Below are 60,948 nucleotides of genomic sequence, written 5' to 3'. Positions count from 1 at the left end.
TTTTCATGCATCTTTTGAAAAAAAAAATGCCAAGAAAATGTTAATCAGAATCTAGGAGGACAACTGTCCCCTCAACCTCCTTTCTAATTGGCACCCGTGCACCCCTAATTATAACAAAAATAAAATGATTCCCTTATTCCGTCATCAAATACAGTTATGTGACATCATTTAGCAATTTGAAATCAATGCCAAAAAACATGGCATGTTGCCGGAACAGTATGCTAAAAGAATGCTTTGCGAGTCACGGTTTTTTTTATTTAAGTTGTTTCTCTTGAACTTTAGTAAACGAATATGTAGTTGGTGTTAAATATTATTCTGGGATAATTTGTTTCAAATGGATAATTACAAACAAGGTAGGTCTTAATGCTTCCAAATATTGTCGGAAAAATTCATAGGGTTTCGCTCATCAATTAAATAGCCCCTCAGCACTCGCTAAATTTTTTTTTGAGGTTTGGAGAATTCAAAATAACTATTTTAAAGATCCAAAACAAGGTCAAATTTTGTCCTATACTTCCATTTCAAAAATAGCCCAGAAATTCTAAGGTATTATTCTTGTTACGCCAATCGTGACACTCTAAATTAAAAATAATTTAACACAATCATAATTAATTATTTTTTAAAGAAGTTGAGATTATTATTTGGGATGTCTTAAATAAATTGTAATAAAAGATAATGTAATTGATCATTATATCAACCATACTGATGTTCTTGATCTGTGGTAAAACCGGTTTCTCTGTGCATACTCTAAGATAATAAATGAATAAATGAAATAAAATACTTTGCAGGTAACAGTTTAATTAAATGATTAATATATAGAATTGGCTAGGCTGGGTGTTTAATATAATGCGTTCTAGATGGCCTGCTTTTCCATAATGTTTTAGGTTCTATAATTCATTACTAAACTGTTATATTTTCATCATGTTTTGGTGTATTTCTTACATTACTTCACTCCATGAGTGTGGTCGCTATAGCACCTAGGCACCAAAGATCATTCATAACGTTCCTAAAAATTGCCAGAAACAGTCAAAATGTTTCAGTTATTATGATAAGAATTAAATTGACCGCAGGTGCCTGGCAAATTTTTGAGGCAAGGAGGGTTCAAAATAACTTTTCCAAAAAACAGTGAGAAAAATGAAGATATAGACTTAATGCACCTAACGGAATATACATAGGTTTAATAGGTTTATTAATTTATAATTTAAATATTTAAATTTTTGAAGAAATGTAGAATAGGATTTTTAAATATAATAGAAAGGATTAATAGAATTTTATTTAAGTTGAAAAAAATAGGATGTTCAGAGAATTTTAGTAAAGAGGATTATTTATTTGATATATAAAAGATTCAGTAATTCTTAGTTCAATAGTCATTAACATTTATAGGCTAAAAAAACAAAAAAATAAACAGAATATACATGACGTTTGACAATAAACGCAAAAAATATTGAGAACTCGTACGAGCGTTTCTTTCAGCCAATGGGAAAACGCTAAGACAAAGCAGATGTTTCGACAAAAACCTCTACTAACATCTCCTCAGCGCTCAAAACATAGAAGGGAAAAACGGTAAATCAAATGAAATAAGTAGTATCCTAATAATACTTCCGACCACACCCAATGAATTTATGAATTATTTTTCTGATGTAGGAATCAAAGGGTGAAACCTGAGATTTCCTTCGATAAAAGAACGATCTGTTAGTCATCTGAACCAACAAGTTAATAATATCATTATGTTCTTATAAATGCCGTCGAAGCAATAGGTTTTATGCACTTGCTATACCTTTGAACTGTAAGTGTTCGAATATCACATATCACATAGTTAAAAAAAACTCCTTTTTAGCCATTCTTGACTTTTTGAATTCTAGTCCGTGGAGTATTTTCGAACCTGGACCTGCAGGGGACGGTAAAGAGCAATACAAAAACTATAAAGCACATAATAACTGCCTTTGGGTGGTTTACGAGCTTAACACTTGAGGTGAATCTTAATTATTTTTTATTGTGAACATTTTGATTTTTTTGCTTAGGTTCTTTATACTTAGATTTTTTCAACTGAGCTTTTTTGAACGTTTTTCCATGTCTTAAAATCTTATTATATATACTTCTTTTGACATTTATTTTTTTCTAAATGAAAATTTCTAAATATTTCCTTGTGGTTTAAAAAAACACAAACTGAAGATGATATAGATATATCAGTTGTGATTTTTCTATTAAAAAATAATATTTGCAGTAACATTTTTTTTACTTCGTTTTTTGAACTTTCAATTTTTTTCACTTTTTTTCATGTCTTAAAAACATATTAAATATGCTTATAACAAAAAAATCACGAGATATTTTAAAAATACAAATGAAGATGCTATAAATTTCACTCGTAATTTTTTCTATCAGAGAAACGATGCTTGTATTGACGCTTCTTTTCTTCGGGACCATTTTTTGGGAAAGTTTTTTTATTTTTTTGAACGGAGAATATTTTAATGTCAGAGTGAGATGAATCGAATTCTTTTCCCTCAGAATTATAAATTAAAATAGTTATTTGTCAGGTATAAAAATTGAGCGTGAGACCTGGGATTTCATACGATAAAAGAACGATGCGTTAGCTATTTTAAACAACAAGTCAAGGATACTACTATATTCTTAAAAATACATTCTAAGCAGTAGGTTTCACGCACTTGCTATACCATTGAATTGTATATTTTTGAATTGTATATATATAATTTGGGACAATCATATAAAAAATTAGTTTAAAAGACACCCCTCCCTGCTAGCCGTTCTTGAACTTTCATATTTAATCCCTGAAATATTTTTGAACCCGGACCTTCAGGGGACGGTAAAGAGCAATATGGAAACTAATAATCATATAAAACTGCCTTCGATTGGGTTACGAGCTTAACCCTCCAGGCGAATCGTAATTATTTTTTATTCTGAGCAAATTAATTTTATTTACTTCGATTTTTTTAACTGAAAATTTTCAACTTCTTTGCCATATCGTAAAGTATCATTGAAAACTCTTTTTGACTTAGAATTTTTTCACGAAACTTTTTTAACTTTTATTCCATGTCTTAAAATCACATAAAATGTACTTATAACAAAAAAACATCGCTTAAAATATTTTAAAAATAGAAAATCAAAATAATATAAATATATCAGTCACGATTTTTTTCTATTAGAAAAATAATGTTCGTAGTTTTTTTACTTAGTTTTATTTTTAGCTTTCAAGTTTTTTCAAATTTTTCCAATCTTAAAAACACAAATAAGGCTTATAATAAAAACCACGCTATTTTTAAAAAATACAAAATGAATATGGTGAAAATATGTCAGTCGTAATTTGTTCTATCAGATAAACAATATTTCTAGCGATATTTTGTTTTGCTTTGGGACAATTTTAATTTGGGAAAAACTTTTTTTTACAAACAGAACTTTTTCAAGTCAGAGAGAGTTAAATTGGATTCTTTTTAGAGTTAGATACATATAAAGTGGGGAATTTATCAAGATTCAGTCAGACACAGACACTACTACTAGTTTCACAAGTGGCGTACTAGAGTCTGAAATAGGCAAATAAGTTTTTTATTACAAAAGTCTGAGAAAGATGAATCAGAATTTTTTTAGAGTTTGAGACATATGCTATGGGATATAATCAAAATTCAGAGGCAGATGAGTGGGAATTTTTCATAAGTCACACACATAATATTTTCCGAAGGAAGAGAAAACCACTCAAAGATAATGCATACATAAAAATATTAGCGGAATACGAGGGCCAACTTCTTAATAGCGCTCGTTGTAACACGATAGGCATTGATATCCCATATTCCGTATTTTGGGTATTATCATTCAACGAAAGGTAAGAAGAAGAAAATTATACTCTTCTACCAATATCATAAACCATATCTTCTCCGCGTGGGGTTCTCCGCTGTTAGCTGTTGGGGTGGCGCGAAGCGCCACCCCAACAGCTAGTATATATATATATATATATATATATATATATATATATATATATATATATATATATATATATATATATATATATATTATATATGATGTATGAAGTGGTTTCCAATGTTTTTAGAGACACCCCCTCCATCAGTTAAATTTAACACAAGAACAATAACTTTTAGGGTTTGATGGGTATTTGACGGGTATCATTATGTAATCATAGGTAAATTATGTAATTTTTACTTTTTGTATGTGGCTGCCTCCATAGTTCTCCGTGGTCGATCATCAACACAACTTAATTTCATGTGTGTTTTTGACCAATATTAATTGTGCACTAGAAGCATACACACTTACATCTTTATTCTAATTGAAGGTGGAAGAAAGTGTGTATTCACGATAGAGCTGTCGTAGCATTGAAAGCTAACAAAGACAAATATTTGAACTATGAAACAAGTGCTAGTAGTGACACTATTGGAAATGTATACGAGCGTTATCATGACAGTGAGAGATTAAATTTCTTTAATCTCTTGGAATAATAAAAAAATCAATTTTCCTAATGCTAAATATGCGAGAGCAACATTTCCAGAGATGATAGCACGCAAAGAGAATGCAAACATAAAACCAATAATTGATGACGAAGGACGTCTTCTTGCAATTGTTCTGGTAACATATTACCCGTTGATAAATCATATCGCCATCTTTCTGGTACTACCATTCAAATGACATCATACTTCTCTACCAATATAATAAAGCTAATCTTGTCTAGTTGCCAGTACTGTTACTTTTGTAAAAATAATGTGTTAATAGAATGTGAAATTGAAGGCAAAATAAAAAGGGCATTTTGTTTTTGGTGATATATCATCACCAAGGAAATTAAAGATTATTCAATGAAAAGCAAAGTATCGCTGAACATTAATAGTATCTGATAGTATACCGAAAAAATACCATCATTGAAAAGAATAATAGAAATGATGAAAAAGTGAAGATGAAATACTTGAAGAAAGTAAGTCAACATGATAGAATTATCTTAGCATCGCATGCTGACAAAGACACATATTTGAACTAAGAAACCAGCACTAATGTTGACAACTCTGGAAATATATGTGAGCTTTGTCATGATAGAGAGAGACCAATTTCCTTCCGAAAACTGAAAAAATTTAATATTACTGACGATGGATTTACAAGAATTTTTCCAGAGATGAAATTCGGAGAGACTGCAAGCTTAAAAATAGTAGTTGACAACGTCGGTCAACGTCTTGCTTACAGTACGGGTAATACGCTATCTGTTGATAAACTGTATTGTCATCTTTCAGGCAAAAGCATTCAACGGAAGGTAAAAAGGAGAAAGGCCTACTGCGCTACCAATATCATAAACCATATCTTGTCTGCATGTTGAAACAGTCACCTATGTAGAAATAATGTGGTTATAGACAATGAAATCGCGAGCAAAACAAAAATGGCATTAGCAAATAACATCACCAAGGAAATCAAAGACTATTCTATGAAAAGCAAAGCGCATATGAACATTATAGTTCCATTGACTGTGTACGAACAGATACTGTCAATGAACTTTCAATAAATTGTTTCTCTCTCTCTCTAACAAAAGCCAGAAATAAAAATGAAGATACTAAATAGGCTTAACGGACTGTAAACGACGTTTATCAATAAGCGCAGAAAACCAAACGAGAGTGACTTTCAGCCAATGAAAAAAAGACAAAGCAAAAATTTTGACAAAGACCGCCACTAGGCTTTCCTCAGTGCCCATGAAAGGGAAGGAAAAAGAATGCATATAGGTATAAATAACAGTTCAATAGAGAAAATATTTTACTTGTCTGTGAAACACAAAAAGATCTGGATATTTCGGTCAAATACACGGTGACCGTCTTCAGCAGATAAGCTAAAATAACACAAATAAAACATTTAAATTTATAAAAAACCAAAATTAATTACACATTGTGTTTCGATTTTGTTCAATTCCAAGCAATTAAAGATGCAAATCTTTTTCACTTCCTAGTTGCTGGGTCATTGACCAGACTTTTATGTCGAAGTTTTTTTCGTCAAATAAAAAGATTTTCACATTTAAAATGTTATTTATACGTCAGAAAAAGGCAATGTGGTTTTCAAAAATACCTAGGATATGCATAAAAGAAAAATGTAGTTTTTTCTTTTATGTCAATTTTTTTTTTTTAGTACTGAGGCTTTTAATACGACTTAGCGGAGGTGTTTGTCGTAGTACTCCTTTTTTCCTTTTAATCGTCTTCACTGGCTCTCCTTCTCTTCAAAAACAAAAAATAAAGGTTAAAGATTCATTTTTTCTTCAAAAAAAGAAAAACTTTCTTTTTTTTCTTCACTAGCTGGAAATCACCATCGTTCAGTTTCTTAAAATTATTTATCTTCTCTTCGTTTTTTTTATCAAGATAAATATTATTGTAACAAAATTTTATTTTAAATGTGTACTTTAAATCCATTGGGCTTTTTCGTGTCTTCAATGGTCACAGACTTCTTTGATAATCACCAAATTTGCTTTGAGTATATTACAAAGGGGAGTAATTGTGTTTTGTGACTTAAATTGTTACATACTTACTTACCCAATCCCATGTTTCCTTGAGCGTATGTTAGAAACAGAAATCAAGCTGTCTTTTGACGCCGATCATTATCACATTTTTACTTAGCCAATTCCATTTTAATGGCACTTGGTATTAACCAAGTGACATATAGCAATCGCCAATTCTGTCGGTCTGTCGGTCTGCCTGTCTGTCTGTCGGTCTGTTGGTCTTTCGGTCCCGGTTTTGCTACTTTAGGCACTTCCAGGTAAGCTAGGACGATGAAATTTGGCAGGCGTATCAGGGACATGACCAGCTAAAACTAGAAATAGTCGTTTCCCCAATTTAACCATCTGGGGGGGGGGAGATTGGGGGGCCGGTTAATTCGTAAAAAATAGAAAAAATGAAGTATTTTTAACTTATGAGTGGGTGATGGGATCTTAATGAAATTTGATGTTTGGAATGATATTGTGTCTCAGAGCTACTATTTTAAATCTCGACTAGATCTGATGACATTGGGGGGAGTTAGAGGGGGAGAAACATCTTTGGAAAAGACTAAAATCTTGGAAAACACTTAGAGTGGAGGGTTCAGGATGAAACCTGATGGGAAAAATAAGCATAAGTCCCAGATACATGATTGACATAATCGGAATGAATCCGCTCTATTTGGGGTAGTTGGGGGGGGGGGGTAATTCTAAAAAATTAAGAAAAAGAGGTATTTTTAACTTACGAACGGGTGATCGGATCTCAATGAAATATGATGTTTAGAAGGATATCGTGTCTTAGAGCTCTTATTTTAAAGCTTGACCGTATCTGGTGACATTGGGAGGGACTTAGGAGGGGGAAACCTAAAACTTGGAAAAGACTTAGAGTGGAAGGATCGGGATGAAACCTGGTGGGAAAAATAAACACAAGTCCTAGATACATGATTGACATAAACGGAACGGATCCGCTCTCTTTGGGGTAGTTGGGGGGGGGGGGTTATTTCTGAAAAATTAGAAAAAATGTGGTATTTTTAACTTACGAACGAGTGATCGGATCTCAATGAAATTTGATGTTTAGGAGGATATCGTAGCTCAGAGCTCTTATTTAAAGCCCGACCGGATCTGGTGACATTGGGGGGGGGGTGGGAGGGGGAAATCTAAAACGTGGAAAACACTTAGAGTGGAGGGATCGGGATGAAACTTGGTAGGAAAAATAAGCACAAGTCCTGGATACATGATTGACATAAACGGAACGGATCCGCTCTCTTTGGGGTAGTTGGGGGAGGGGCTAATTCTGAAAAATTAGAAAAAATGAGGTATTTTTAACTTACGAAGGAGTGATTGGATCTTCATTAAACTTCATATTTAGAAGGACCTCTTAACTCAGATCACTTATTTTAAATCTCAACCGGATCAAGCGTAATTGGGGGGGGGGCAGTTGGGGGGGGGGACCGGAAATCTTAGAAAATACTTAAAGCGGCGAGATCAGGATGAAAGTGGATGGGAAGAATAGAAACCTGTCTAAGATACGTGATTGACATAACCGGACCGGATCTGCTCTCTTTGGTGAAATTGGGGGGGGGGGTGGTAATTTAGAAAATTGAGGTATTTGTAACTTACGAAAGGGTGACCAGATCTTAATGAAATTTGATATTTAGAAGGATCTTGTGCTTTAAAGTTCTAATTTTAAATTCCGACCAGATCCTGTGACATTGGGGGGAGTTGGAGGGGGAAACCGGAATTTTTGGAAAACGTGAAAATTGGGGTATATTTATCTTACGAATAGATGATCGGATCTTAATGAAATTTGATTTTTAGAAGGAATTCATGTCTCAGAGCTCTTTTTTCAAATCCCGACCAGATCTTTTGACACTATGGGGAGTTGGAGGGGGAAATCTTGGAAAAACACTTGGAGTGGAGGAATCGGGATGAAGCTTGGTGGATAGAATAAACAAATATCCTTGATACGTGATTGACAGAATCGTACTGGATTCGCTCTCTTTGGGGGAGTTGGGGGGAGGGGTTCAGTGATTTGGCGAGTTTGGTGCTTCTGGACGTGCTAGGACGATGAAAATTGGTAGGCGTGTCAGGGAGCTGCACAATTTGACTTGATAAAGTCGTTTTCCCAGATTCGACCATCTGGGGGGCTAAAGGGAGAGGAAAAATTAGAAAACATTAGGTATTTATAGCTTACGAGTGGGTGATCGGATCTTAATGAATTTTGATATTTAGAAGGAGCTCTTGACTCAGAGCTCTTATTTTAAATCCTGACCGGCATTAAGCCTCTTATTTTCCTTTTTAAATCAATCTATTGATTCATAGAATTTTGTTAGAGCTCATACCATATGATCTCTTGGCTCTTAGCTCTTCTCGTCTCGTCACAAGTGTCATATGAGCTCTTAGCTCTTGTTCTTTATGTATATACCAAATAGGGAAGTCAGGCTATTTTTATAGGAAAGTTAAGCTATTTTTATGTCGTCAATTGTCATACTTTTACTTTGCTTTACTTTTACTTTTTACTTTTACTTTGCTAATCACATTATTATTTGATTGCAAGTCAAACAAGGAAGCTAAATAATCCCGCCTTCTTTACTCGTTGTTACATTTACCTGTCGGTGTGATTGGTTAATACAACCCCTGATTTGTTCTTTTGTATGGAGTTTTAAGCAAGTAAAAAGGACGGACATTTCTGTGTCACAAAGTGTTTCTCACAAGTAATCTCTCATTTTATAAGTGTAGTCATTTTATAAGTGTGCAATTCAACTAAGATAAAAACCTTCAGATGAAAATAGAAAAGGAAAAAACAGCTTATGATAAACTATAAGTATTGTTTTTAAACAAGTGGAATAAACGAACATAAGATAGGTCTGCATCCGTCTTATTGAATTGTTTTTGTTTTTATTTTGTGTTTGTGTGTTTCATTTTTTAGCTACCTTTTTCTGTCTATTTTTCTCTTTTTCCGGCTGATAAGGGCTTGCTGATATGAAGCCAAAATATTCAAGCTTATTTTGTTATTTATACATTTTTTTTTGTTTGGCTTCCATGTCCACAGTTATATTAAAAGCTTCAACCGTCACGAATACTTTCTTTTCAATTATAAATGGGGTCTAAGATTTTTTTTTTTATGACTACATTTTTTTTTCAGTTTTTTTTTTTACGGTAAATTTTTTTTGAGTTGACTGAAAGGACATCATACGTTTTTTTTCCAATCTTAGATTTACAGCCCCCTTCCTGAAACTAAATGGCCTGACTAGGGTCTTATTCAATATTTTTTCGGACGGGGGGGGGGGGGTTAAAAATTTGTTTTACGTAAAAAAAATTTACGAGTCGGATAAGCATTTTTGGGGGGGGGGGGGTTCGATACTCCCAAGTCTCCTATGGATATGATCTTGGGCTAGCCAGAGGTAGTGTTTTTCAAGTTAAGAACAAGCACTTTATTCAATACGGTTGTAGTTTACCTCAGCTTTTAGACAAAGATTTCTTTCAATAACGACGTTTATTTTGAGTATTTTTGGCTGACTTTTTATTCTGATAGATTTTTTTAGCATGTTGGAATATTTGCAGTGTAAGATTTGTGAAGATACTTACTAATTTACTTAAAGGGCTAATTGGGAGATTGGCTTAGAAAATTGTCCTTGTTGAGCGTTCACGTTTTGGAAACTTCAAAAAAAAACTAAAGAAAAGAAGTTTCTTTCTTCAAACGAAACTGAAGGCATCCTTAGTATTTCTTGAACGTTATTTATTCTCGTAAATATCATTTCATAAATTTAAAAAGAATACATATTAACTAATTAGAAATATAAGGTTCCCAAATTAAATGGGAATAAGCACAAAAATGTGGTTCGGTCCCGCTTTCTATGATTATAATGAAAAAAGGTTCAGGTGGGTCAGCTACGTATGAAGAATGACAGATTGTCAAAGGTTAGGATTTTTGGCCGTTTATCTGGGGCAAAATAAAAAACAGGCTGTCCCCTAATGCTGTCGAAAGAGGTCATTAGCAAGAATTTAAGCTAAATTGCAATTTCAAGGGAGAGGTTAAGAATAAGTCTTTGAATGTATTTGGGTGGAGAAGGAGCGTAAGTGACTGTCTAACATTAGGTAGTTTGCTCTTCCAGTGAGTTATTAGCAGTAGTAGTAGCTATAAGTACATGAAAGGTGAAAGATCTTTTGAAAAGAAATATATTTCAGATGTCAAAAAGGACGATGAGCTGCTGATTGAAGAGCCTTATAGAAGAACAGTATGCACAATTTTGCTTTTAATTCCTACATTAGCAACAAGCAAAGGACGAACTGTCCTTTATGCTCTGGCAGTGGCAGCGTTGATAGCAGGACCTGTTACTAACTTGTATAAAAATGCCTCAGAAGCCTCTAAATCGATGGCTTGCTCCCAAGAGCTGATTTACAATGAAACTACACTTTTACAAGATTATTCTAAAAGGTAATACTTTGGTAATCCTATCATTCTAAGCGAAAGCAATATTTTTTTTCTTCGGGAGTGACCAATAACCAGCAGGTTTATTTGGTGGTGAGGGGGGGGGGTATATAACTAGGACGAAATGGATAAAATTTGGAGTAAGATCTTTCTTTGTATCCTTTCTCTCCTGAATTTTGTTTCGGCTCCTAACCTAAGTTTTGTATGCAAGAAAACCTGAAACTAAAAAAAGGAACAAAATGGCTCCAAAGTTTACTCAAGTATTTTTCACATGCAATAAATCAGATTTATTTTTATTCGATTCGGTAATAAGCTGGATTTTACTTTTGCGTTTTTTTTCGTATTTAAAGGAAACAAAGACTTGTCTTATGCAATTTAAAGCGTTTTTGTCAATTTGTATAAAATGGAATATATGGACGATTCAGAAATAAATGAATTAAGTCCCTTTTTCTTAATCTTCAAAGGACCGATATCCCAGAGAATATTCAAATAAAATATCTGATAATTGTCTACCTGGAAAGCAATTAGCCTTTAAGAGTGCTGTAAGTAAAATTGAGACGATACGACTGCCTGTCTATGGATTATTCTTTATGGTTGATTAAATAAAAAAACTAGTTTTTTTTAACTGAAAGTAAGGAGCGACATTAAAACTTAAAACGAACAGAAATTACACCGTATATGAAATGGGCTGTCCCCTCCGCAATCCCTCGCTCTTTACGCTAAAGTTTGACTCTTTGCCACAATTCTACTTTTTAAAACAATTAAAAGCTTTAGCGTAAAGAGCGAGGGATTGCGGAGGGGACAACCCATTTCATATACGGAGTAATTTCTGTTCGTTTTAAGTTTTAATGTCGCTCCTTACTTTCAGTTAAAAAAACTAGTTTTTATTTATTTAATTTCTGAACGTTTTTGAATTAATGCATGTTTGATTTTGGCTCTCCGTACATAAATTATTAAAATGAAATTTGCATATTAATTCTTTTTTTGGCTAAATGGCTTTCTCTTAGTTTTGATCAGACGATTTTGAAAAATAAGGGATGGGGAAGGAGGCCTAGTTGCCCTCCAATTTTTCGGTTACTTAAAAAGGCAACTAGAACTTTTAATTTTTAACGAACGTTTTTATTAGTAAAAAATATACGTAACTTAAGAATTAACTTACGTAACTCGCTCTTCACATTAAATCTTAAGTTTTGTCCCAATTCTTTTAAGAATGATCCCTGAATCAGAAGGCCGTAGAATAAATAGTTGAAATTACTATAAATACTTTAGCATAAAGAGCGAAGTATTTATCTCCTTCTAAATACCTTGCTCTTTATGCTAAAGTATTTTTAGAACCCCTCATATGCGTAATAATCATTAAAATAATAAAAAGTTTTAATGCTACTATGTACTTTCAATTGAAGAAACTTTTCATGTTTATATGTTCATTGTTTTCTTTTTAATAGAAATGCTAGAAAATCCTGCACCCTTTTCATTGAATTTCTCTTCCCCCATGAAATATTTCTCCAAGGAAAGATCCTCCCACATATTCCCCTCCCCTCAACCCCACACCCAAACCAAAAAATCCCCCTGAAAACGTCGGTACACTTCCCAATAACCATTACTGTATGTAAACATTGATCAAAGTTTGTAACTTGCAGTCCCCAGGGACTTTGGGGGAGTAAGTCATCCCCAAAGACATATTTATTATGGTTTTCAACTATGCAGAACAAAATGGCTATATCAAAATTTTGATCTGTTGATTTTGGGGAAAATATGAGCGTGTGAGGGGGCCTAGGTGCCCTCCAATTTTTTTGGTCACTTAAAAAGGGCACTAGAACTTTTCATTTCCGTTAGAATGAGTGGAACACTCCAGGACCACTTGGTCGATACGATGACCCCTGGGTAAAAAACAAAACAAAAACAAATAAACACGCACCCGTGATCTGTCTTCTGGCAAAAAATACGAAATTCCACATTTTTGTAGATTGGACCTTGAGATTTTTTCTATGGGGTTCTCTAATACGCTGAATGCGATGGTGTGATTTTCGTTAGGACAATATATATATATATATATATATATATATATATATATATATATATATATATATATATATATATATATATATATATATATATATATATATATATATATATATATATATATATATATATATATATATATATATATATATATATATATATATATATATATATATACATATAAAAATAAGTTGTCTGTCTGTCTGTCTGTGGATCAGGTGACGTCATGTTTCTGTGTCGACTGACGTCATGAAATTAGTTGTCGTCATTTTTGCTTTGACGGTGACGTCATTAGACTGAGACAGAGGGAATATAAGTGACGACCGGGAACCTCAAAGAGAGATTACAGACTGGGACACCCGGACACAAATCACGACCGGGACACAGGGAATATAAATGACGACCGGGACACAGGGACACAACTACAACGGGGACGCCGGGGGCACAGGCGGGATATATAATGACACAGGGATTGTTCGAATAGAAATTACAGACCGGGACACCGGGACACAAATGACGACCGGGACACCGGGACACAGGGAATATAAATGACGACCGGGACACTCAAAGAGAAATTACAAACTGGGACACCGGGACACAAATGACGACCGGGACACAGGGAATATAAATGACGACCAGGACACAGGGACACATCATTAGAATAATGAGGTATAGATCTGAATACGGATTGTTTTTCCCATGGACAATTATATGTTGCATGTTCAAGAGTCAGTAAACCTGACAATCTATTTATATGCACAGACAATGGGACAGCGAAGAATGTTGTATATTCGCATGTTTTACGTAGTTAAAAACATATATTTATATCTATCTCTATTCACAGGTGGGACACAGGGACACAACTACAATGGCGCGTAACTAATATGGCGCGTAACGACTTACGCGCGCGGGGGGGCTTGGGGGGGCGCGAAGCGCCCCACCAACTAGGTGTTGGGGTGGCGCGAAGCGCCACCCCAACAGCTAGTATATATATATATATATATATATATATATATATATATATATATATATGTAGATATATGTATGTATACATTGCGGAGAAGATGGTTTTTTAGGACAATTATACTTATTTCCAAAAGAAAACACGGTAAACGAGCCCTTTTTTCGGAGTAGTATTCTACAAAAGTTCAACTTCGATTCAAAGTCGGGTTTCAGAGGGCTCTTCCCCTCCTTTCATTTAGACCCTTGATAGTTATTAAAACGATCAGAAATTGAAGAAAAAAGTTTTTTCAAATGAAAGCAAAGAACAGCATTAAAACTTAGAATGAACAGAAATTACTCCTTACATTAGGGAACTGCCCCTCACTAACACGCCATGCTCGTCGCACTGAAATTTGACTTTTTGTTCCGAACGCTTAAAAATGACTGCTCGAGCACAAGGGCAACTGGAATGGAATAAGAAATATTTTCAAGAGTGGGAGAAATATTTCTCCCACTAATAAGAAATAATAAGAAATAATAAGAAATAATAAATTATTATTTATAATAATAAACCAATAATAAGAAATATTTTCACAATATCTCAAGAGTGGGAGAGCTCATTAATGTACATTTGCTTTAAGCAACATTATTTTCAGCTCGAATTTTTAAAAGAAAATAGAAAGTAGGTTTCACATATTTTGCAATCATGACAGCTTTCAGCGTATTATTTTGACACTTTAGCTTAAAGATAAAGGAGGGGCAAGGACAGTTCCCCGCACACACGAAATAATTTTTTCTTCATTTTAAGTTTCAATGTTGCACTTTACTTTCACTTGAAAAACTGTTTTTTTTACATTTATTAGTCTTTTGCATTAATGTATGTAAATTAATGTTTTAATTTATTTTATATCTATACTAATATATTTTTAGTCATTTTGGATTAGAAATCTGAAAAGTTTAGAATACACTAAACTAAATAAAAGCTAATATTTGAAGATAATTTCAATTTTGTCACTCTTATCCGTGTTCTAAAAGAGTCCAAAACGTAAAAAAAAAAAAAACAAAAAAAATCTACCACAGAGGAATATATTTTAAAAATCTTAAGTTTTCAATTGACTAAGTAATTCATTAATTTAAAGAGTCTTTTTTAAATTTGTAGTAATTTCGATTTCTTCAAATTTGCCATTTTTTACGCTCCAGAGGCTTTCTCCAAAAAAAAAGGATTACCGGGTTTCGCTTTTGATTTTTTTTCTATTTCTAGAGAAATATATCGGAAAAACGGCAAAATTTTAGATCCACTTTTAAAGATTATTTTACAAGAAATTGCTCTTGCTGACATGTCGGGATAGAAGGCAAGATCAAGAAAATTGAAAGCAGTGGATGCAGGGACATTAACCTTAACTAAAACAAGAAATGGCAGCATATATACCTGTTTTTATCTGTAAACATTTGCTCGTTTATAAGCGAATAATCTAGGCTAGTTTAATAATAACAAAATTTATTGCTTTAATTTGTTCTTTTTGGAGTTAATTTCTTTCAGGACATTTGTTGACTTGGCAACAAGTGTTAAAGAATCAGTAGAGACTGTCGGCAGTGCGGCAAGCGACATACGCAAGTCATTCGGCGACGTGAAATCAGGCGTCGATGTCGTCGTAGAAGGTGTAAATAAAGCAAGAAATTTTGTAACTGGAGCTGAAAAGGTAGGCTGATACTTAAGAGCTCTTTCCACTGTACTAAGGGGCGAAATACACGCGGCTTTTTTTCAGAGCCGATCAACCAAATTTTCTAGTTTTCGGTGCCGATTTACGAAAACGGCACCGACTTTCATCGTGATCATCAAAAAAAAAGAAATCCCTAATCGTTTCCTTCTCTTAAATAGGAAAGTCAGAAGTACTAACAGATAATAATAATAATTAAATATTTAACAATAAAAGAACTTTATAAATGAATAGTGAAATAATTTAAAATTTAAACAATTTTTTTAATGAAATAAAAATTAAAGAAAAAAATAATAGAAAAACACAATAGTACTAATGAACAAACTAACTAATAAGTTGAGATCAATCATGCATCTATTGATAAACTGCAGTTGACTATTGATGTCCATGACGTTTAGTCTTGGAAATCTCGCGCATAAGGACATTGTTTTTGTACCACTATCGTTTGTCTACTGAGCTGCTGAAATCGGTGACCGAAAAAAGCTACGTGTGTCCGGCATTAAACAGTAAAAATGTAAATAACCAATAGATATATATTTATTCATATACAGTTAATAAACAATCATAGTCCCGTAGTGGCACAGTGGGTTTGATATTAACTTGGTAACACGGGACCGAGAGTTCAAACCCAGTTGCAGACACACGCTGCAGGACTCAGAATTTGAGTCCGGCGATGAGATTATGCAAAGCATATTCATATTAATCTAAGCAAACGCAATAACAGAAATAATAATATTAATCAATAAGCAATAAACAATAATAGCCCCATAATAATTCTCAATAAACTATGAGAGAAACTAAAAAAAAATAAACAAAAAAAACTCAATCTAGAAACTTTTTCGGAGGGGGGGGGTCTAAAAAGGAACTTTAAAAAAAGCCTTAAAAGTTGTTTATACGCATTCATGTCTCGTTTTTGTAATTCGTACAAAAATTTTGAACTGAGGCTCTAACACGGTGCTCCCCCCTGGGACACGGCTTCGAGCAGCTTCTCTTCGCTGACTCTGCACTGAATACCAAGCCAGAGTAAAGTGCCATCCACAATCAACAACAAAACAACCAATTCCAACTCAGCCCAGATATGTCAACTCCACTTTGAACTGAAGGCATAAAAAATAAATTGTCCAGCGGTTACTAATGATTTATAATTTTTCTGAAAGTCCCAAGCGAGTGGCACTTGCTAGCTGACTCAAACAAAGTATTTCTGGCAGCAATAGAAGCAGTCAGAGGGTTAAAATCTTATCTGACTGATTGACTGAAAGGGATTCGAATGCCACGAATAAAGTTTACGAAGAATTTGTTCAAGGTTCAAGGTTCTTTTAATATAACCAATATATACAAAATATTAGGTAACTCAAGTCTGAGAGTATAACTCGAATGCAATTGAGCTACCTTTAAGCAACACTAAATCTGCACAAAAATTAAAAATAAATAGTTCTCTAACCAATCTCGGCAGAAATAAATAAAAAACAAAAAACAAACAACAAAAAACAAATCCCGTGCCGTACGATACCATTTCTATCCTCCGCCCACCATTTGGAGACACAATTAAATTTACAACTTAAAACCAAGTGAGTCATAAGACATCTGGAGGCCTCATGGGCGAACCCCAGAGACCAACCCATTAACTTAAAACAATAATAAACATAACTTAAAAAAATGTCATATTATTTAGATTTATAAATTTCAATCAGCACTCTTTTCAACTTCCGTCTTATAGCATCTATGCTTACATTAAAATCAATCTCATTTTTCAATCTTTCCCAATGTAGAGGAATCAAACACCTCAGGCTAAAACGCGACCTCTCTGTAACTACCTTAGGAGTCCGCAGATTATATTTACCACGGGTTTCAACTTGTGAAGATGAAGGAAAAGAAATAAGACCCATCGATGCAAAATATCTGGGAAGCTTTTCTCGTTCAAGCTTAATCTTAAACATAACACTTAAAAATGGATACTTTGCCGAACAGGAAGAATATTATGAAGTGAAAAAAGGGTCTCTGTTGTGGATTTTAAGGGGAAATTTGATGGCGATGGCAGAAAAGGTTTAAGGATACGAATTGCTTTATTTTGGATAATCTGTAAAGGGGTAACATTACTTTTAAAAGTGTTCAAAAAATAATAGATGCATAGTCAAAATGGGATTGCACAAGGGAAAAGTAAAGGGATTTAAGAGCGCAATATGGAAGAAGGTTTTTCAGTCTGCACATTATACCAACTCCACGGGCAGACTTTGCTCTAACCTGATTAATTTGCTCTTTCCATGACAAATTCTCATCAAACACAACTCCCAAATATCTTATTGATACAACCCTTTCAATAACAGATTCAGGATCTTTCGCAGAAAGGGAAACTGATTCTATATATGGAAACTTGTGACCCGTTCTGCTGTAAATAATAAACTTCGCTTAGAAGTTTAGAAGAAAGTTTAGAAGAAGTTTAGAAGAAGTTAGAAGAAACTCCAGTATCTGAGCACAAATCATTAATGTAAACTAGGAAAAGCAGAGGTCCTAATACGGATCCCTGGGGAACACCAACCTTATCTGAATGCTGTAAAGAATCAGATTTAACATCATTATATATAAGTATCTACTGCCTCCCATGAAGATATGATTCAAGTAACCTAAGGCAATTACCACGAATACCAGCATTCGAAAGCTTATACAAAAGAATTTGATGAGAAATGGAATCAAAAGCTTTCTGTATGTCTAAACATATAGTTGCAGGCGTTTCGTCACGGTCAAGACAATCACTAATATGTTGGACAATAATAGCCATAGGATGATCAGTGCAGTGCTCTTTTCTAAATCCAAACTGAAGTTTAGAAATGTATTCAAATTTCTCAAAAAATAATAAATTCTGTTATACAGTGCTCGCTCTACAACCTTCGAAAAAGCAGAGAGTATCGATATAGGACGATAATTAGCAGGAAGCCTCGGGTCATCACCTTTATGTAGGGCCACAATTCTTGCTGATTTAAATGTTGAAGGATAGACACCAGTTACAAATATAAGATTAATAATGTGGCATAACACCGGTGATATAACTGGGAATACTTCTTTGACCAAATTAGTTGAAGATCAATCAAGGGCTTCAGATGAACCGTTCTTCATTTTAGATATGATTTGTTTTAGTTTAATTTCAGTGACCGGGGAAAGGAACATGCTTTTATCAGAGGGAGGGGGCATGTGATCTTTAAATAAATCATTATTATTATTATTTGGAGAAACATGAGATGCATTAGCTGTTTTTTCACCGATGCTTACAAAATGAGCATTGAGCAAGTTCACTATTTCCTGCTCATCGGAAGAAAAAGTACCATCACCACGTAACATTTCATTCGGAAATGAAGATTTCTGAGACCTTCCCAACAGAGAGTTAATAAGTCTCCAAGTGTGTTTTTGATCCCCACGAGCTTCTACAAAAGATTTTTCAAAATATCTAGCTTTTGCTTTCCGAATTAAACTGTGTCAGGACATTTTTATACTTTTTAAACTCTTCTTTATTTTTATTAGATTGGAATAACATAGATATTTTAAATAGCTTATTTTTCATTGAAATAGAGTGTAGAAGCCCGCGTGAGATCCATGATTTTCTAGGGAGTGTATATTTTTTTATTTTAATGCGCCTCAATGGACATGCTTCATCCAAGCACTCACGGAAATATTTTAAAAACAGAGCCGTAGAAACCTCAGGGCATTCACATTCTAGAATTGCAGTCCATTCATTTAAATACAAAAGGTTCCTCAATTTATCCATCCCTTCTTTATCAATTTTTCGAGTTTGTTTAAATTCCGAAAATTTTGGTCTGTGATTAATTCCAACATCGGCAACTACAACACAATGGTCAGAAACATCTGTAAATATAATATGCGAAAGAGCAACGGGGATAGTAGAAAAAATATTATCAATGAGAGTAGCCGTATCTTCCGTAACCCGGGTCGCAGACCTGCATGATGGTAAAAGTGATTTTGATAGGTTCATGCATAGAAACTCAAGCGATTTTTCATGCAAATGATTAGAAATTCCCGGTCTATTTGTCTGAGCTAACAATAAATTAATATTAAAATCACCCATTACCAGAACTTGCTCAGAATTCAAATTAGTCACATCTTCAATGAAGCATTCATAAATTCGCAAAAAATCTTGTAACGAAGCCGATGGTGATCGATAAACAACACAGACAAGAACTTTCCTATTATCAATCACACACTCAATACAAAAGCTCTCAAAAGTCATCTCTTGGTCATGCTTAGATAGTTGCTTCTTCACAACAAATGGAATATCATCCTGAAGAAAAAGTCCAACCCCGCCACCCTGTCTATTTTCCCTATTCTTAGATATAAATTTAAATCCATCACCATTCATGAATTCTGCATTTTCTTTACTTAAGAACGTGCTGATCTTAAATTCCCATCAATTACAGGTGTTCCTAAATCCCCTTCAAATAAAAAATCAGTAGCAGGAAGGCTAGCTAAGTGATCATCATAAACACCTTTAGCAAAAGGGGAAAAATCAAAATAAATATTTTTTAGATCAAGCTGATCACCAAGGCGGCTCCCCAATCTTCCCCCAGACTCCCCACCACTCACGTGTTATATATAAATTTCATCTTTACCTTATGTCCCAGGCAGGCACGATGGAAAAATGGAAATGGCATCGCACCACTAATCAGGCAAATCGGGTAAAAAAGTGGCAGAGAACAAACAAGACCTCGAAACCTGATTTTTTTCACTAGACCTACTAACACTAGACAAAGAAAGAGAAGACAACAAAAGAAAAAAAAAGGACCATGATTGTTACGGCTAGATCGTATTTAAATTCTAAACAAACCATGATGACGACCAGAAAAAAAGAAACAAATATATATATATATATACATATATATATATATATATATATATATATATATATATATATATATATATATATATATATATATATATCTATATATATAAAAATAAGTTGTCTGTCTGTGGATGGATGGATGGATGTGTCAGGTGACGTCACCTGAAAAAACTGGATTAGGTGACGTCAAAACTGAAAAAACTAAAAAAAGGCAAAAACTACAAAAAAAAACTAAAAACTAATAAAAAAAATAAAAAAGCTAAAAAACTAAAAAAACTATAAAGGTAAAAACCAATAAAAAACTAAAAAAAAAACTGAAAAAACTAAAAAAAGGCAAAAACTACAAAAAAAAACTAAAAACTAATAAAAAAAGTAAAAAAGCTAAAAAACTAAAAAAACTAAAAAAACTAAAAAAAGGTAAAAAACTAAAAAAAATAAAAAACAAAAAACCAATAAAAAACTAAAAAAGAAAGGAAAAAACTAATAAATGACGACACTCAAAGAGAAAGCGACCAGGACAAAAGGAATGTTCGATTAGCAATCAACAAAGCACCGGGACACAGGGAGTATAAATGACGACCAGGACATAAGTAAAAAAAAAAAACTATCTATATATATAAAAATAAGTTGTCTGTGGATCTGTGGATCGTGGATCAGGTGACGTCACCTGAAAAAACTGGATCAGGTGACGTCAAAACTGAAAAAACTAAAAAAAGGCAAAAACTACAAAAAAAACTAAAAACTAATAAAAAAAATAAAAAAGCTAAAAAACTAAAAAACTAAAAAAAGGCAAAAACTACAAAAAAAACTAAAAACTAATAAAAAAGCTAAAAAACTAAAAAAACTAAAAAAAAGGCAAAAACTACAAAAAAACTAAAAACTAATAAAAAAAATGAAAAAGCTAAAAAACTAAAAAAACTAAAAAAAGGTAAAAAACTAAAAAATAAATAACGACCGGGACACAGGGACACAACTACAACGGGGAAACCGGGGGAAACAGGGGGATATAAATGACGACCGGGACAAAAAAACTAAAAAGAAATAAAAACTAAAAACTAATAAAAAAAACTAAAAAATCTAAAAATCTAAATAAGCTAAAAAAGAAAAAAAAAGGAAAAAAATAAAGGAGAAAAACAAAACTAAAAAACGAATGTATATACAGACCGGGACACCGGGATACAAATGATGACCGGGACCCGGGACACAGGGAATATAAATGACGACCGGGACACAGGGACACAACTACAACGGGGACACCGGGGGAAACAGGGGGATAACCTGACAATCTATTTATATGCAAAGACAATGGGACAGCAAAGAATGTTGTATATTCGCAAGTTTTACGTAGTTAAAACCATATATATATATATATCTATATTCACAGGTGGGACATAGGGACACAACTACAATGGCGCGTAACTATTATGGCGCGTAACGACTTACGCGCGCGGGGGGGCTTGGGGGGGGCGCGAAGCGCCCCCACCAACTAGGTGTTGGGGTGGCGCGAAGCGCCACCCCAACAGCTAGTATATATATATATATATATATATATATATATATATATATACATATATACATACACACACATACATACACACACACATATATATATATATATATATATATATATATATATATATATATATATATATATATATACTAGCTGATGGGGTGGCGCTTCGCGCCACCCCAACACCTAGTTGGTGGGGGCGCTTCGCGCCCCCCCAAGCCCCCCCGTGCGCGTAAGTCGTTACGCGCCATAATAGTTACGCGCCATTGTAGTTGTGTCCCTATGTCCCACCTGTGAATATAGATAGATATATATATATGGTTTTAACTACGTAAAACTTGCGAATATACAACATTCTTTGCTGTCCCATTGTCTTTGCATATAAATAGATTGTCAGGTTTACCGACTCTTGAACATGCAACATATAATGGTCCATGGGAAAACAATCTGTATTCAGATCTATACCTCATGATTCTAATGATTGCCCTTGAGCTTTGTTGATGGTGATTGCTAATCGACCATTCCCTGTCCCGGTGTCCCGGTCGTCATTTACATCCCCCTGTTTCCCCCGGTGTCCCCGTTGTAGTTGTGTCCCTGTGTCCCGGTCGTCATTTATATTCCCTGTGTCCCGGGTCCCGGTCGTCATTTGTATCCCGGTGTCCCGGTCTGTATATACATTCGTTTTTTAGTTTTGTTTTTCTCCTTTATTTTTTTCCTTTTTTTTTCTTTTTTAGTTTATTTAGATTTTTAGATTTTTTAGTTTTTTTATTAGTTTTTAGTTTTTTTTCTTTTTAGTTTTTTTGTAGTTTTTACCTTCTTTTTAGTTTTGTTAATTTTTTTTTTTACTTGTGTCCTGGTCGTCATTTATACTCCCTGTGTCCCGGTGCTTTGTTGATTGCTAATCGAACATTCCTTTTGTCCTGGTCGCTTTCTCTTTGAGTGTCGTCATTTATTTTTTTCTTTTTTAGTTCTTTTAGTTTTTACCTTTTTTAGTTTTTTTTAGTTTTTAGTTTTTTTAGTTTTTTACCTTTTTTTAGTTTTTTTAGTTTTTTTAGTTTTTTAGCTTTTTTATTTTTTTTATTAGTTTTTAGTTTTTTTGTAGTTTTTGCCTTTTTTTTAGTTTTTTTAGTTTTTTAGCTTTTTTATTAGTTTTTAGTTTTTTTTGTAGTTTTTGCCTTTTTTTAGTTTTTTTAGTTTTTTAGCTTTTTTATTTTTTTTATTAGTTTTTAGTTTTTTTTGTAGTTTTTGCCTTTTTTTAGTTTTTTCAGTTTTGACGTCACCTGATCCAGTTTTTTCAGGTGACGTCACCTGATCCACGATCCACAGATCCACAGACAACTTATTTTTATATATATAGATAGTTTTTTTTTTTTTACTTATGTCCTGGTCGTCATTTATACTCCCTGTGTCCCGGTGCTTTGTTGATTGCTAATCGAACATTCCTTTTGTCCTGGTCGCTTTCTCTTTGAGTGTCGTCATTTATTAGTTTTTTCCTTTTTTTTTTTAGTTTTTTATTGGTTTTTACCTTTATTTTAGCTTATTTTTCAGTTTTTTCCTTTTTTTTTTTTTATTTTTTATTTTTTTTTAGTTTTTTACCTTTTTTTAGTTTTTTTAGTTTTTTTAGTTTTTTAGCTTTTTTACTTTTTTTATTAGTTTTTAGTTTTTTTTGTAGTTTTTGCCTTTTTTTAGTTTTTTCAGTTTTTTTTTTAGTTTTTTATTGGTTTTTACCTTTATAGTTTTTTTAGTTTTTTAGCTTTTTTATTTTTTTTATTAGTTTTTAGTTTTTTTTGTAGTTTTTGCCTTTTTTTAGTTTTTTCAGTTTTGACGTCACCTGATCCAGTTTTTTCAGGTGACGTCACCTGATCCATCCATCCATCCACAGACAGACAACTTATTTTTATATATATAGATATATATATATATATATACCTATACATACACATATATATTTCCCTACAAATTAAAATATAACCCATACTAACAGCAAAAATCATCACTTATCTCGACAAAACCCCATCAAAAAAAAAAAAAAAAGAAAAGAAAAAAGAAGAACTTTCAACTGTTGTCACTTAAAAGGACTAATAGACATTTTAAATAATCATTATAATCTTCACTGGAGTTCAATAATAACTAATAAGTTTCATGATGGTCATCGTATTTTATCCACTTATCAGAGTTCAGGTGACACACTTCTAACCATAGATCCGCTCCCTTTTGTTTGATCCTGGGGACTCCCATTTTCCTGCTTCGCGCAGACCTTTAGCCTTAGCAAGGAGGCTGTTCCTGATATCGTTAAGTTTGGGAGGAAGATCAGACACAACGCGAGCTCCGGACCCTTTAAGCTTCCCCACATTACGCATAATTAATTGCACATCTTTGTCTTTGCTAAGGGAAAGAAAAACTGGTTTTAACGTCTCAGTTTTCGATGAGCCTCGCCAAGTGGTAATGTTATTGCTTGTTTTAGACCCCAGTCTATACAAATTGTCTATTGTAATAGGGCTAGAAATTCCCAAAGTATCACTGATCCATGATTCCACGTTAGATTCCAGGGTTTGGTTACCCTTTTCGTTTCGTAGAACATGAATGGTGAGGTTTTTTTTCTGCTTTTTAAGTCAATTAGCAATAGTTCTTTCGACAGTAATTCGCAGGAAGCTTTATGAGCATTCAGTTGACTTTCGAGTTCACGAATCCTATTGCCTCGTTCTATTCCATCCGATTTTATGACTTCAATATCAGCTTTCAAACTCACAAACTTTAGTGACAATTCGTTTTCGTTTGCCAAAATTATATCAAGTTTAACAAGTTTCATCAGTTTGGCATTAATGCTAACTTTAAAGTCTTCAAAATCCTTTTTGCTGACGCTCGCCATCATTAAATAAATCAATAATTACGATCTAGTTAGAATCACCTTAGATCATTGCTTGCTATCAACAATAATCTTATGCAAAAAACAGGTTTCGCACGATTGACTTGCTAACACCTTGAATGACCAGCCAGAGAATAACAATTGTCTTACTGTATTAATGATTATTTCCAAAAAAAAAGGTGTTTGCAGTATGAACTCTCAAACAAGACTGTATAGATAGCTCACAGACTAATGTTGCTAAGAACTCTTTGCAACATCTTATAATATTTTGAAATGTTGATGGAGGAGTTGTCTATGGATATTTAACGTCAAAATCAAAAAATAAAATCTGCCCATTTTGTGTCTAATAAATTTCTGTGGATGACTTTTGTGTGTTATGTAAAAATCATATAATAAGCAAACTTATAGATAAAGAGCGTGTTTACAGGCTACCAGTGGGATCATTTTCTTGAAAAACTCGTCAAGCTAGGGAAAGAAAAGTGAATGGTACAGATTGAGGGAAACAGTGGACCAGCCTCAGATGATGTATTACCTCGTACCCCTCTCTCCCAATAACCTAAAACATAAATTCAAAAGAATTAAAATTTAATTTTTCCAGAGAAAATCTACGCCTGCCCTACCTTATAGAGACATAATTATAACATAGACAAACATAATATATTATATTTATGTTATATATGTTATATATGTTATATTATAACATAATTATAACTGAAGAGACATAATTATAAAATAGGTTGCGTCGCTATTACTTGCTATCATTATGCCATCATTGTTATGTCATCTGTTTTATTTATTGGTTTTAAAAGGGCACCAAAACTAGAAAGCTGCTTTCCTGATTTCAGCTACCCTGGGTCCTTCAGTTGGCAAGCTGCAACACAAAGCTTGGATACAAAGGAGCGCCAAACCTGGTACCAAAGGCTTGATTTAGTCAGAGCCCTGAAAAAAACTTATCGACATCTGGTTTCAAACGAACATCTTCAGAAGTAGTTGAAGCAGAACATTACTATTCTGGAGAAAGTGCAACGGCCACTTCTAAGCTAATTGCAACTAAGGTGGCTGGGTAACCTACAACCAATGGAAATATCGTGCCTACCAACAAATTTGTTCAAGAGAAGGTTCCATGACAGATGTTGGCAGACAAAGGAGGAGATGACGCAATAGCTTTGGAGGATACCTCATATGCCCTCTGGAACAAGCAGATGACCCAACACAATACGGAAGGCTGATCCATAAACGTGCTAGCGAGGAACCATTGGTATAAGAGGCATAAGAAGATATAGCTTAGCCTAAAAAATTTACGATAAATTGAATATGTGATGTAGTAAGATTGTGTGTCACTTTTTCTCACAAATTCAGCTATATACTGACAGCTCGGTATAGAACTGACAACTCGTAAATTTTTATTTTAAATAATTTACAATGCAAATCTATGGATATCCTGTCATTTGTAGGATTAGCTTGCAGCAATTTTTACTTCATTTAAATGAACCAGCCAACCCTCTCTCCTCAGCTTGGGTATAGCATACTTATGTGAAACTTTTCCTTCATTTAGATGAACCTACCTGTCTCCCTCCCCCTTCAACTTGGATGTAGTTTTTAATTCATCTGTATGAATTTCACGACTCCCAACCCTCCCTTTACTTTGTATGTAGTTTGATTTGTACAGTTTGTACAGACATTCTCCCTCCTCCTTTGAAGTAGTTTAATTTTACTCATGGCAGCTACAACAGCTATAGATGTATTGTTCAGTATCGGACATATATTTTCGAACAAAGCAATGAACAAGGCCTTATCCAGCGGAGGGGGGATTGAACCCTCACCTCTCGAAATTATTGTCCGATTTATAAAAAGGTAACAAAAATCTACATAAGCAAATTTTGGATGCGTTCTGTACAGTTTTCTATAAGCCCTCTCCCCCACACCTACTACTTTTACTGTTAAAAACTCACCGTAGCACTAAGCTGGCTGAAGCAAACACAGCTACGCACGCTTCTCCTCCATCCTAATCTATTCAAACCCTACCTCTTTACACTCTCCCAGGAAGCTCCCATTTGATTTAAATCTTTCTTTATAGTACCTTCCCACCCCAACCGCGGGCGACCTGCTTTCCATTTAGCCCTAGATGGTTAGCCCAGAAGGACAATCTTTGGCAATCAGTCATCCATCGTCCACAGAACATGCCCAAATCATCTCCCCTTTTTCTCATTATAGCCCTAGAAAGCGGGATTGAACCGCACGTTCCGTACAGCCTGCTGTTTGAAATACAGTCAGTCAGCCGGGTACCCAGAACAATCCATAGGCAGTTTCTCTGGAAAACATCAAGAAAATGGTCATTCACTTTTCGGAGTGTCCATACTTCAGAACCATATTTGGCCACTGTCATCACTGTAGCTTCCAATATTCTAATCTTTGTTTACAGACTAATCTTCCTATTCTTCTAGGCTTTCTTCAACTGTGAAAAAAAAACCCAGAGCATTGGCTATTCCACTTTTAACATCTTCAGTGCTCCCGCCGTCTTTACTAATGATACTAGATAGGTAAGAGAAGCTTCCCACCCGATTAATCTTTTCTTTACCCAACATCACCTTTTCATCTTTAGTTATTCCTAGCCTTAATGACTTAGTCTTCTTAATATTAATCTTCAAACCTTTTCTAGCACCCTGAACGCACAAAACCACTAAAAGTTCATTCATTTTTTTTTCATTTTTGCTCACACTTTTATCTAGGATGCTTAAATCATTGACTTGATAGCCCATGAAAGTTTTTTTCCTTCTAATTTGATTCCGTGTTCTCCCATTGCCTTTACTGTGCGCCTTAGGAAAAAGTCCATCAAAATGATCCATATAAAGGGGGATAGAACACAACACTGCTTAACTCCTCACTTAATACGAAACCAGCTGCTAGCCTCATTTCCTACCTTCACCACAGCTGTGCTATTCTTGTACATAGCACTAATCACTTTAATGTATTTGTCTGGTATACCATACAAGGATAAGACCTTCGATAAAGCTCTTCTATCAAAAGAATCGAAAGCTTGCTCATAATCTATAAAACTGCGGACCAAAGGTATTTGATAACTCAGGCACTTCTCAAATGTTAACCTAAGAGTGACAATTAGGTCAACATTTCCTCTACTTTTTCTAAAACCGCACTGTTCTTCCCTCATTACTTTGTCTAAAGTATCTCTCAGTATGGAAAGTATCATATTACTAAGTAATTTGCTACCTACAGAGACAAGGCTAACGCTTCGATAATTACCAAACTCACTCTTATCACCTTTCTTATACAGTGGTATAATTACGGTTTTCCTAAAATATGTCAGAAACTTGTATGGTCAGAAAAGTTGCTTGGTAGGATGCCTTTAGATTAGTCACGTAAGGATTTTTTTACGGGGGAGGGGGTCCAACAACAAAATCAATTTAACGTGACATTTCGAATACAAAGTAATTAGAAATTCCGAATAATTTAGGAAAGAAAAGAAAGTAAGCCAAGCCCCAAGCCCCGTTCCATGTGTACATTGCTGCTTTAGGTACTCGATGTGAAGCATCATACGATTTTTTGCTAACTCGAGTCTTTCGCATATTAGTCGATTATATAGGTTTACGCTCCTGAAGCTTCATATATGGTGCACTACTCAGAATTTTATTTAAATTTATAAAATTTTTGTCATTTATTTCAGGAATGTATGAAAGGCATAGACAGAGCATCAGAAGCGTGTAAGGGCCTAGTTACAAAAGCATATGCGCTATGCAAGACAAAGTTAAAGCTTCCGCCTTCATTGAGTGCTTTCGACCCAATTGTCTCCGAAGTATGCAATATCTTAGATGTTGGAGATCGATTTTGCTCCGGCTTGAACCTAACTCAGTTGAATGATGTGTGTAGCTCGGCTCGTGGTATTGATATACCATTGTCGAAGGAATTCATTATTGCTGAGAAAAAATTTGATGAATTTTCCACCTTTCTTGATCCTGATTTTGACTTTTTAGCACAACTGGAAATAGATAATAATGAGACCCGAGCAAATGCAAATTTCTTTGAAAATGTGAAAAGAGAACTTGACACAGTTTCAGTTAGCGTCTTTAAATTCTTAGATGTTTTAAAAGGACTGATGACGCTAGCATTAGCAGCTCCTATTTTTGACGGCTGGCACTATATTGGAAAATACTTAAAGAAGATCACAGTTGAGGAAGAAGAAGAAGAAAAGCCTATTAAGAAACAGCTGATACCAATATTTGAAAAAAGCCTTCCCACGTGGGTTATAAACGTAGCAGTTTCAGGTTGTGTATTAGCAACAGACTATATGGTCTTTTGGATTTTAGATCTCATTCGTCGACATGGAGACATCGAATATCCTAGTTTTGGAGCGAAGACCCTAGCATTAAATATAGTTGGTGATAACATATTTTCAAAAGTATTTGAAGTCCTAGTCGGTGCGTTCAATAATAGTGAAAGTGTACAATATGACGTCAACGTCAAAACTTGTATACCCACACCGAGTCCATTTAATTTCATGTTTCCAGTTGTAATCGGGTTTATTTACATTCTTGCTGTTATTACTATGTGTGTTCAACCTTACGCCGAAAAAACGAAGTTGAGTATTGTCAAAAAATTTTACCCAGATGCTCAAGAGATAATGGATCTAAATGAAACATAGACTTGAATTTTTATTAAGGTGGTGGTGGGGAGGGGACTGAAAAACGACAAGGCAATTCAGTCAAGGTAAATGTAATCTCTAAGATACAAATCAGGCTTCTATCAAGTTTGAGGCATCCAATCTATAGTTTATTACCTACTACTACTACTAACAACTCACCGTAGCACCAAGCAACCTGAGGCCAGCACAGCTACTCACACTCCTCCTGCATCCCAATATGTTCAAAGTCTCTCTCTTTACACCCTCCCAGGGAGTTCCCATTTCCCTTAAATCTTTGTTTATGACATCCTTCCAACCCAACCACGGACGAACTGCTTTCTGTTTAGCCCTTTACGGTTGGCCGAAAAGGATTTATTATAGCATTAAAAATACGCGACTGTTTCATATAACAACAGTAGAATAGGTAAACTGTTGATAGATTAACGAAGAAAATGGTAAAAATATTATTTTGATTTCTTTGATGGTCTTTTCAGTAATTATTTCCAAACTCCTAAGGCCGTAAGACAATCTAAAATGCATTCAAAGATGTCTTTTGTGAAGACATCATCAGACAGGGAAGGGAGATGTTTATTAGAAGATCGCCAGGAAATTATGCCTAGATGGTTTAAAACACTAAATTTGAAATGTAATCTCCAAAATACAAATAGGGGTTCTATCAAGTTTGTGGCATCCAAGCTCCTTTTTCATTGTCACGTTAAAAATGTTAACTGTCTTATGTCGGTAAACGGTAAAATTGGTAAGCTATCACAAAAAAACTGTGATAAAATTATTTTGCTTTCTTTGATTTCTATGTGATAATAACATCCGGACTACTATGACTTCAATATATTCTTTATTCTGCAGTCTTTCTCCGTTCTTTACTCAAAACATTCTTCAATAAATCTTGTCAATGATATCTTTTCTCAAAACATTCTTCAATAAATCTTGTCAATGATATCTTTTCTAAAGAATTTATATCTTAAGGGGTAGGGGGGTTTATCCCACTCCCCCTTAAGATAATAAAGACTTCGAGGTGGCTTCATGTACGAAATGCTTCACCTTTTCTATATTGTTAGAGTTACCCACCCCTTTATGAAATATTGGCTGTGACAGTTTTGAAATGTGTTTTAGCAGTTCTCCTTTTGAATTTCTTTGGAAACCATATCCCTTATAATTAAAACATGAAGACAAGTCAATATCTTCAGTTCTGATGCTATAATATTATATGGAAAATATATTTTCATTAGTTAGTTTATTAAGAAACTCGTTTTGAAATCTCATTTTCTATGGGTTGGGGTTCGCTCTTTACTAGGTTTCACTTTACGGGTATGGGATAATTTGATCATTTTTTTTTCGCCATAGATTTTTTGTCACTACCAAGACGGTCATAGGACAACGTGTCGTCGTTTTTTTTTCTGCCGTCGGACAGACCGTCATGTTTTCTTTTGTCATCGGATAAATTGTCATTGTTTTTTATTGTCATCGAACACATTTTCATCGTTTTTATTTGTCTTCGGACAAAGTGACATCGTTTTTATTTGTTATTGGACAAAATGTCATTGTTTTTATCTGTCATCGTACACGATGCTCATTAGTGATGTATTAGCATGCCTTTAACCCCTCTCTCCCCCCTTCGGGTGACAGGCCACCTTATAAGGGGTTTTAATAGACATTCTGCTTAGGCTCTAGCACAAATTGCAAATACTAAAAATAAGGATAAAGCTGTTCACGAGGGCTTTATCTGTTGGTTCTTACAGGGAGGGATCTAGGCGGGAGAGGGGGGTAGCTTGTCTTGGGCGCTTTTTCATAGTGGACAACTTTGAGAAATTCACAGTAAAATAGTATAAAATCTCATCCATCTTTTTTGTTTTTTTGTATTGCATATCTGCTGGTTCATAGAGAAGTCAACAATTTTCAACAAGTCAGTATTCTTGTTCACGTGGTCTGACATTTAAAATTTGTGCTCTTCAAACATCCGATTGATTCCAAATGTCTAGATTTTTTTCTGGAAGAAAGACAGCGGATTGATTTGATAAAACAGCCTTTTCCTATCGCTGAATCTTCGATTTCCAACGAATAATCCCCTCTAAGCGTCGCCTAAGACCTGAAAAACTGTCAAGTTTAGCATTAAAAAGTGTTCCTTTTCTTTGTATTTCTTTTCTTTCTTCAGTTGCTTGTGATTAAGATGGCTCCCGAACATAACTGGGATATGGGATTCAATTTTAAATTACTCTAATACAACCTTTCGATTGTGTGGTCACGTGCATTCCCAAAATATTTAAACTTTTCCTTTCTGACTAATAGCTAAAAATATTGGAGAAGAAGGTACTTTCGCGGCGGTGTTCTATGGCTCATATCATTTCCATTTGGATTGCCGCGAGTGATGAAGGTGAAAAAGGCTTGAAGATAATGCTGCGATTTGCGTTGCATTTGAGTTGCATTTGCGTTGCCGCGAGTGTTGAAGTTGAAAGCTCACAAAGCACGAGTACTACACGACTAGACCTACGACATGGAGAATTAGTGCTACCTACGCAAACTTGATACAATTCTTTAATGGATGTTAGATAGCGTGTGTGATTTTTCGTTTTGTACTTCTTGAAGAACACGTTCTAATCAATATATTTTCCATAAAATTGATGTTTTTTTTTACAAATAACCATAAAAAATGTTTTTTTAGCTCCCTCTGAGCCCTTGAACTTAGACTGTGAGCTCCCAATGAAAATACATTTCAAGGAAGTCTAGATGGTCTAAAATTCAGCAGATAGTCATTAAGAACAGCGTTACCCTCAGCTTTGGAATTAGCCAATGGCGCTAGAGCCTGAGTGGAATATTTATGAAGACGCTTTATTAGCTAGCCTGTCACCTGCTAGGGGGGAGGGGGGTGGATGGACGCATACTAAAACCTCACGATTGACCATTGTGTACGATAACAGATAAAAACAAAAACACTTTTTCTAATAGCAAATAGAAACGATGTTACTTTGTCCGACGACAAATAAAAATAGTTACAGTTTATTCAATGACTAGAAAAGACATTGTCAGTTATCTGATGACAAATAAAAACAATGATAGTTATTCTGATGACAGTGCTGAGAGAAAAACAAACCATGCACGGAATCTGTTTATGTCAACCAAAGTGAGCACTAAACATGCTGTGTGTTTTATCACACAGTGTTGCCGAATCAAAAATAATCTGAACAAGGGCTTTTGGTTTGCCCTGAAACTTTTCACTTCACGGTTTTCTTTAAATTAATTTAAAATCATTTTGTTTATTTTGATTTTCTTTTTAGCTAAACATTTTAAATTTTCACAAGTCATGTAGGTGGTGCAGTGGATTTGACCTTAGCTTGGTAATACGGGGCCCAGAGATCGAATCACGCTGCAGGAATGCACTGCAGGGCCGACGCAGGGACCTTAGTAGTCAAGAAGCGTCGTTAATTCTTAAATAAATTTAAATGTTCACAAGTTAAGAGAACGTCAACTAGCTATTTTTCTTCCATCAACAATTTAATTGATATTTATTTGAATGCTTTTGGGAAATGTTTAGGTCTGGCTTTATGAAAGGATTCCTTCAAGGATAGTGTCTGTGGCACGGAGTATTCAGCGTGCACCTTTGCTGCCACAGGAATGCAATTCTCTAACAGAATATGTAAGCTTGGCAATAAATCTCAATTGTCTTAAAAGTAGGTTAAAACCCTGCCCTTATAGGAAGTTGATGTAGAATTAGATTTTTGTTTTACTTTTTTAAGATAAGTTTTGATATGTAATTTATTGTAAAGATGAAAACAGTAATCATTAAAAAACTAATAAATTTCCTTGATGTGGGTGTTGAAATATGCAAAAAATACTGTTTGTGTTAATAAATTTATCTCATTTTTAGAAAGGAACGAAACTTCACCTCATTGAAATAATAAAAAAAGTCTTCAAAATTATGTTTTGTATAACGTTTATAAAATATGTATATAATATGAAAGTTTATGTCTAAATAAATTTGAATATTATTATTTTTAACATTTAATTTTATATTAATTATATGATTTATATTTACTAAGTTAATAATTTAAACATAATCAAATGCAATCAATTTATAATTGTTCACTTAATTCATATAAACATAAATTTTGTATGAATTACTTGAAATTATGTTAAGATATGAGAATTTGTATAACATCTATGTAACATTATATATAAAGTGAAATATTACATTATATATTGAACATTTTGATCTTTATATTTGGAAGATATCTTTGCAACTTTATTAAGCTATATAATTCTCCTCCATGGTGCAAGGCTACTAACCAAGATTACACACACCTTGGGAGGTGCAACAAAAGGGAGGTGCTACTTTAAAATGAAATATTATAAAACTGCCCGATTTACTTGGTAAGTAATGAAGTATTACTTACCAAAAAAGATCCTGTAACGCTTTCTAAAGGGGGTGCAAATTGTTTTTATACTGCTTGAGTTGTGTGCGTGTAGAAGGGGGAAGGGAGGTCTCTGCGTGTGTTTGTCTTAATTTATATTAATGATATAAATTTGTATATTGTATAATTATCGTTATGTCTATATTTATATTTTAATAAATGTTTAATTCGAAATTTAATTTAATTCGAAACTGTATTACTAAGAAAAAAGGTTGTTTTTTGGTCTTTTAAAATGGGGATTAATGACTGAAAACCGACCTTATCACAAAATTGCCTTTCAGATTGTGTATCGGGATTTAGGCACAAAGTAAGAAAATTCGGAGGAATTCTCTTTACTCTACAATGCTGCTTCTTGAGGGAATCACTGTAAACTTCTTCATGATCCTAAATTATTAAACAAAGAAAAGATTAGTGGCTATGGGCATTCTCAAAACTGAGAAGCATACACTGCTTCCAGCAAATGCCAAAAACTTAGCTGATGAATACCTTTTCTCGAAAAAAAACAACTTCAAATCCCATATATACAATTTTAAAATTTTTTAATGAATAAAAAATAAATTAACAAAAATAAACCTACAAACATTTAAATAAATTCATTGACTCTCAAAAGCCATGTTCCTGGATGTTTTTGTGAAATAAGCGTAAGATTCAGACTGTCCGTAAATTTTTAAATTGATAAGGCAGTTACGAAATCTTTTATTTGTTTTAATTGTGATCTTACTTTTGCGACATGGGGCAAAACACGTAAAAAGACTTTATTTTAGTCGTTGATGTTGTCATTATATTTTTGTTTTATGGTGAAATAGGTAAAAAAAAAATCTAAGGTTCTAAATTAAAAAACAGATGTAGCTGATAACGGCGAAAGAAACAGTACTTTTTTGGACCGATGTTCATGGTTTGACATATTTTATGCTGACATATGTCAAAAACAAAAATCCCAGATTCTAAACTAAAAAACAATGGGATGTAGCTGATAACCGTTAAAACGGCAATTGTTTTGAACCAATATTAAATGGTTCGTCTTTGAAGAGATGCAAAAAGACTAGAAACCGACTATATTATGGGGTGCTGCTTCTCCTTGGCTTACGTCCGTGATTCCCAACGTGGAGCGCACACCCAACCGGTGGGGCATGGCAATATTTTTGCAGGTCATTGGCAAGACATGCACCCTTCAGCTGAATAAACTTTAGAGCCTCAATTTTGAAAAAAAAAAACTTTTCCCTACTAAGGACGTCACATCCAAATACACGTATAGAACAAAATCAACTCACGATAATATTACATTGAGGTTATATATTGTATAAAAAGTGTTGTATTCAGTCTGTATTTTTCATTGGTTAAAGGACTCGATTTTGCATTATTCATATTTTCATTATTCATATTCATATTATTTATTCATTACTCATATTCATATTGTTTATTCATTATTTACATTCATATTCATTTCATATTATTCATATTCATATTTGACAGAAAATTGAGAATACTCCTGAACGAAAAATATCTTCAAGGTGTGGAAGTTATACTGTCTCTGATACATTGAGTACGAAACGATAAATTGTCTTATACGTAACAATAAGATGAAATAGGAAAAGCCACAAAGAAATCAACAGTTCTCGTATAGGGGGGGGAGAGGAGTATTAGGCCTCACCTAGCTTACACTCTAAGCTTTATTCAATTCTGTGTCAATTGTTCAATTTTTATTTCAAATATTATCCTGCCATTTTGAAGCAAAATTATTGGAGTAATTTTGTAAATTTCATGTCTCACGAAGTTGATTCTCAATCTTGATTTGCTTTTATAGTTTTATATTCATTTTCATTAACATGCCTTTTAAGAACAGCCCAGGAATCTGTGAAACTAAAAACAAGAAAAAGAAAAAGAAAAAACATTATTTTGTTGTAGCAATTTATCTAGATATATTTGTTATAGCAATTTATCCAGTTTGGCTTAAACAAAGATACAAAGAGGAAGGTATTTTTTAAGTGCTAGAGGTCAATTTCCCCACTCCAATTACCAACCAAGACAAACGCTGAGGCTTGAATATCTTATTCTAATGTTGCTTATAGCAAATTCAATGGGCTTTTACAAACGGATAAAAATACACCAAACCCAAATAAAAATTTCAACATCGATGAAAAAACTATATAAAAATAAAAATTCCCAAGATATATTACGGAACAGCTTATCTTGTATGGATAACTTCGATAGCTCTCTTCTTTACCTGGTTTGTCAATAAAAAAGTTGATCCTTAATCAGGCACCGTTTTAACTTTGAAACATTCTAGGAAAGTGGTTCCCAACCGATTTTGAGCCAAGCCCCACAGCGGCATTTCTAAAATCCCGATACCCTTCGCGATATTTGGACTCTGATATTTAAAATATTACGTGCATTCACCTGGAATAAGGGTAGAAAGCCATAAACTTAGTATCTTTTTTCAGTCGTCCTCTAGGCATATTTTGTCCTAATGAACTATATTGTCTGAATATAATAATTTTATATAATTTATAACATCATTGCAATGCCATCATATATCTTTTTTGCTTTCTAAGTGCATTTGAATGTGACATATTAATTTTTTTTATAATCAGCCGAAGGGTGCAGCCTACGTCCAGCCAATGATCCACCTAAATATTACCATGTGCATTCTGCTCAGCTCAGGTTTTAAGCCTAGGGACAAACCTTCGCTCTGTGAAACGAATCTTAGACACAAAAACTGTGTCTGGAAATCCTGCCTTTAAAAATCCTTCCTCATGGGAAAAATACAATACATCCATACCCTGATTCACTGACGAAACTTCTTGTGGAAAATTTCTAGTTTAGTTGTATTAACACTCCTTTTATTTTTTTGTCTAATCGATTCGTGAAAATGCAAAACTAAGCCATGGAAAACAAGCTTACTTTACGAAAAGTCAAACCTGAAATAATAAGTTTTGGCTTTCAATTGATAAGATCGAAGTTCAATTGATCTGTTATGTCAACCTAAATTAATACAATGGAAAATTAGGTCAGAATCTTTAATAATACTAAGGACGTGACTGATATAAATTCAAACTTGTTCGACTGTCAGACCTCATTTTGACAGTTATTCCTGTTGTTACTGAAGTCTCTAGCTTAGAAAAATTGACAAAAAATATATTAAAGGGGGTAGAGAGAGGAAGAAAATTCCTCCAAATTTGTTACTTATCTAAATTGTTTTTTAACGCGAGAAAATATCAGTGTGTTAATTTTCAAGGAAAAGTATCACGTCATCTATATAAATAAAAATGTACTGTCCGTCTGTCTGTCACTAAGTATGACGTCAATATATCTATATATATAAAAATAAGTTGTTTGTATGTTATGTCTGTTACGCCAGATTATATCTCTATCTATCTATATATATATAAATAAGTTGTCTGTGGATCTGTGGATCAGGTGACGTCATGTTTCGGCTGACGTCATGAAATTAGTTGCCATCATTTTTGCTTTGAAGGTGACGTCATTCAAGTTATATAAGACATATGTTCGCGTAGAATTCTATTAAAGTTTAAGTTTATAAGTTTACAATGACTGATGAAGATGCTCAAAGAGTCTATGCCAAAAAACTTGCTGCTGATAGAGAAAGTCAGAAAAGAAAGCGTGCCGAGGAACTACCAGAGCAACGCGAAAGCAGACTTGCTGCTAAAAGAGAAAGTGAAAAAAGAAGGCGTGCCGAGGAATCAAAAGACCAGCAGGGAAACAGGCTTGAGGCTGATAGAGAAAGAAAGAACAGAAAGCATGCCGAGGAACTACCAGAGCAACGCAGAAGCAGACTTGCTGCTAAAAGAGAAAGTGAAAAAAGAAGGCGTGCCGAGGAATCAAAAGACCAGCAGGGAAACAGGCTTGAGGCTGATAGAGAAAGAAAGAACAGAAAGCATGCCGAGGAACTACCAGAGCAACGCAGAAGCAGACTTGCTGCTAAAAGAGAAAGTGAAAAAAGAAGGCGTGCCGAGGAATCAAAAGACCAGCAGGGAAACAGGCTTGCTGCTGATAGAGAAAGAAAGAACAGAAAGCATGCCGAGGAATCACAAGAACAGCAAGAAATCAGGCTTGCTGCTGATAGAGAAAGTAAGAAAAGAAAGCGTGCCGAGGAATTACAAGAACAGCAAGAAATCAGGCTTGCTGCTGATAGAGAAAGTAAGAAAAGAAAGCGTGCCGAGGAATCAGAGCAATCTGAAAGTTATCGCCTGGCATTCAGGTACAACCCAGTCGATGATTATAGCTTGAGTAGATGTGTTCAAATCGGGACAATGTCTAAAATTTGTCCCTATTGCAAGGCCTTGAAATTCAATGGTGAAACAATGGGAATGTGTTGCGCCTCAGGAAAAGTTAAACTTCCTCTATTGGCTGCACCACCAGAGCCATTGAAGACTTTCCTTACTGGAACTACGTCAGAATCTAAGCGTTTTTTGTCAAAAATCAGACAATACAACTCATGTTTCCAAATGACGTCGTTTGGAGCCCAAATCGAAAATCCAGATCAATTTATGTCTACTTTCAAAGTAAAAGGGCAAATTTATCATAAAGCAGGGTCCCTTCTACCATTCTCAGGCGAGAATCATAAATTTTTACAATTGTACTTCATCAGTGATAGAAATTCTGAATTGAATGCACGTTGCGAAATTTCTCCCAACGTTGAAAGGACAATCGTTTCCCAATTGCAACATCTTTTCCACGAAAATAATAATTTAGTGCGTCTGTTCAAAACAGCCATCGATTTGATGCCTACTGATACTCATAAAATTGTTATTTCCGCTGACAAAACGCCTCCTGGCCAACATGTGCGTAGATACAATGCTCCGACTATCGACGAAGTGGCAATCGTTATGGTCGGTGATCAGTTTTTACCTCGAGATATTATTCTACATAAGCGAAACGCTCAGTTGTTAAGAATTGCTTATCTATTGCTCTATCTATCTATCTGTCTATATAAAAACGAGTTGTGTGTGCATGTTTGTTTGTTTGTAAAAAGAGCGTTTGCATATGACGTCATTATTAGTACATACGGCTTTGTATATGGACAGACAATGGGAAAGCCAAGAATGTTGTATATTCGCAATTTTTATGTAGTTTGAAACACATATATAAATCTATCTATATTCACAGGTGGGACACAGGGACACAACTACAATGGCGCGTAACTAATATGGCGCGTAACTAATATGGCGCGTAACGACTTACGCGCGCGGGGGGGCTTGGGGGGGCGCTTCGCGCCACCCCAACACCTAGTATATATATATATAAATAAGTTGTATGTATTTTTGTGTTGAGGGTTTGCATATGACGTCTGAAAAATAAAGAAGAAAAAGAAAACAAACTAAAATGTAAAAACTGGGAATTGCATTAATATTTCGAAATATTTTGACAACAGATTACAGTAATTCCAAAACCTTAAAACAGATACTTAAAAAGTTGAGGTTTATTATAAATTGTTGAGCTTTAGCAAGCTTGGCACGTAAAGAGGAATTTTTAGTATAGATCTTAAAAATGACAGAAGAAACAGCCGAGGAAGCTGCTCAAATAGTTAATTCAAAGAAAAATTTTAGTATAAATCCTACAATGGCAGAAGAAACAGCCGAGGAATCTGCTCAAAGGGTTAATGCCAAAAGGCTTGCGACTAAAGAACGCAAAACCGCGCAGTTAGATGAAAATCCACCTGGACAGCGAGAGTCAAAACGTATCAAAACTGAAAATGATAGCGATGATGATTGGGTTTGGGATTTTGACTTGGATAAGGTCATCAATGCTTACCAGATTTTAGTTAAAAAACAAAGGTTCGGCGATATGTATTTCATAGTGACGCTGAAAAATAAAGAAGAAAAAGAAAACTGAAAAAAGAAAAATGGTAAAAAACTAAAAAGAAAAAACGAAAAAAACTAAAAAAGCTAAAAAAAAGGTAAAAACCAATAAAAAACTAAAAATAAAAAAAGAAAAAAAACTAAAAAAAAATTTCATCTAAAAAACTAAAAAAAACTAAAAAAGGTAAAACTAAAAGAACTAAAAAAGAAAAAAAAAACTAAAAAAAGGAAAAAAACTGAAAAATAAAGGAGAAAAAGAAAACTAAAAAAATATAAATAAAAATAAAAAAACTAAAAAGATAAAAACTTCAAAAAAAAACTAAAAAGAAAAAAGAAAAAAACTAAAAAACCTAAAAAAGGTCAAAACCAATAAAAAAAAAACTAAAAGGGGAACACTGGGACACAAATGACGACCGGAATACTGGGAATATAAATGACGACCGGGACACAGGGAATGTTCAATTAGCAATCACCATCAACAAATCTCAAGGGCAATCATTAGAATCATGAGGTATAGATCTGAATATGGATTGTTTTTCCCATGGACAATTATATGTTGCATGTTCAAGAGTCGGTAAACCTGACAATCTAAATAAATGACGACACTCAAAGAGAAAGCGACCGGGACAAAAGGAATGTTCGATTAGCAATCAACAAAGCACCGTAACGACTTACGCGCGCGGGGGGGCTTGGGGGGGGGCGCGAAGCGCCCCCACCAACTAGGTGTTGGGGTGGCGCGAAGCGCCACCCCAACAGCTAGTATATATATATATATATATACCGGGACACAAATGACGATCGGGACAGAGGGAATATAAATGACGACCGGGACACTCAAAGAGAAATTACAGACTGGGATACCGGGACACAAATGACGACCGGGACACAGAGAATATAAATGACGACCAGGACACAGGCACACAACTACAACAGGGACGCCGGGGGCACAGGGGGATATATAAATGACGACGGGGACACAGGGAATGTTTGATTAGCAATCACCATCAACAAAGCTCAAGGGCAATCGTTAGAAAAATGCGGTATAGATCTGAATACGGATTGTTTTCCCATGGACAATTTATGTGCACAGATAATGGGACAGCAAAGAATGTTATATATTCGCAAGTTTTACGTAGTTAAATATATATATATATATATATATATATATATATATATATCTATATATATAAAAATAAGTTGTCTGTCTGTCTGTGGATGGATCAGGTGACGTCACCTGAAAAAACTGGATCAGGTGACGTCAAAACTGAAAAAACTAAAAAAGGCAAAAACTACAAAAAAAACTAAAAACTAATAAAAAAAATAAAAAAGCTAAAAAACTAAAAAAACTAAAAAAAGGCAAAAACTACAAAAAAAACTAAAAACTAATAAAAAAGCTAAAAAACTAAAAAAACTAAAAAAAGGCAAAAACTACAAAAAAAACTAAAAACTAATAAAAAAAATAAAAAAGCTAAAAAACTAAAAAAAACTAAAAAAACTAAAAAAAAGGTAAAAAACGAAAAAAACTAAAAACTAAAAAAAACTAAAAAAAAGGAAAAAACTGAAAAATAAGCTAAAATAAAGGTAAAAACCAATAAAAAACTAAAAAAAAACTGAAAAAACTAAAAAAAGGCAAAAACTACAAAAAAAAACTAAAAACTAATATAAAAAGTAAAAAAGCTAAAAAACTAAAAAAACTAAAAAAACTAAAAAAAGGTAAAAAACTAAAAAAAATAAAAAATAAAAAAAACTAAAAAAAAGGAAAAATCTGAAAAATAAGCTAAAATAAAGGTAAAAACCAATAAAAAACTAAAAAGAAAAAAAGGAAAAAACTAAAAAAAATTTTCATCTAAAAAACTAAAAAAAACTAAAAAAGGTAAAAACTAAAAGAACTAAAAAAGAAAAAAATAAATGACGAAACTCAAAGAGAAAGCGACCAGGACAAAAGGAATGTTCGATTAGCAATCAACAAAGCACCGGGACACAGGGAGTATAAATGACGACCAGGACATAAGTAAAAAAAAAAAACTATCTATATATATAAAAATAAGTTGTCTGTGGATCTGTGGATCGTGGATCAGGTGACGTCACCTGAAAAAACTGGATCAGGTGACGTCAAAACTGAAAAAACTAAAAAAGGCAAAAACTACAAAAAAAACTAAAAACTAATAAAAAAAATAAAAAAGCTAAAAAACTAAAAAAACTAAAAAAAGGCAAAAACTACAAAAAAAACTAAAAACTAATAAAAAAGCTAAAAAACTAAAAAAACTAAAAAAAAGGCAAAAACTACAAAAAAACTAAAAACTAATAAAAAAAATAAAAAAGCTAAAAAACTAAAAAAACTAAAAAAACTAAAAAAAGGTAAAAAACTAAAAAAACTAAAAACTAAAAAAAACTAAAAAAAAGGAAAAAACTGAAAAATAAGCTAAAATAAAGGTAAAAACCAATAAAAAACTAAAAAAAAACTGAAAAAACTAAAAAAAGGCAAAAACTACAAAAAAACTAAAAACTAATAAAAAAAGTAAAAAAGCTAAAAAACTAAAAAAACTAAAAAAACTAAAAAAAGGTAAAAAACTAAAAAAAATAAAAAATAAAAAAAACTAAAAAAAAGGAAAAAACTGAAAAATAAGCTAACATAAAGGTAAAAACCAATAAAAAACTAAAAAGAAAAAAGAAAAAAACTAAAAAAAATTTTCATCTAAAAAACTAAAAAAAACTAAAAAAGGTATAAACTAAAAGAACTAAAAAAGAAAAAAAATAAATGACGACACTCAAAGAGAAAGCGACCAGGACAAAAGGAATGTTCGATTAGCAATCAACAAAGCACCGGGACACAGGGAGTATAAATGACGACCAGGACATAAGTAAAAAAAAAAATTAACAAAACTAAAAAGAAGGTAAAAACTACAAAAAAACTAAAAAGAAAAAAAAACTAAAAACTAATAAAAAAACTAAAAAATCTAAAAATATAAATAAACTAAAAAAGAAAAAAAAAGGAAAAAAATAAAGGAGAAAAACAAAACTAAAAAACGAATGTATATACAGACCGGTACACCGGGATACAAATGACGACCGGGACACAGGGAATATAAATGACGACCGGGACACAGGGACACAACTACAACGGGGACACCGGGGGAAACAGGGGGATATAAATGACGACCGGGACAAAAAAACTAAAAAGAAAAAAAAACTAAAAACTAATAAAAAAACTAAAAAATCTAAATAAGCTAAAAAAGAAAAAAAAGGAAAAAAATAAAGGAGAAAAACAAAACTAAAAAACGAATGTATATACAGACCGGGACACCGGGATACAAATGACGACCGGGACACAGGGAATATAAATGACGACCGGGACACAGGGACACAACTACAACGGGGACACCGGGGGAAACAGGGGGATGTAAATGACGACCGCGACACCAGGACAGGGAATGGTCGATTAGCAATCACCATCAACAAAGCTCAAGGGCAATCATTAGAATCATGAGGTATAGATCTGAATACAGATTGTTTTCCCATGGACCATTATATGTTGCATGTTTAAGAGTCGGTAAACCTGACAATCTATTTATATGCAAAGACAATGGGACAGCAAAGAATGTTGTATATTCGCAAGTTTTACGTAGTTAAAACCATATATATATATATATATATATATATATATATATATCTATCTATATTCACAGGTGGGACATAGGGACACAACTACAATGGCGCGTAACTATTATGGCGCGTAACGACTTACGCGCGCGGGGGGGCTTGGGGGGGGCGCGAAGCGCCCCCACCAACTAGGTGTTGGGGTGGCGCGAAGCGCCACCCCAACAGCTAGTATATATATATATATATATATATATATATATATATATATATATATATATATATATATATATATATATATATATCTATATATATAAAAATAAGTTGTCTGTGGATGGATGGATGGATGGATGTGTCAGGTGACGTCACCTGAAAAAACTGGATCAGGTGACGTCAAAACTGAAAAAACTAAAAAAAGGCAAAAACTACAAAAAAAACTAAAAACTAATAAAAAAAATAAAAAAGCTAAAAAACTAAAAAAACTATAAAGGTAAAAACCAATAAAAAACTAAAAAAAAACTGAAAAAACTAAAAAAAGGCAAAAACTACAAAAAAAACTAAAAACTAATAAAAAAAGTAAAAAAGCTAAAAAACTAAAAAAACTAAAAAAAGGTAAAAAACTAAAAAAAATAAAAAATAAAAAAAACTAAAAAAAAGGAAAAAACTGAAAAATAAGCTAAAATAAAGGTAAAAACCAATAAAAAACTAAAAAAAAAAAGGAAAAAACTAATAAATGACGACACTCAAAGAGAAAAAAAAGGCAAAAACTACAAAAAAAACTAAAAACTAATAAAAAAAATAAAAAAGCTAAAAAACTAAAAAAACTAAAAAAAGGCAAAAACTACAAAAAAAACTAAAAACTAATAAAAAAGCTAAAAAACTAAAAAAACTAAAAAAAAGGCAAAAACTACAAAAAAACTAAAAACTAATAAAAAAAATAAAAAAGCTAAAAAACTAAAAAAAACTAAAAAAACTAAAAAAAGGTAAAAAACTAAAAAAACTAAAAACTAAAAAAAACTAAAAAAGGTAAAAACTAAAAGAACTAAAAAAGAAAAAAATAAATGACGACACTCAAAGAGAAAGCGACCAGGACAAAAGGAATGTTCGATTAGCAATCAACAAAGCACCGGGACACAGGGAGTATAAATGACGACCCGGGGGAAACAGGGGGATATAAATGACGACCGGGACAAAAAAACTAAAAAGAAAAAAAAACTAAAAACTAATAAAAAAACTAAAAAATCTAAAAATCTAAATAAGCTAAAAAAGAAAAAAAAAGGAAAAAAATAAAGGAGAAAAACAAAACTAAAAAACGAATGTATATACAGACCGGGACACCGGGATACAAATGACGACCGGGACCCGGGACACAGGGAATATAAATGACGACCGGGACACAGGGACACAACTCCGGTACACCGGGATACAAATGACGACCAGGACACAGGGAATATAAATGACGACCGGGACACAGGGACACAACTACAACGGGGACACCGGGGGAAACAGGGGGATATAAATGACGACCGGGACAAAAAAACTAAAAAGAAAAAAAAACTAAAAACTAATAAAAAAACTAAAAAATCTAAAAATCTAAATAAGCTAAAAAAGAAAAAAAAAGGAAAAAAATAAAGGAGAAAAACAAAACTAAAAAACGAATGTATATACAGACCGGGACACCGGGATACAAATGACGACCGGGACCCGGGACACAGGGAATATAAATGACGACCGGGACACAGGGACACAACTACAACGGGGACACCGGGGGAAACAGGGGGATGTAAATGACGACCGGGACACCGGGACAGGGAATGGTCGATTAGCAATCACCATCAACAAAGCTCAAGGGCAATCATTAGAATCATGAGGTATAGATCTGAATACAGATTGTTTTCCCATGGACCATTATATGTTGCATGTTCAAGAGTCGGTAAACCTGACAATCTATTTATATGCAAAGACAATGGGACAGCAAAGAATGTTGTATATTCGCAAGTTTTACGTAGTTAAAACCATATATATATATCTATCTATATTCACAGGTGGGACATAGGGACACAACTACAATGGCGCGTAACTATTATGGCGCGTAACGACTTACGCGCGCGGGGGGGCTTGGGGGGGGCGCGAAGCGCCCCCACCAACTAGGTGTTGGGGTGGCGCGAAGCGCCACCCCAACAGCTAGTATATATATATATATATATATATATATATATATATATATATATATATATATATATATATATATATATATATATATATATATATATATATATATATATATATATATATATATATATATATATATATATATATATATATATTTACGCGCGCGGGGGGGCTTGGGGGCGGTGCGAAACGCCACCCCAACAGCTAGTATATATATTAGAAACCTTTCATGTATATATCATGAAAAGAGAAATCACCAATGCAACAGCACAAAAAAAAGAGACAGAAGGAGAAAAGGAAGACTGTTTTCCTAAATTAGTGATTAATATAGACCAGCACTTGAATGAGGCCTTAACCCTACTCATCCATACAATCACATAGGTCAAACAGCATAGCCATACACAATCAACCATAAAGAAGAATCCATGGACAGGCAGTCATGTCGTCAATAAGCATAAGTCGTCATTTACCAAACAATAGAAAAAATAATAAAGACAAATAATTCAGAGGCAACAACCCAACACAAGGGCTCATCAGGAGAATACACTGGCCTATATATATATATATATATATATATATATATATATATATATATATATATATATATATATATATATATATATATATATATATATATATATATATATATATATATATATATATATATATATATATATATATATATATATATATATATATATATATATATATATATATATATATATATATATATATAAATGACGACCGGGACACTCAAAGAGAAATTACAAACTGGGACACCGGGACACAAATGACGACCGGGACACAGGGAATATAAATGACGACCGGGACACAGGGACACATCATTAGAATAATGAGGTATAGATCTGAATACGGATTGTTTTTCCCATGGACAATTATATGTTGCATGTTCAAGAGTCAGTAGACCTGACAATCTATTTATATGCACAGACAATGGGACAGCGAAGAATGTTGTATATTCGCATGTTTTACGTAGTTAAAAACATATATATATATATATATATATATATATATATATATATATATATATATATATATATATATATATATATATATATATCTATATATATAAAAATAAGTTGTTTGTCTGTGGATCTGTGGATCAGGTGACGTCATGTTTCTGTGTCGGCTGACGTCATGTTCTGGACTGACGAAATTACAGACCGGGACATCGGGACACAAATGACGACCGGGACACCGGCACAAAGGGAATATAAATGACGACCGGGACACAAGGAATGGTCGATTAGCAATCACCATCAACAAAGCACCGGGACACAAATGACGACCGGGACACAGGGAGTATAAATGATGACCAGGACATAAGTAAAAAAAATTAAAAACTAAAAAAAGGTAAAAACTACAAAAAAACTAAAAAGAAAAAAAACTAAAAACTAATAAAAAACTAAAAAAGCTAAAAAGCTAAAAAACACTAAAAAAGAAAATAGAATGAAAACGGAAAAAAAAATGAAAAATAAAGGAGAAAAACAAAACTAAAAAAAAAAGAAAAAAAAACTAAAAAAAGGTAAAAAACTAAAACCTAAAAAAAGACCAATTCAAAAACGAATGTATATACAGACCGGGACACAAATGACGACCGGGACACAGGGAATATAAAAGACAACCAGGACACTCAAAGAGAAATTACAGACCGGGACACCGGAACACAAATGACGACCGAGACAAAAATGACGACCGGGACACCGCGACACAGGGAATATAAATTACGACCGCGACACTCAAAGAGAAATTACAAACTGGGACACCGGGACACAAATGACGACAAATGACGCGAAGCGCCACCCCAACAGCTAGTATATCTATATATATAAAAATAAGTTGTCTGTCTGTCTGTGGATCTGTGGATCAGGTGACGTCATGTTTCGGCTGACGTCATGAAATTAGTTGCCGTCATTTTTGCTTTGAAGGTGACGTCATTCAAGTTATATAAGACATATGTTCGCGTAGAAATCTATTAATGTTTAAGTTTACAATGACTGATGAAGATGCTCAAAGAGTCTATGGGCACACGTAAAAACATTAAAATTAACTACAAATATGCGTGTCCGATTGCAAAACGATGACTCTGGTCAAACATTTTCAGATCAATTGCTGGCAATGGGAAACGGAAAGCTCCCAGTAGACTCAATTTCAGGACGTATACAACTACCTGCTGATTTCTGTAATTTAGTGACGTCCAAAAATGAATTGATTGAAAAAGTATTTCCGAATATTCTAAAAAATTATAAAAATAATAAATGGCTAAGTGAAAGAGCGATTCTCGCACCCAAAAATATAGACGTCCACGAAATCAACAATATTGTTTTGACCAAGATTCAAGACCAGGCAGTCCTTTACAAGTCAGTCGACACAGTTTTGGAACCAAATGAAGCGGTTAATTATCCATCTGAATTTTTAAATTCCATAGATCTTTCAGGGTTTCCACCACACGTGCTACAACTAAAAATAGGCGTACCAATAATACTTTTAAGAAATATAAACCCACCAAAGCTTTGCAATGGCACTCGACTTGCCGTAAAAAAAACAATGGAAAACTTAATAGAGGCCACGATCCTGACAGGGCCTTTTGAGGGTGAGGCTGTTCTTATTCCTCGCATTCCCATGATTCCAACGGATCTGCCTTTTCAATTTAAAAGATTGCAATTCCCAATTCGATTAGCATTTGCAATCACCATTAACAAAGCTCAAGGTCAATCATTAAAAAAATGTGGTATTGATCTTAATACTGATTGTTTTTCCCATGGACAATTGTACGTTGCATGTTCGAGAGTCGGTAAACCTGACAATCTATTTATATGCAGCGAGAATTGGACAGCGAAGAATGTTGTATATTCGCAAGTTTTACGCAGTTAATTTGTATTTCGGAACCAAATGAAGCGGTTAATTATCCATCTGAATTTTTAAATTCCATAGATCCTTCAGGGTTTCCACCACACGTGCTACAACTAAAAATAGGCATACCAATAATACTTTTAAGAAATATCAACCCACCAAAGCTTTGCAATGGCACGCGACTTGCCGTAAAAAAAAACAATGGAAAACCTAATAGAGGCCACAATCTTGACAGGGCCTTATGAGGGTGAGGCTGTTCTTATTCCTCGCATTCCCATGATTCCAACGGATCTGCTTTTTCAATTTAAAAGATTGCAACACAGACAATGGGACAGCGAAGACTGTTGTATATTCACAAGTTTTACGTAGTTAATTTGTATTGTATCTATCTATCTATCTATCTATATAAAAACGAGTTGTGTGTATGCATGTTTGTTTGTTTGTAAAAAGAGCGTTTGCATATGACGTCATTATTAGTACATACGGCTTTGTATATGGACAGACAATGGGAAAGCCAAGAATGTTGTATATTCGCAATTTTTACGTAGTTTGAAACACATATATAAATCTATCTATATTCACAGGTGGGACACAGGGACCCAACTACAATGGCGCGTAACTAATATGGCGCGTAACGACTTACGCGCGCGGGGGGGCTTGGGGGGGCGCGAAGCGCCCCACCAACTAGGTGTTGGGGTGGCGCGAAGCGCCACCCCAACAGCTAGTTTTCAATAAATGGAAATAAAAAGAAAAAAGAAAAAACTACATAAGAAAAAACTAAAAAAGAAAAAAAAAAACTGAAAAAGAAAAAGAAAAAACTAAAAAACAAAATAACTAAAAAATAAAAAAAAATAAAAAAATTAAAAAGAAAAACAAAAAAACAAAAAAACTAAAAAAAGAAAAATTAAAGAACTATCGATCTATCTATATAAATAAAAATGTACTGTTTGTCTGTCCATTACACTATCTTATAAAAAAAGGGAAAAAAACTAAAAAATAAAGAAGATAAAGAAGACTAAAAAAAAGAAAAGAAACTAGAAAAGGTAAAAACTAAAAAAAATAAAAAAACTAAAAAAAATAAAAAATAAACAAAAAAACTAAATAAAAAAATAAAAAAGTAAAGAAAAAAACTAAAAAAGAAAAAAAGAAAGCAAAAATTCGCTGGATCTCGCAGGGTTTCCACCACACGTGCTACAACTAAAAATGCGTGTAACAATAATCATGTTGCGAAAAATTAACCCACCAAAGCTTTGCAACGACAATTAGCACCCTGCACACGTGTTGCTGGGACATGATGCGGGAAAAAAAAATAAAGAAGAAAAAGAAAATAAAAAAGAAGAAAAAAACTAAAAAAGGTAAACATCTAAAAACAACTAAAAAAAGGAAAAAACTAAAATACACCAAAAAAAGAAAAAACTAAAAAAGAAAAAAATTTAAAAAAAAATTAAAATTACAAGAAATCAAAAACCTTAAAAAAGAAAACCAAAGCTTTGAAACTTAGTAGATATCATTGTTAGAAATTGGACTTACTTTAATAATTGAATATCTTTGAAAAAACTGCAATATGAAAAGAAAGAAAACTGTCTGCGGTTAGAGTATAAGGGACAATGAGAATCCATATATAGAAACCTGTCGCATGCCGTGCTGGGGCCTGGCGGCGAAGCCGCCGGGACCCAGCTAGTTTAATATATATACATATATATATATATACAAGAAGAAACCAATAAATTGTTATAGCCAAGTCATAACAAGATGAAACCAATAAAAATAATTGCACACTTCACAAAAATAGAAAGAGGAAAAAAGAAGGAAAAAGAGTATTAAATTAATACAATGGAAAATTAGGTCAGAGCCTTTAACAATAGTAAGGACGTGACTGATATGACCTCACACTTGATCAGCTGTCGAACCTTATTTTGACAGTTATTCCTGTTGTTATTGAAGTCTCTAGTTTAGAAAAATTTCAAGTAAGACTGCTTTTTCATTTATTTATAGAGGGGCTAAACTGAAGAATAGGATTGTTCCAAGTACCAAAGAATTGCCCATTAATCAATTCAAAACTGAGCTGCGTGCGGGGTTGCTTGATAGGTATACCTTTGAAATAGATTGATCTCGGTACATGGTTTCACCTTTCTGCTTATTATAGATTAACTCATTTTTTTTTGTTAGCTTATGTTCTTTGTTTTTATTATTTTTTTTCTCTTCTATTTTTTGTTCTTTTTTGTTAGTAGCACACCCTCGCAAGCGACGCTTTTGGTGTGCTACCGATTGATTTTTTTCTTTCGATTTCCAACTGAATAAGTCCCCTCCGAAGTTTATACAACCAATTCTTCTATTGGAAGTGCCTCTGGGAAAATAGTCTAGAGGTTGATGTTGATACCCTAGCACTGTAAATCTCATCCTCATGCCCCATATCTAGTATTTCAACGACTTCACCCCTAAAATATTGCATCTAAGAAAATAGCTACGAAAATCCAACTTCTCCCTACCGTCAAACATACCATCTAGTCTTTTCAACCTCTCTTTCTTTCTGCCATTGTGTTGAGAAAGTTCCACATCATCTGAATTTTGCAATTAATTGGATTCAAGGCTGCCACCCATACAATTTTTTGCAGCTCCAAGTTATAAAAAAAAAATTTTCTCTCTCAGAATCAACTTGATTTGTTACAATGCAAATAAATGAGTTTCTGTTTTGAACAGGGACTAAACAAAATGTTTATTGTGACAAATAAAAAATAATATTATAATTGAATCTGTTAATATCAACTTCTTAACCTTTTCAAAAGGCTGCAAGGTACATCCATTTTTCTATTGATCGCATCTGTTTTTCAAATTATCTTTCGAGTTAAGTCTTGTCTGGAAAATCTTTGTAGAAATCAACATTTCTTTTGATTTTGGATTTAATAATATCAAGACTTTCCTGTTGATGTAGCTTGTCAGTAGGATTTACTGAATAGTACTTGGCAATCTCTTTGTTGTACCTCTGGATTAAATATTCACGATATTGAGTAACTGGCCTAGCCCTGTCTGGTTGAAGCCAGGTATTGAACTTTTTTGAGAAATCAACATTTTTCACATGTTCTCCATTAGGAAGAACATAATAATAATCAATTGGAACCGTGTTACACGCCGAGGTTCGAAGTTTCTTTGTTTTGAGGTCACGCCAACCAGTTAGACCAATTGGTTGATGAAAAGTATCATGACGACCCTTGTGAGAGAATTCGTAAAAGCAGGGACTTTTACAAAGAGGACACGGCGTTTGACATGATATGCAAAATGCTGCTTTGAACTTACAGGAATTTTGAAGTTGTGTCCAAATTTCCTTGCTTATAATTACTTTGTTAATAGGCTTTGAGACAGATAAAGACTTTACAATGGCATTAATGTGTCTGTCTTCAAATTTAACACTCATTTGTTTCAAATTCGTCCAGCCGAATGTATGCATTTCTTTTATTAACTCATCAGCAATGAATGTGCTCTTAAAAATTTGAAATTTCTGAAAAAGCTCTTTGAACTGAAAAGACCTCTGAACAGATTTCAGTCCAGATTCTTTTTCCTTTGGAGCATTACTATATGTGTCTCTAAAACAATGTTCAAGCTGATCCTGGAAGGCTTTAAGCTTGAAATCTTTAAGAATTGTATCAATTTCAAAGTAGATAAGTCTTGAAGTCGTCATAGCTTTTAAATTATAAGGATTTTTGATAAGCCTCAACACTTCTTTGATACCTTTAGGCTCAACCTCTTCAATCAAATACAAGTCCATGTGACCTTGCACGTTTTTTGGTGATTTAGGCCACCATTGATTTTTTATGTTAGCCATGACTCTCTCTTTGACTTCAGTTTGGAAACCTTTAATGATCTGTTTCTGAAAAAAGTTGTTAAGCCTTGATGCCATTATATCCACTTCCCCTAAGCCACTTGCAATTTCAAGACAATGTTCTTTCATTTCTTCTTTTTTTGAAAGGAATCGCATATAAACAGAATTTTCTTCCTCCCAATTTTTTTGAATCCAAACAAGTTTATCTACGAGTAGATCATGAGCAGTTCTATGAATTTTTTTGGTCTCGCCCTTGCTAAATGTTCTGTTGTGCTCCCTAAGAGACCGTTCTATCGCATACACGGCGTTATGAACAGATATTTTAGAATAGTACTTTGTTCCACTTGTGATCTTTATAATTACAGAACCTACAATCTTCCTTATCTCGTTTTCATCATCGTTGCTCTGAGATATCCAATTAACAATTTCATTTTCTGGATCATTGGCTTTATTCAACAATGGGCGCCAGAGGGAAGGCTGATTTTCATCCAAAAGATTAATTCCTAAAGTCTTTATCTTTTGATTATTCAAGTATTCCCTCTTAACAGCTTCCTTGACATCCTTGGGGGGGTTCTCTTTTCTAACCTTGTCTCGGGTATCATTAAAGAATTTTTCAAAAATAGCGATTAAGTCATCCTTTGATTTTTCATTAATACTTTTTGCTTTAAAATGTCCTATTATTTCGTCTTTCATCTTCTTTAGATATTCACTTATCTTTCGGTCAAATAAAAACTGATTCTCGAGGAAAAGCTTCAGGTTTTGATCCCATTCATTTGTTATGTTACGAATTGTGTCTTTAACTTTTCCTAAATATTGATCCTTCACCTCTTGGTTTTGTCTTTCCTCAAACACTTTCGCCATTTCTATCTCAAATTTCTCGCCAGATTCTCTCATTGTCACCTTTAGATCGTCTAAGATCTCATTTATTTTATCTTCATCGCAAGAATGTTCTTCCTTATATTTGTCTTTTATTTTGTCATATTCAATCTCGTATGTTTCGTAATACAAATCTCTTAGATTCTCAAACTTACATTCAAGTTCAGTGAAATTATGTCTTTCAATGACTGATTGGAAAGATAATTCAAAATTAGACTCGTTCAAGCAGTTCCAAACTAAAAAGAAATATCTCTCAAGGCTTTCGATACTTCGGGCACTCCATCCCACCTGACTGACAACTTGGTTATGAATATGCTCCCGAAGATTAACAATCTGCAAGCTGAAGTTCTCATTTGGTATATCGCTTGGCTGGTCTCCTTTTGTATTACATCCAAATACCTGTATATCCTCTTTACAAGAAAACATCTTTGGGAAGCTAATTGATGTATGAACATTCAAGTCCTGTAGAGACTCAATTTGTTTAAAAGATTCAATGACCGTAGTTGATAGTTTAGAAAAAATATTCTGAAGCATATGTTCGTTTTCTTCATCACACTTTATCTGATTGTAAGCAGCAAAAAGTTTGCAGCTAAGCATACCCCCTCTTTCTTCTGCCAACTTAGAGCCTTTATACGCTAGCGCAACAATAGGCAAAATTTCTTTTAAAGCTTTGTCATTTTCGCCTTTAATAAGTAAAATCACAGCATCTGACGGCAGAATAGAAAGAGTTGCAATTTTGTTATCCCGCTTTACACAACCATCAATACCTGTATGTTCTGGTGAGCGGACACCCTCAGAATCGAATATGATAACATAGTCATATTCTTGCCTGTTCACTGTTTTTATTAGGGTCATGGTAAGACCCCTGGTACACTGACCAACACTAGTTGCGAGTTGAATACCAAACATAGTATTTAACAATGTTGATTTTCCACTGCTTTGCTCTCCAAGCACAGATAATACAAAAATTTTTTTGTTGGGAAGCAAAGACGTCAAATTTTTAAAAATTTCAGTAATCCAATCAACATTTATCATATTTGCATCACCATCATACAGCTCTAAGGTTTCACCAGCTATCAAGCACGAAGCTGCCATTTGTGGTAAATGCACAAGTTCTCCATTTGTTCCGGATGAATAAAGTAATGAGGCTTCTCTCCATAAGTGACGGATCGAGAGGAAAGCATTATCTTTTTTTTCTATCGCTTTCGATAGCTCTTTCTTAGCATATTTTATTTCGTCTTCATATTTGGAGCCCTTGCTAGGTACTCGTGTAATCTCATTGCAGTTATTAGTTTTTTGATTCACTACTTCCGTTAGATGAGCAACAATTTTAGAAGTTTTTATGTTTATTGCAATAGCATCACTAAGGACTCGAATATGAAGTAGAATACTGTCAATATTATTCATTTCAAAACCTTTAAAGAAATATCTAATCAGGGGATCTTTTTTAATACGAAAACTGGAACGAATACTTTTCTGTTTAAATATCTGTTCCTGTATTTGTTTATATTTGTCATTGTCATTTGAATACTGGAAGTCATTTAATTTGTCCTGTAATTGACCTTCTTTGGCAAAACTTTTTTGCAATAGCAGAATGTCTGACCTATAATTTTCCAAACCATCCATAGTTGAAACATCGAAATACATCTTTCGTAAATCATTGATAAAGTGGCTTAAAAAACTTTTAAGTGGGAAGATTGAATACATAGAGTGTTCGTGTTGTCCTGCTTTACGAAATACAGATCTTAGTTGGCGACTTCTCTGTATTTCAACGAAATAATGCAGGGAACCTTCAATAAGAAAAAAAGGATTGCGGTTAGAAGTAGCATTTGGTAAGTTAGGGATCCATACTGTAACAAATTGTGGCAAGCGTGTCTCGCGAGAATATTTGTTCATGAAATAAGAGTGCTTATTTGTCCCAGAGATGAATTCATCCTCAATCACTAGATAATCAATGAAATCAGTCAAGAATGTCCAATATGGCTCAAAATTACCTCGAATATGTATCACGATACAAGAATTATTTTTCTCCTTTGGTTCAGAGCTTTCTTTTCCTTTTTTAAGATTCTGATCTTCAAAGCAAACAAAGCCCTGCCCAACCTCTAAGCCTGATGTTTTGAAATCATCAAAAGAGGTTTTTAAATTGAAAAGATCTTCCATAACCTTTCCAGTAAAACTATCAAAACTTTTAACTTGACTTATTATGGCAACTCGTGGAAGCCTTTTGTCTTCTCCGAGGAATATACCCTCTTCTAGTCTTTGTGTGATCCTAAGTAATTCTATTGTGTCTTTGCTGCATATTTGAATTGCAAATCTTGACTCAAGTAGCAGTTGTAAAATACTTACAGTATCTCGGAGAGAAAACATCGTAAGAAGCATGGGAATGTCATACTTCTTCTTTTTTACTGTCGGTTTTATTTCGAAGTAGAAGTCTTCCTCAGACTCCGAACAATCTTCTGATCCTTCTTCACATGATTCATGATAACTTAATCCCAGACGGTGAAGTAGTCTATAAGAAGCAGTAGTCATATCAGGGGGAGAATCCACGATGAAGGCACTGACTACTTCGTCTTCTGTAAATATTGGCTTTGGTATTATTTGTGTATGTTCTCTACCGGGTCTATCGAGATTAAAGTACTTCCTTGTTTCTGTCTCAATATCTGCAACAAGAGTCATAGCTTCAGTTTTACTCTTCTGGTCTGTATCTTGTTGGCAGTGTAAAACCCTTTGTTCAAGTAAAGGGTTTCTCTCTTGTAGCCTCCGAAGTTCTCGAAGCGGCAGCATATTTCTTCTTAATACATCACTATATATAGCATCATAATGACAACGAAGGTCTTGTATGTCTTTGGATTTTGCATCTTTAGTCATATTCATCCAAGTATTTCTAATCAGTTCAGCTTGATTCTGAAATTCACTGCCAAGAAGCGTCCACACTGGAACAAGATTTTTCAAGTCTCCTCTATCTATAATGACTGCATCCTCAGGGGATTTCTTCATCAGCCCACAAAACAATGGAACGCTACGAACTGCTTGTGGTCCATAAACAACTAAATTCATCTTCCTACTATATCTAAAGTGTGATGAGCTATCTTTTTGTTGATGTAAATTTTGCTTTTGGTAGCTAGCCTCTGCTTTGAATTTCTTTCCAAATCCCGGCCAAAATGACAGAGATGCTTCAAACTCCTTTTTGGTATTTGATATTGCTTCGAAAATTGTTTCGCAGCCGCTAGCTCTTAGTTCACATGAGAAATGCACCATACCTCCATAATGGTGGACATCACTTGGATAATGGGATCCAAAAGTCTGAAGAAAGCTTACTGCTTCCGAATCTGTATTCATTCTCTTTAATGCATCAGTGGTCTCACTGCTTAGTATCATCTGATTAAAAGGAATTCTGAATGCTCCTACTGGATAAATTCGAAGCTCATTAAAATTACTACTATCTATTTTAGTTCTGCTTGAGGAAAATTCACTCTTCGATATTTGGTCAACAAACTTAATATCGGTTGAAAAAAAAGGTAAATTAATGCCAAGGCCACAAACCCATCCATTCTCTATAGATTTATTTATTTGATTGTTCGATTGTTCAATATTTCTAGAAAGGAAAGATTTCGATAAGGTTGGTTTTGATTTTCCCAGAATTTCGATCTCCTTTGGAATGTCTATCAAAGGAGCTTTTGCTTTTGGCAACAGGTTGGAGTCATCCACACCGTATAATACTCCATATCTTGCCAGACCAGAACTAAGACGAGAGACAAAAGAATGATCTGTTAAACTGGTATTTGCATTGATAACGGTTGCTGTTTCTTTTAGCTCTGAAACAATTTCTTCCAGCATCTGTTTTATTTTGTCTTCAGACATATTCAACAATGCATCTTGTGTTGCAGAGTGAGGGCCTGATATGAGTTCAATTTCTCTTGAAAAACGAATTAAGAAATCCGTCACAGATAAACGGTTGATTGGACTTCCATGAAGAAGAGTTGTTGCTTCTTTTTCGAAACTATCATAGTCACACATTTTCTTCTTGAAGGACCTGTAAAAGAAAAAATACCTAAAAAATAAAAATCTAGGAATCAATCTTGAAAATTTGATAAATAAATCAAAGAAAATTAGGAAAAGGACCTGCGAAAGAAAATAGTTTTAACAAATCAAAATCTGGGGATCAATTTTGCAAAATTATGAAAAGGTCCCGTAAAAGAAAATATGTTTAACAAATCACAATCTTGGAATCAATCTAAGAAATTTGGGTATGGAAGCGTCTGACTTTGTATTATTTTTGTCTTTTCCACCATGCCTGTGCGACTGAGCTTAGTTTTGCATGTCTCTGCTTCTGTTTTTTATGTTTTTGTGCCTGACTTTACATTTTTGTGTGTGCATATGTATCTCTACACCGTGCTTGTGTGTTTGAATGTCTGTTTGTATGTCACTGTGCTTGTCTTTGTGTGTTTGAATTTGTGATTTTTCGTCTCTCTCCTACCGTACCTGTTTGACTGAGCCTCTCTTTGCTTGTCTCTTTGCATTTCTTTTTGCGTCTGACTTTGCGTTTTTGTGTGTATTTTCGTCTTTCTCCCATCTGTCCAAGTGACTGATCGTCTGTTTGCATGTCTCTGTGCCTTTCTGTCTGTGTTTGTGTGTTTGACTTTGTTGTTTGTGCGTATTTCGTCCCTCTCCCACAATACCTTTGTGACTCATTGTCTGTTTGCATGTCTCTTTGCCTATTTTTGCCTGACTGACTTTGTGGTTTCTTGTGTGTATTTTTTCTCTATCCCACTGTGTCTGTGTGATTGAGCGTCTCTTTGCATGTCTCTGTGCCTGTCTTTTTATTTCGTGTGTCTGACTCTGTGTATTTGCGTGTATTTTTCGGCCCCACCGTGCTTTTGTGACTAAGTGTTTTTTTTGTGAACATGCCATAAACTTTTTTTTGTTCGTGGTTGCCCTCCTTGTTGTAGGAATTTTAAAATTTATTACTCATCTTGAACCGAATGCAAAAAAGTGTTTTTTTTTGGCTTCCGTGTTTCATTTACTAGCGTGAAAACGTCCTTTGTTCCAGGTTTCCCTCCTTGAAGTAGCAATTTCAAATTTATGGCTCAAGCGCCAAATGCAAAAATGTGTTTCTTTTCTGTTGGTTTGCGGGTTTCATTTACTAGCGAGAAAACGTTCTTTGTCCCTGGTTACTATCATTATAGCAAGAAATTTAAGATTTTGACTCCAATTGAAACGAAAGAAAAAATGTCGTTTCTTTTTTCTTCGTTTTCGTGTTTCATTTACTAGTAAGGAAACGTTCTTTGTTCCGCAATTCAATGAAATGAAAGAAAATGATTTAAAAACAGGTATTTAATGCCAGCCTAGTAATGCCTTATTACTAGGCTGTAATATTATTATTACATTAATAATAATAATAATAATTTATTTCTTACCCACTTACAAAAGGGAAAAAGTGGAGTACAAGGAGAAAAACAAAGAACTACAAATAACACAAAGAACACAAAAAAACATACAAAAACGAATAACACAAATATAAGAATAAAATATAACAATTTAGCAAAAGAGGCAGATAAGATGATTGTTAGGACCAAGACAGATTGGCGCTTGATCAATTAAATTTGAACTTAATTTTTCCACTGAAAGAACAATATCCGTTGCCTGATATTTACTAATTAACCTTCGGTTCCGAAATGATCGTGGTAAATAAAGTAGGAAATTTAAATATCGATAGTAATCCGTCTTGACCCTCTTTACATCATCTTTATTCGATAGCATAAAAAAAAAACAGCACAAAATAACACAGAATGGTCACAGAAACTCGAGTACAGCTTTGTATGTGCTTGTCGCCGGAAATGTCCACGATTTCCAACAATCTGAGAATACCCAGTTTAAGCTTATATTGAATATCCCGAATCATCTGAAAACGAAAAGAACTTGAAGAATTGCAAACAGAAATCCCAAGCCATCGAAAAGAAGTAACTTGTGGTACGGAAAAAGAAATACAATCCAAAGGATGAGACGAACTAACCCCATTAAATATAAGAAATTGACATTTATCTACATTTAGCAATTTTTAATATACATTTAGAAAACATTAATACACATTATTAAAGATAAAAAATAAAAAATATATTTTAAAAAACCAATAGATATTAACACAGAACCTGTCACAAATAGACCTATAAGATCAGCAGCGAAAAAACTAGACTGGCATTAAAAACATGTTTTTAAATCATTTTCTTTCATTTCATTGAATTGCCTCGTTTCATAACAATTTATTTTTCAGTCCTGGTTGAACTTCGCTGAGGTAAGGATGCTGGGACTGTTTTGAAAAGTTATTAATTTTAGTTTTATTGATTTTATCCTCTCGTAAGTTGTTTTTTTATTTGTATTGCTGAGGACGGACTAACATACACTATTTTTACTTCAATTACAAACACAATTGTAGCTGCTATGATTTAAATACTAATTTTTTCAGGGAAAAGAGGGGAAAGGAAGAGGAGATATGAATCTAAATTTCTGCATTATTTTCTTGTTTTTTACTGTTGAAGTTGACTTACTGCTGACGATAAATTTCTTACTGTTTTAAAAATAGAGTTAAGAGAAAGAGTCAAACTTTAGCGTAAAGAGCGGGGCGTTGAGGAGGAAAAGCCCCTTTCATATACGAAGTAATTTCTGTTCGTTTTAAGTTTTAATGTTGCTCCTTACTTTCATTTAGAAAAACGTTTTTTTTATTTAATTTCTGGGCGTTTTTGAATTAATGCATGTTTTGATCTTGGCTCTCCGCACATAAATAATTAAAACGAAATTTGCATATTCCTTAATTACAATTAATCGGAAGATTTTGAGAAAAAAGGGGCGAGGGAGGAGGCCTAATTGCCCTCCAAGTTTTTGATTACTTTACAAAGCAACTAGAAATTTTAATTTTTTACAAACGTTTTTATTGGTAAAAAATATACGTAATTTACGAATTAACTTACGTAACGACCTTCTATATTCGTATGTTTTTATTGCGTATATGAGGGGTTCAACCCTCATCTATTCCTCGCTCTTTACACTAAAGGTTAGATTTTGTCCCAATTCCTTGAGAATGACCTCTGAATCACAAAGGCCGTAGTATAAATAGTTGAAATTACTAAAAATACGTTAGCGTAAAGAGTAAGGTATAACGAGGAGGTAAACCCCTCATATGCGTAATAATTTTTGTTCGTTTTAAGTTCTAATGCTGCTCCTTACTTTCAGTAGAAAAAACTTTTCATATTTATTTTTCCATTGTTTTTTTTTCAAATAATGCTAGAAAATCCTGCGCCCCCTTCATTGAAATTCTCTTCCCCCATGAGAAGTTTCTCCATGGAAATACCCTCCAAAGTAGCCCCCCCTCAACTCTCCCCCCTAAATAAAAAATCCCCCTGAAAACGCCTGTAGGCCTACACTTCCCAGTAACCATTACTATATGTAAACACAGGTCAAAGTTTGTAACTTGCAGCCCCTCCCACTGGGACTGCGGGGGAGTAAGTCATTCCTAAAGGCATAGTTATTAGGCTTTTCAACTATGGTGAATAAAATGGCTATTTCATAATTTTGATCCGATGACTTTTGGGGAACAATGAGCGTGGGAGGGGGCGTAGGTGCCCTCCAATTTTTTTGGTCATTAGAACTGGCATTAGAACTTTTAATTTCCGTTAGAATGAGACCTTTCGCGACATTCTAGGACCACTCAGTCGATACGATCACACCTCGGGAAAAAAACAAAACAAAAAAAACAAACAAATAAACACGCATCCGTGATCTGTCTTCTGGCAAAAAATGCGAAATTCCAAATTTTTGTAGATAGGAGCTTGAAACTTCTCCAACAAGGTTCTATGATACGCTGAATTTGACTTTCGTTAAGATTGTATGACTTTTAGGGGGTGTTTCGCCCTATTTTCTAAAATGAGGTAAATTTTCTCAGGCTCGTAACTTTT

General features: G+C 33.8%; 2 protein-coding genes and 1 long non-coding RNA gene across 3 annotated transcripts in view; 2 read left to right on the top strand and 1 right to left on the bottom strand.

Moving 5' to 3' along the window:
- The first annotated feature begins 223 nt into the window (after positions 1–223).
- On the top strand, positions 224–30,377 carry LOC136037808 (E3 ubiquitin-protein ligase DCST1-like). The gene is made up of 4 exons (XM_065720641.1): positions 224–353; positions 10,637–10,886; positions 15,385–15,544; positions 28,467–30,377. Exons 1-4 carry the CDS (start codon positions 335–337, stop codon positions 29,439–29,441), a joined length of 1,404 nt encoding a protein of 467 aa, XP_065576713.1. The 5' UTR covers positions 224–334; the 3' UTR covers positions 29,442–30,377.
- A 20,626-nt stretch (positions 30,378–51,003) lies between these two features.
- Positions 51,004–60,948, bottom strand: part of LOC136037803 (uncharacterized) — a 16,356-nt gene continuing 6,411 nt past the window's right edge. The window contains exon 2 of the mRNA XM_065720636.1: positions 51,004–57,032. Within this exon, the coding sequence (XP_065576708.1) occupies positions 51,152–57,016 (5,865 nt within the window). The 5' untranslated portion in view covers positions 57,017–57,032 and the 3' untranslated portion in view covers positions 51,004–51,151. The remainder of the gene's footprint in view (positions 57,033–60,948) is intronic.
- LOC136037811 (uncharacterized) overlaps positions 59,282–60,948 on the top strand; it is a 49,773-nt gene continuing 48,106 nt past the window's right edge. Inside the window, exon 1 of the long non-coding RNA XR_010620043.1 lies at positions 59,282–59,353. This is a non-coding gene — a long non-coding RNA (uncharacterized LOC136037811). The remainder of the gene's footprint in view (positions 59,354–60,948) is intronic.

This window comes from Artemia franciscana, chromosome 17 (assembly GCF_032884065.1).
Source record: "Artemia franciscana chromosome 17, ASM3288406v1, whole genome shotgun sequence".
NCBI classification, from domain to species: Eukaryota; Metazoa; Arthropoda; class Branchiopoda; order Anostraca; family Artemiidae; genus Artemia; species Artemia franciscana.
This window is presented reverse-complemented; position numbering and strand designations above follow the sequence as displayed.

Bases quoted from the DNA above. Each gene is read 5' to 3' on its own strand.
- LOC136037808 (XM_065720641.1), top strand. The intron at 10,887-15,384 runs GTAATACTTTGG...AATTTCTTTCAG, and splicing joins TTACAAGATTATTCTAAAAG to GACATTTGTTGACTTGGCAA. The intron at 15,545-28,466 runs GTAGGCTGATAC...CATTTATTTCAG, and splicing joins TTGTAACTGGAGCTGAAAAG to GAATGTATGAAAGGCATAGA.